At 43.1% G+C, this 60948-nt stretch overlaps 1 protein-coding gene and 1 pseudogene across 1 annotated transcript; one reads left to right on the forward strand and one right to left on the reverse strand.

Moving 5' to 3' along the window:
• Nucleotides 1-21241: 21241 nt before the first annotated feature.
• Nucleotides 21242-22892, reverse strand: LOC126087842 (eukaryotic translation initiation factor 3 subunit C-like; annotated as a pseudogene).
• Nucleotides 22893-26843: 3951 nt separating this feature from the next.
• On the forward strand, nucleotides 26844-42663 carry CFAP161 (cilia and flagella associated protein 161). Its single transcript, XM_049905275.1, has 7 exons — nucleotides 26844-26968; nucleotides 28229-28318; nucleotides 29262-29494; nucleotides 31028-31112; nucleotides 37130-37288; nucleotides 41457-41530; nucleotides 42121-42663. Exons 1-7 carry the CDS (start codon nucleotides 26900-26902, stop codon nucleotides 42314-42316), a joined length of 906 nt encoding a protein of 301 aa, XP_049761232.1. The 5' UTR covers nucleotides 26844-26899; the 3' UTR covers nucleotides 42317-42663.
• The last annotated feature ends 18285 nt before the right edge of the window (nucleotides 42664-60948 follow it).

Below are 60948 nucleotides of genomic sequence, written 5' to 3' on the forward strand. Positions count from 1 at the left end.
ATGAGGAGACTGAGGGCCAGAGATGCCAAATATATATGAAATCAAGCTTATTCATGTATTATTTTAAATTTCTAAGTCCTTATTTTTAAAAATCTATTTGATTTGACATAAAGGAATGCAATTCTCCCTCACCTACTCTCTTCCTCTTCATGTATGCCATATTGCTAACAGTTGTGCGGTATTAAATCTAAAGGAAGTGTTTTATTACATCAAGCTTATTAATATATCTTGTTAATCGGTCAGTTTGTCGTACTGTGTTGGCTTGAGTGTTGCTATGATGCTCTAGAAGCTATGTCACTGGCATTGCAGCAATCAGCAGGGTCACCCATAGTGGACAGGTTTCAATGGTGCTTCCAGACTAAGACAAAGAAGAAAGGCCTGGAAATCTACTTCTGAAAATTAGTCAATGAAAACTCTGTGGGTCACAATAGAATAGTGTCTGATATAGCACTGGAAGATGAGCCCCCTAAGTTGGAAGGTACTCAAAATACACAGTGTCTGCAACAGTGGACTCAAATCATGAAGATGGCGTAGGACCAGGCACCGTTTTGTTGTTGTTCCTGGTATCGCCATGATCCAGAGCTGGCTTGACAGCCACGAACAACAACCAGGAAGTGTATTAATATGTTAAACACTGGAAGAGCCATGCCAGTGCATTTTAGCTGTGTGTGGGCTGGGGGTCTAGCCTCTAGTGCCAGGGACGATCCCCTTGGGGGCTGTTTCCATAGGCTCTGTGTTAGTGTGCCTCTACTTGCTCTTGGTCTTTCTGGCAGGGATACTTTGCAAGGCTGCCTACTTAGCAATGGCATCGTCCTAAACTCAGATGAAGGACAGATTATGACTGTCTATTCGTGTGCTGACTTCACCCTATTGCAGACCGTACCAGTGCTCTCCTCCATGGCAAAAGGTGTAGCACTGAGGGTACATTAAGAGATGGTAAATACCAGCTGGGATATTGAACTGAGGCTGGCGTTCAGTTGTTCCCGAATCTCATTATACCCTAGAACCTCGCCAAAGAATGGTTCTGTCACATGGCAACCAAACTGTTAGGAGAAGAGTGCCAAGAAGCACGATCTATTTGGCACAAAAAGGAATGGTGCTCAGAATATTCTCACACAAGGAGAGGATCCAGGAAAGGGTGGCTGTGATCTTGGCACATGAGCTGCTGGGTGAGTGCTATGTCTGGGAGGGTGCTGGGACTAGGTCACGTTCAAGTTTCTTTAGGCCAGTTCCTGTGCAAGACCTCTGACAGGAAATGAGAGCGGTGGGGGTCCATGCAGCATGTTGTGCAGAGCACTTCAGAATTTTCGCAGAAATTTGGATTGCTTCTGGAGAGGGCAGGCTGTGTCTTTGGCAAGCAAACCAAGTGGGCACTGGATTAGTTTGTAGATACCCCAAGACCCAGGGCTGATAGGCTAAGACAGGTGATGGGGCAAGAGACACAGTTGGTGTTGGATTCTTAAGCCAAAAAACCAAACCCATTGCCATCAAGTCAATTCTGACTCACAGCAACTCTGTCGGACAGGGTGGAACTGCCCCACGGGGTTTCTAAGGAGCAGCTGATGGGTTTGAACTGCCAGCCTCTTGGTTAGCAGCCAAGCTCTTAACCACTGAGCCACCAGGGCTCCTGGGTTCTTAAACTGGATTTTAATTTGGAATGGAAGAATTGGATCTATGGGGTTGAATACAATGAGGAAATACTATCAGCATATAACATCTTCTTGTTGTTAGGTGCAGTGGAGTCGATTTTCAACTCATAGTGACCCCATACAACAGAGTAGAACTGCCCCATAGGGTTACGGGGAGCCCTGGTGGCACAGCGGTTAAAAGCTCGGCTGCTGACGAAAAGGTTGGCAGTTCAAATTCACCAGCGGCTCCTTGGAAACCCTAAGGGGCAGTTTTACTCTGTCCTATAGGGTCGCTATGAGTCAGAATCCAGTCCACAGCAATAGGTTTTTTGTTTTTTTGGCTTAGTGTCTTCTCAAATTTTCTCATCCTTCCAGGAGACAGACACAGTAACAAATAACTATGCTTGCTTCATAGTTTCCTAAATATATTAGTTGATGTTAGGGGCTATTGAGTTGATTCTGACTCTAGTGACCCCATGTGACAGAGTAGAACTGTTTCATAGGGTTTCCTAGGGTGTAATCTTTATGGGAGCAGATTGCCAGGTCTTTTCTCCCCTGGAGCTGCTGGGCGGGAGGGAGGGTGAAGGAAGCATGTCATCATGATGGCGGTGATGATGGTGGTGATAACAGGTAACATTTCGGGAGCATTTAATTTGAGCCTGGCATTGTTTAAACCCATTTGTATGTGTTAACTCATTTACTTGCTGCAGTGACTGAATGAAGTAGGTAGTATGACTATCCCCATTTTACAAACGAGAAAATCGAGGATAGAGAGGAGAAATAACCTGCTTAAGCTCACACAGCTAATAAATGGTGAAGCCTGGTTGTCAAGTTCCTTTCCACTGGTAAAGAATGGGCAAACAGATTCCTAGTCAAGCCATCAAAATCAGGGACATTTTTTCTGCAAGGCAGAGAAGGTAGCAGCAGAATACAGCGTGAAAAATTGGGATTGGCTCAGTCGGATGTGGCCAGGAGGCATCCACAGACAGAGCCATTAACTAGTTTTCTCTCCTCATTCGTCATCCTTTCTGCTAAGGGTCTGAAACTGGGCGGAAGCCAGAAGACCGTGGCAGGGGGTGGTGGGGCAGTGGAGACGGCTTCATAGGTCTTCCCCAGGCTTGGTGGCTGCTGCAGAGACAGCTGAACAGAGACAGGTTAAGTCCTGGCAAATGCTTTCAAGACAGTAGGGATTCAGAACCTCTCCGTGGAGGAGGTAGGATTGGGATGATGTTTATGAGATCCTCCTGGTAAGTTAGTCCCACTTTTTTTCTTTCTTTCTTTTTTTTTTTTTTTACCATTATGAGATTGCATGATAACATGCTAGACAAGACAGCACACTCTGCAAGATATGCTGAATGGATTTATCATACCCAAAACAGAAGGCTGGGGTAAACCAGATGACCCTTTGAGGTTCCACTAAATTCTCAGCCATAGGACTGCATAAGGGGACAAGGGGGTTTGTGGAGGTGGTTGCTGGGCTTACGTGGACTGCTGAGAATTAGGAGTCCCTGGGTGGTAAAAAAAAACGGTTAATGTGCTTGGCTGCTAACTGAAAGGTCGGGGATTCAAGTCCACCCAGAAATACCTTGAAGGAAAGGCCTGACAATTTACTTCTGAAAAAATCAGCCACTGAAAACCCTTGGGGCACAGTTCTACTTTGGCAAGCGTGGGCTGCCATGAGTCAGAACCAAGTCAACAGCAACTGGTGGTGGGAGGGATGGACGTGTGACTGCAAATCGAAACCTCAGAGAACCGTTCTTCAGTGTGGAGGAGCTGTGTCTTTCAGAAGAGTGTTTCAATCATAGACTCTGGCTGGGCAGGGTCACACCCCATTAGGCCCAGCCTCAACCAGCTGCTCCAGATTCCTCCCCACACATCAGCTGCCCAGAAAAATCTAAGCTCTTCTGTCATGGATTGAATTGTGTCTCCCCAAAATATGTGTCAACTTGGCTGTGCCATATTCTCGGTGGTTTGGAAGTTATGTAATGATGTAATCATCCCCCATGGTGTGATTTGATGTGATCAGCCAAACAGTTGTAAGGGGATTAGGGTGGGATGCAGCACCCATACTCAGGACACGGCCCAGATCTGACGTAAGAGGAATTTCCCTGGAGTGTTGCCTGCATCACCTTTTATTTTATAAAAGATAAAATGAGAGAGAAGTGAGCAGAGAGAGAAGGGCTTCCTACCACCAAGAAAGAAGAACCTGGAGTGGAGCACATCCTTTGGACCTGGGGTCCCTGCACTGAGAATCTCCTAGACCCAGGCGAAGATTGATGACAAAGATCTTCCCCTAGAGCCGACAAAGAGAGAAAGCGTTCCTTTGGAGCTGGCACCCTGAGTTTGGACTTCTAGCCTCCTAGACTGTGAGAAAATAATTTTTTTTTTTTGTTAAAGCCATTCAGTTGTGGTATTTCTGTTACAGCAGCACTAGATAACTAAGACACATTCCCAGCAGGATTGGCAAGACCCTGGACAAAGACCTCAGGACAGAAGAGACTGAGATATTTGGCAGGCAGAATTGAACTGTGGGTCATTTCCACCTCATTCAGTGAGAAGTAATTGCTCCATCTTCCCTGATAAGAACTTACGTGGAAGGAACATGTTGGTGAACCTGGAATTTCTGGACAAGTTGTGGGACTGAGAGAAATAGTGGGCACAGTTGTGTCATGGGTCTGGTAGGAGTAGCTGAGTTTAGTCTTTTCTGAACATTACCCTGTTGTGGTTGCCAACGGCCTGGGGAATGACATTCAACCATGTTCCAAACTCATGCTGCAAGTGCCAACTAGTGTGTAAGGACAAGCATGAGCAAGGAACAATGGGAATTGGTTTCCTCTCTCCCCATGGGAGTGGAGTGAGGAGATGAGGTTAGGTGGCTTTAACTTGAAGCTCCGAAGATGTGGAAGGAGACATACGAGAGAAAATTAGGGGCTATAAGGAAGGTGTTCTCCATGAGTGGGATTTAGGCTGTGCCAAAGGGGTACAATACTCAAGGGAGTTACAAGGCACCCTCCTGACCTTATACGGAAGGTTCTAGAATGATAACCTTTGGAGATCATGCACTGAGGAATCATGTAAAAGGACTCCTAACAAATGCCTTATATCTAAGTCTTTGAATCTGGAAGTTTGGAAAAATTAAAACATACAAAGAGGAATCAATTCATTATGCCCCAAGATCATGAGTTAGTAAGGAGCTGATAGTTTTTAGAGTTAGGTTTAAGGCCTGGGTGTTATTAGCTGTTGAATTCCACGAGGGTGAAGAATGCAGACTGGTCTGGAGAGGCTACTCACTGTGAATGAAGCAGTGGGAGCAGGCCTTTCACCACCAGCCTTTGTGGGGGTGGGGAAAGGTTGCCTGTTAGGAATGTAGACTTGGAAGATGGAAACCTGTTAAGGTGGGTGAGCAATATGGCAGCAGGCTATGTGGGGCATAAGGTGCTTCTTCCCCGTGACACCCAAACATCATCAGCTAAGTCACTAAATTTACAAGGTAGTTAGATTTAGTGGATTTTTTTTTTTTTTTTTTAAATGCAGGGCAGAACTGAGAAGGCAGGCCCAGGGGACCCACAAATGTTGTTTAAATGCTGAATTTTTGCTTATGATCCAATCCTGGTAATAATTATAAATCAATGGTATATCTTTTTTAATAGTTTATTTTTTGTTGTTGTTGAGATTATACACAGCAGAACATACGCCAATTCAGCAATTTATACGTGTACAATTCATTGACGTTGATTGCATTCTTCTAGTTGTGCAACCATTCTCACCCTCCTTTTCTGAATTGTTCCTCCTCCATTAACATAAACTCACTGCCCTCTAAGTTTCCTATTTAATCTTTTGAGTCGCTGTTGTCAATTTGAACTCTTATTGAGAAATCTTAAAAGAGCTCAATGCTCAAGGCAGACATTCTTTACTAGTTAAGCTGAACTATTATTTGGCTTTGAGAAGATTTCATGGGATATATATATATATATAGGCTTCACTTCATGGGATATTTTTGGTTTAAGGTTTAGAGATTATCTCAGGGCAGTAGTTTTGGGGTTTCATCCAGCCTCCAGGGCTCCAGAAAGTCTGGAGTCCATACTTTTTTTTTTGTGGCACAAATATAGGTAACAAAACATTTGGTATTTAAACATTTTTTTTACATGTACAATTAAGAGTCATTACAATTTTTAAGGTGTAATATTTCATTGGAGATATGGATCATAATTTACTTAAGCCATTCTCCTATGAATTGACATCTAGGTTATTTTATTTTTCTTTTGACTATTTCAAGCATCAGCTTGGTATACGGCCTTGTGCACGGACTTCATACTTGTGTAGCTATTCTTAGAGACAAATACTGTAAATAGGGTTGGTGATCCAAAGAGTATGCATGTTTATATTTTGATGTATCTTCTTTTTGAAAAAAAGATATAAATTTATAAAAACATTGATGATATTTAACAACTCATTGAAGTCAGAAACAGACAAATTCTTAGCACGTTTACTCTAGAAACCCAGAAGTCCCAGGAATTAAATAAAGGAATTTAAAAATATTAAAACTTTAATAGAGGTTTTAATATAGCAATAAAAAAATAACTGTGCTTTAGGTGAAAGTTTACAGTGCAAATTAGTTTCTCATTCAAAAATTTATACACAAATTGTTTTGCAACATTGGCTGCAATCCTGGAAATGTGTCAGCACTGTTTCCCTTTTCCGTTCCACCCCAGGTTCCCTGTGTCCATTCGTCCAGTTTACCTGCCTGTCCCTTCTTGCCTTGTCTTCTTTGCTTTGGGGCAGGTGTTGTCCACGGGGTCTCACATACTTGACTGAACTAAGAAGCACTTTCCTCATGTGTGTTACTGTTTGTATTATAGGTCTGTCTCATCTTTGGCTGAAAGGTGGACTTCGCCAGTGGCTTCAGTTCTGAGTTAGCAAACTGGCACTTGGACTGCTCTCGGTATCGTTTTGCCCTTTAACCACTGCGACAATAAATTAGCCAGCAATCAGCACATGAAATGGTAGCTAGACGAAAGGCTCGTATTCACTCTTTTCCAAAGGTAGCAAATAGCACCACATTTCTCATTTAGTGGAGCACCGTTTCTTCTGCAGTCCTTTGGAGCAATGATTGTTTAGACTCTCCACTTTCCCCCACTCAAAGGAGGGTGCTGAGGAGGATGGCAATATGCAGATGGCCTTGTGCTTTTGTTCTAACACCTCCAGTACTTCTCTGGCATTAAAACATCCTTTAGGAGGATGGTCCCAGCAATGGATGAGGGGACGGCAGGTTGAGGAGCTCTTCTCTTTCACCCTGAATGTTTTAATACCTAGAAGACTTTCTTAGGCTCACCAGCAGCTCATTTCAAGGCCCAAGAGGCTTCTGTGCCTAACACGTTGTTGTTGAGTGCCACCCAGTCGATTCCCACTTATAGTGACCCTGTGTGATAGAGTAGGAACTGCTCCATAGGGTTTTCTAGGCTAGAATCTTTGTGGGGAGCCCTGGTAGTGCGGTGGTTAAGAGTTACAGCTGCTAACCAAAAGGTCAACAGTTTGAATCGCTCCTTGGAAACCCTATGGGGCAGTTCTATTCTGTCCTATAGGGTCTCTATGAGTTGGAATTGACTCAATGGCAGTGGGTTTTTTGGTTTAGTCTTTATGGAAGCAGATCACCAGGTCTTCCTCCCCTGGAGCTGCTGGTTGGGTTCGAACTGCCAACTTGTAAATTAGCAGCCAAGCACTTAACCATTGCACCACCAAAGCATTTAATAAATGTCTTTCAAATGAATGTGGGCATTTATGCAAAAAATTAAAGTATTCCAGAGAAAAACAAGTACGCTTTTCTTGAGTGATTCATTGGTTAGAGAATGGAAATTTCTGCACGTTCCGCAGTGATTTTTGTCTGCTTGGGAACCAAATGCAGGGAGCCCATGGGAGTGCAGACGATGTGAGGCCTGTTCTGGCACCACATCACAGTGGGGCCTGTAATCGCCATCTGCGGGAAGCTTGCGGATGGGAACAGCTCCTCCAACGCCATGCGTTCCCACCACAGTGCACAAGGCTGCACTCTGAGCACGGCTGCAGGCAAGAGCCCCTCAAGTGCTCGGTATGGTTCTCAGACTAGAATAAGAACCCAGTGCTGTTGAGTTGCTTTTGACTCATGGAGACCCCATGTGTTACAAAGCAGAACTGCTCCGTAGGGTGTTCCTAATTGTAATCTTTACGGAAGCTGATGCCCAGGCTTTTTTCTGCAGCGTCACTGGGTGGGTTCGAACATTCAATCGTTAGGTTAGTAGCAGAGCACAAACCATCTATGCCACTCAAGGCCTCCAACCCCTCCATCTTGTTCAACCTGTCTCAGGGCACCCAGGCTGGATGAGCAGAGGACTTCATTTATCATACTGAGCCTGATCACCTTCTGCTCCCAGAGCTGGGCAGAAGGAGTGTGCCTTGGGGTGGGATCGTGAGTTAAGAGCCTACTCTGCAGCCTGGGAAAATGTCATGGCTATTTAGAGAGCAAGCAGGTACTAAGCATAGCACAGTCACTCCAGAAGCTGGTTGGCGGAAGCAGAGGGATAGCGATTCTCCTGGGATGCATAGAAAAGGGCTTCCTGCCTGCCCACAAGATTCAGGCTGTGCTCTGAGAGAGAGAGGAAGGGGGAATCATAGCAATTAGGGTCTGATGGTGGGGAAACTGAGACCTGCCTAATGAAGCACCTCATGACTACAGCATCCTCAGTTCAAGGTTCACATAAGACCCAGGTGAGCAGGTGTTCAAAGCCTGGAGAAGGCAGGAGGTCACCAAGCCCATGCGTAACATACAGTTTCTGTGTTTGGTAGGTGCATAGTAGTGTATTTTCAGTGCATAACATTTATGACGGCAACTGTGGGGTAAGAGTACTTGCCTGTGCACAGATGATCCCAAGAGAGCTGGAAAAGGGGGCTACATAACTGAATAATTTGTTCATGCCACATGTACTTTTGAGCACCCTTTATGTATCATGCGAGGTCCCTAAGTGGTGCAAACGGTTTATGCTTGACTGCTAACCTAAAGGTTGGACCTTCAAACCCACACAGCAGTGCCATGGAAGAAAGGTCTGGCAATCTGCTTCTGTAAAGATTGTTGTTGTTGGGGACTTTTGAATCGATTTCGACTCATGTGACAGAGTAGAATTGCTCCATAAGGTTTTCTAGGCTGTAATCTATATGAGGGGAGCCCTGGTAGCAAAGCAGTTAAATGTTTGGCTGCTAACCAAAAGGTTGGCAGTTCAAATTCACCAGCATCTCCTTGAAAACCCTATGGGGCAGTTCTACTCTGTCCTATAGGGTTGCTATGAGTCAGAATTGACTCAGTGGCAATGGGTTTGGTTTTTGGTTTTAATCTCTGTGGGAACAGATCTCCAGGTCGTTTGTCTGCATTGCCATCCGGTAGGTTTGAACTGCCAACCTTTTGGCTAGAGGCTGAATGCATTTACAGCTAAAGAAACTCTATGGAACAATTCTACTCTGCAACACATGGGGCTGCCATGAGTCAGGATTGACTCGATGGCAACGAGTTGGGTGTTCTGGTTATGTATCAGGCACTGTTCTAGAAAAATACTCCTCCCTTTCACGCAGCTTATGCGCCAGACCAAATTGCTCGTTGTTGAGAAAATTGCTCGTGACGGGGCTTTGCAGAGGAAACACAAAGCGCTGCAGGAGTTGGGGGAGGGGCAGCCAGCTCCGTCCAGTCTGGGGAGGTTAGTGAAGGAGGTGACCTTCGGGATGGTCTTGATGAATTAGTAGGAATTAGATGGAGATGAGTCTTAGGTAAGGAAATTCAAGGAGAGGAAACAGGAAGGGCAAACAAGGCATCGTGTATGGAAACCTCACATATTGCGACACTCTCAGAACATGGTGCGAAACTGTTATTTACAGGAGAGAAAGCTTTATGAGAAGTAGACAGTGGCTTTTAACATCTGGCTAGAGCTTAACCTCAGTGTTTATAATGGTGAGGGAAGTTGCACCATGAGTTCTAGAAACCCACCTTTACAACTCCCTTTGGAAACAGGGACTCACAAACTGTGGTCTCCTGCACTGAGCCCATAGACCATGCTGCTGTCTCGGCATCCTTTTCCTTGTTATAGATAAAAAGATGTACTCAGGGCTTGCCACACGAGGGCGCCATTGCCCAATTATGTAATCAAACTCGCTCTTTCAAAAAAAGGTCAGAAAAGATTTTGTCCATCCAGGGTCTTCTGGATATAAAATTACTTACCAACTTGAGAAATGATCCAATGCGATTATATAAAAGCTGAGTAGCGTGAGTTGTCTGGATGAATTTGAGCAGAAAACTAGTTTCTCTAACCACTGAGAGATTTTGTCTACTGTTCCTCTCGTTGTGACACAAATCAGAACTCTAGTTCGGGTGTGGAATGCCACTGGGCCAGAAGGTTTCAAGAATATGGTCTTTTTTATGATCTCAAAAATACTGCATGCTCATTATAGAAAATTTAGGATAAACAGAAAAGCCCTATGTATGTATGTAACATATGTATGGGTTATACACATATGCAGATTGTACTTGGTAAGGTCCAGGGTCAGGCAGAAAGAGGAAGACCCTCGATGAGATGGATGGACACAGTGGCAGCAACAACGGGCTCAAACTTAGAACGGCTGTGAGGATGGCGCAGGACTGGGCCGTGTTTCATTCTATTGTACCTGTGGTTGCTGTGAGTCAGAACCTACTCAACGGCACCAAACAACAATAAACAACAACATATTATGCAGATTATCCATGTATACAATTATATATGATATATATTGTATTAGATATAACATACATGAATTTATACCTATAGAATATACACATGTTATGTACATATTTTATAAACTATATTATTTTCTCTATGAATATATATTTCTACAAAATGGGATCTTATATTAAAAACTCTTCTGTAACTTCATTTTAATTTAATATATTGTGAGCATTTTCTAAGTCATTAAATGCTCTTCTTATGTCATGATTTTTAAAAACTGTCTATTTTTCCAAAATATAGATGCACTGTAATTTACTGAAATAATTCATTATTATTGGATATTTGGGTTGTGGGTTGTTAGCCATTTTTCCCTATTAAAAATAAATGTCTCCTTGGTATACTATCTTGGAAGTAGAAATTCAGGGGGATATACACTTATTTTTAAGGCTTTGGATACGTAATGCAAAATTGCCTTCCAGAATCATTGCTCCCATTTTCTGTTCCACCAGCAGCATTCGAGAGGGCATCCCAGTATCCTCTGGGTATTTATCGGATTTTGGTAAACAAAATATTCCTTCCCTGATTGAAGCCACAGTTTAGTGGTGATCACAGAAGTCCCTAGGAGGATATTTGGAGGAGAAATTGAGTAATTACTACGCCCTAGGCATTGTGTCAAGGGTGCTAGAAAGCATCATCTTTCTTATGCATGATGGTAGCTATACGAGGAGGGCATTATTATTTCTTCATTTAACAGATGGAGAAACTGAGGCTGGGGGGGGGGTTGTGACTTTCCCAGAGGGTCATACAGCCAGTAAGTGGTTAGTTCTGGAATTTCAACCAAAATTATCTGTCTCCAGAGTCTGTCTTTGAAATCACAGAGCTAGCCATATAACACAGAATGATTTTCCAGCCCCTTGTAATGGCCATACACAAATACCCACGTGTCTGTCAGTTGGTCGTACTGTGGGGGCTTGCGTGTTGCTGCGATGCTGGAAGCTACGCCACCGGTATTCAGATACCAGCAGGGTCACCCATGGAGGACAGGTTTCAGCTGAGCTTCCAGACTAAGACAGACTAGAAAGAAGGACCCAGCAGTCTACATCTGAAAAACATTAGCCAGTGAAAACCTTATGAATAGCAGCGGAACATTGTCTGATATAGTGCTGGAAGATGAGCCCCCCAGGCTGGAAGGGACTCAAAAGATGACTGGGGAAGAGCTGCCTGCTCAAAGTAGAGTCAACCTTAACGATGTGGATGGAGTAAAGCTTTCGGGACCGTCATTTGCTGATGTAGCCCGGCTCAAAATGAGAATAAACAGCTGCAAACATCCATTAATAATTGGAACCTGGAATGTACGAAGTATGAGTCTAGGAAAATTGGAAATCATCAAAAATGAAATGGAATGCATAAACATTGATATCCTAGGCATTAGTGAGCTGAAATGGACTGGTATTGGCCATTTCGAATCAGACAATGATATAGTCTACTATGCTGGGAATGACAACGCGAAGAGCAATCGTGTTGCATTCATCATCAAAAAGAACATTTCAAGATCTATCCTGTACAATGCTGTCAGTGATAGGATACTATCCATACGCCTACAAGGAAGACCAGTTAATACGACTATTATTCAAATTTACGCACAACCACTAGGGCCAAAGATGAAGAAATAGAAGATTTTTATCAGCTGCTGCAGTCTGAAAATTGGTCGAACATGCAATCAAGATGCATTGATAATTACTGGTGATTGGAATGTGAAAGTTGGAAACAAAGAAGAAGGATCTGTAGTTGGAACATATGGCCTTGGTGATGGAAACAATGCCAGAGATCGAATGATCGAATTTTGCGAGACCAACAACTTCTTCATTGCAAATACCTTCTTTCACCAACATAAACAGCGACTATACACATGGACCTCGCCAGATGGAACACACAGAAAACAAATTGACTACATCTGTGGAAAGAGACAATGGGAAAGTTCAATATCATCAGTCAGAACAAGGCCAGGGGCCGACTATGGAACAGACCATCAATTGCTCATATGCAAGTTCAAGCTGAAACTGAAGAAAATCAGAGCAAGTCCACGAGAGCCAAAATATGACCTTGAGTATATCCCACCTGAATTTAGAGACCATCTGAAGAATAGATTTGACCCATTGAACACTAGTGACCGAAGACCAGGCGAGTTGTGGAATGACATCAAGGACATCATCCATGAGGAAAGCAAGAGGTTATTGAAAAGACAGGAAAGAAAGAAAAGACCAAGATGGATGTCAGAGGAGACTCTGAAACTTGCTCTTGAACATTGAGCAGCTAAAGCAAAAGGAAGAATTGATGAAGTAAAAGAACTGAACAGATGGTTTCATAGGGTGGGTTGAGAAGACAAAGTAAAGTATTTACAATGACGTGCAAAGAGCTGGAGATGTAAAACGAAAACGGAAGAACATGCTTGGCGTTTCTCAAGCTGATAGAACTGAAGAAAAAAATTCAAGCCTCGAGTTGCAATAGTGAAGGATTCTATGGAGAAAATATTAAACGACACAGGAAGCATCAAAAGAAGATGGAAGGAATACACAGAGTCATTATACCAAAAAGAATTAGTCCATGTTCAACAATTTCAAGAGGTGGCATATGATCAGGAACCGAAGGCACTGAAGGAAGAAGTCCAAGCTGCTCTGAGGGCATTGGCAAAAAATAAGGCTCCAGGAATTGATGGAATATCAATTGAGATGTTTCAACAAACAGATGCAGTGCTGGAGGTGCTCACTCATCTCTGCCAAGAAATATGGAAGACAGTTTCCTGGCCAACTGGCTGGAAGAGATCCATATTTATGCCTATTCCCAAGAAAGGTGATCCAACCAAATGTGGAAATTATAGAACAATATCATTAATATCACACACAAGCAAAGTTTTGCTGAAGATCATTCAAAAACGGCTGCAGCAGTGTATCGACAGAGAACTGCCAGAAATTCAGACCAGTTTCAGAAAAGGACGTGGAACCAGGGATATCATTGCTGATGTAAGATGGATCCTGGCTGAAAGACGCATTGCATTGGGTAAATCTGCTGGAAAGGACCTGTGTAAAGTGTTGAAGAGCAAAGATGTCACCTTGAAGACTAAGGTGCGCCTGACCCAAGTCATGGTATTTTCAATTGCATCATATGCATGTGAAAGCTGGACAATGAATAAGGAAGACCGAAGAAGAATTGACCCCTTTGAATTGTGATGTTGGCAAACAATATTGAATATACCACAGACTGCCAAAAGAACAAACAAATCTGTCTTAGAAGAAGTACAACCAGAATGCTCCTTAGAAGCAAGGATGGTGAGACTGCATCTTATATACTTTGGACATGTTGTCAGGAGGGATCAGTCCCTGGAGAAGGACATCATGTTTGGCTGAGTACAGGGTCAGCAGAAAAGAGGAAAACCCTCATCGAGGTGGATTGACACAGTGGCTGCCACAATGAGCTCAAGCATGACAACAATTGTAAAGATGGCTCAGGACTGGGCAGTGTTTTGTTCTGTTGTGCAAGGGGTTGCTATGAGTCAGAACTGACTCAACGGCACCTAACAACAACAATAACAAATGAACTGATGTGGTATAATACACTATAAAAACATAAGGTCATTTCTTTCTATTTTTTCTTTCTCCCTTCCTCTTCTTTTGCTGCAGTCTTGTCGTGGATTTTATTTCTGGCTCTGATGCTAACTGGGTATTTCCCATAGCCTCTCTGTGCTTCCATTTCCTCATTTGTGACGTGAAGGTACACCCTTTCTTTTCCCATCAGATTAAGGGAACTGGAAAAGCTGTTTGGGGAAACGTGTCTTTGCCTTGATACTCATTGTACCCATTCATCCAGTATCATCGAGAACGTTCCAGGGACCGTTCTATTTCTTAACTTTGCCCAATTGGACTGTAAAAGTTTTTTTTTTTTTTTTTTAATTAACTTTTATTGAGCTTCAAGTGAACGTTTACAAATCAAGTCAGTCTGTCACGTATAAGTTTACATACATCTTACTCCAGACTCCCACTTGCTCTCCCCCTAATGAGTCAGCCTTTCCAGTCTCTCCTTTCGTGACAATTTTTGCCAGCTTCCCACTCTCTCTATCCTCCCACCCCCCCTCCAGACAGGAGATGCCAACACAATCTCAAGTGTCCACCTGATATAATTAGCTCATTCTTCATCAGCATCTCTCTCCCACCCACTGTCCAGTCCCTTTCATGTCTGATGAGTTGTCTTCGGGGATGGTTCCTGTCCTGTGCCAACAGAAGGTCTGGGGACCATGACCGCCGGGATTCCTCTAGTCTCAGTCAGACCATTAAGTATGGTCTTTTTATGATAATTTGGGGTCTGCATCCCACTGATCTCCTGCTCCCTCAGGGGTTCTCTGTTGTGCTCCCTGTCAGGGCAGCCATCGATTGTGGCCGGGCACCAACCAGTTCTTCTGGTCTCAGGATGATGTAGGTCTCTGGTTCATGTGGCCCTTTCTGTCTCTTGGGCTCTTAGTTGTCGTGTGGCCTTGGTGTTCTTCATTTTCCTTTGCTCCGGGTGGGTTGAGACCAATTGATGCATCTTAGATGGCCGCTTGTTAGCATTTAAGACCCCAGACGCCACATTTCAAAGTGGGATGCAGAATGTTTTCATAATGGAATTATTTTGCCAATTGACTTAGAAGTCCCCGCAAACCATGTTCCCCAGACCCCCGCCCTTGCTCCGCTGACCTTTGAAGCATTCATTTTATCCCGGAAACTTCTTTGCTTTTGGTCCAGTCCAATTGAGCTGACCTTCCATGTATTGAGTGTTGTCCTTCCCTTCACCTAAAGTAGTTCTTATCTACTAATTAATCAGTAAAAAACCCTCTCCCTCTCTCCCTCCCTCCACCCTCGTAACCACAAAAGTATGTGTTCTCAGTTTATACTATTTCTCAAGATCTTATAATAGTGGTCTTATACAATATTTGTCCTTTTGCCTCTGACTAATTTCACTCAGCATAATGCCTTCCAGGTTCCTCCATGTTATGAAATGTTTCACAGATTCGTCACTGTTCTTTATCGACGCGTAGTATTCCATTGTGTGAATATACCACAATTTATTTACCCATTCATCCGTTGATGGACACCTTGGTTGCTTCCAACTTTTTGCTATTGTAAACAGAGCTGCAATAAACATGGGTGTGCATATATCTGTTTGTGTGAAGGCTCTTGTATCTGTAGGGTATATTCCAAGGCGTGGGATTTCTGGGTTGTATGGTAGTTCCATTTCTAACTGTTTAAGATAATGCCAGATAGATTTCCAAAGTGGTTGTACCATTTTACATTCCCACCAGCAGTGTATAAGAGTTCCAATCTCTCCGCAGCCTCTCCAACATTTATTATTTTGTGTTTTTTGGATTAATGCCAGCCTTGTTGGAGTGAGATGGAATCTCATCGTAGTTTTAATTTGCATTTCTCTAATGGCTAATGATCGAGAGCATTTTCTCATGTATCTGTTAGTGCCTGAATATCTTCTTTAGTGAAGTGTGTGTTCGTATCCTTTGCCCACTTCTTGATTGGGTTGTTTGTCTTTTTGTGGTTGAGTTTTAACAGAATCATATAGATTTTAGAGATCAGGCGCTGGTCGGAGATGTCATAGCTGAAAATTCTTTCCCAGTCTGTAGGTGGTCTTTTTACTCTTTTGGTGAAGTCTTTAGATGAGCATAGGTGTTTGATTTTTAGGAGCTCCCAGTTATCGGGTTTCTCTTCGTCATTTTTGGTAATGTTTTGTATTCTGTTTATGCCTTGTATTAGGGCTCCTAGGGTTGTCCCTATTTTTTCTTCAATGACCTTTATCGTTTTAGTCTTTATGTTTAGGTCTTTGATCCACTTGGAGTTAGTTTTTGTGCATGGTGTGAGGTATGGGTCCTGTTTCATTTTTTTGCAAATGGATATCCAGTTATGCCAGCACCATTTGTTAAAAAGACTATCTTTTCCCCAATTAACTGACACTGGGCCTTTGTCAAATATCAGCTGTTCATACATGGATGGATTTCTATCTGGGTTCTCAATTCTGTTCCATTGGTCTATGTGCCTGTTGTTGTACCAGTACCAGGCTGTTTTGACTACTGTGGCTGTATAATAGGTTCTGAAATCGGGTAGAGTGAGGCCTCCCACTTTCTTCTTCTTTTTCAGTAATGCTTTGCTTATCCGAGGCTTCTTTCCATTCCATATGAAATTGGTGATTTGTTTCTCTATCACCTTAAAAAATGACATTGGAATTTGGATCGGAAGTGCATTATATGTATAGATGGCTTTTGGTAGAATAGACATTTTTACTATGTTAAGTCTTCCTATCCATGAGCAAGGTATGTTTTTCCACTTAAGTATGTCCTTTTGAATTTCTTGTAGTAGAGCTTTGTAGTTTTCTTTGTATAGGTCTTTTACATCCTTGGTAAGATTTATTCCTAAGTATTTTATCTTCTTGGGGGCTACTGTGAATGGTATTGATTTGGTTATTTCCTCTTCGATGTTCTTTTTGTTGATGTAGAGGAATCCAAGTGATTTTTGTATGTTTATTTTATAACCTGAGACTCTGCCAAACTCTTCTATTAGTTTCAGTAGTTTTCTGGAGGATTTCTTAGGGTTTTCTGTGTATAAGATCATGTCATCTGCAAATAGAGATAATTTGACTTCCTCCTTGCCAATCCGGATGCCTTTTATTTCTTTGTCTAGCCTAATTGCCCTGGTTAGGACTTCTAGCACTATGTTGAATAAGAGCGGTGATAAAGGGCATTCTTGTCTGGTTCCCGTTCTCAAGGGAAATGCTTTCAGGTTCTCTCCATTTAGAGTGATATTGGCTGTTGGCATTGCATAAAAAAAAAAAAAAAGCATAGATGCCCTTTATTATGTTGAGGAATTTTCCTTCAATTCCTATTTTGGTGAGAGTTTTTTTCATAAAAGGGTGTTGGACATTGTCAAATGCCTTTTCTGCATCAATTGATAAGATCATGTGGTTTTTGTCTTTTGTTTTATTTATGTGATGATTTACATTAATGGTTTTTCTGATATTAAACCAGCCTTGCATACTTGGTATAAATCCCACTTGATCGTGGTGAATTATTTTTTTGATATGTTGTTGAATTCTGTTGGCCAGAATTTTGTTGAGGATTTTTGCATCTATGTTCATGAGGGATATAGGTCTGTAATTTTCTTTTTTTGTAATGTCTTTACCTGGTTTTGGTATCAGGGAGATGGTGGCTTCATAGAATGAGTTGGGTAGTATTCCGTCATTTTCTATGCTTTGAAATACCTTCAGTAGTAGTGGTGTTAACTCTTCTCTGAAAGTTTGGTAGAACTCTGCAGTGAAGCCGTCTAGGCCAGGGCTTTTCATTGTTGGGAGTTTTTTGATTACCGTTTCAATCTCTTTTTTTGTTATGCGTCTATTTAGTTGTTCTACTTCTGAATGTGTTAGTTTAGGTAGGTAGTGTTTTTCCAAGAATTCATCCATTTCTTCTAGGTTTTCAAATTTGTTAGAGTACAATTTTTCGTAATAATCTGATATGATTCTTTTAATTTCAGTTGGTTCTGTTGTGATGTGGTCCTTCTCGTTTCTTATTCGGGTTATTTGTTTCCTTTCCTGTATTTCTTTAGTCAGTCTAGCCAATGGTTTATCAATTTTGTTAATTTTTTCAAAGAACCAGCTTTTGGCTTTGCTAATTCTTTCAATTGTTTTTCTGTTCTCTAATTCATTTAGTTCAGCTCTAATTTTTATTATTTGTTTTCTTCTGGCGCCTGATGGATTCTTTTGTTGCTCACTTTCTATTTGTTCAAGTTGTCGGGACAGTTGTCTGATTTTGGCTCTTTCTTCTTTTTGTATGTGTGCATTTATCGATATAAATTGGCCTCTGAGCACTGCTTTTGCTGTGTCCCAGATGTTTTGATAGGAAGTATTTTCATTCTCGTTGCATTCTCCGAATTTCCTTATTCTCTCCTTGATGTCTTCTACAACCCAGTCTTTTTTCAGGAGGGTATTGTTCAGTTTCCAAGTATTTGATTTCTTTTCCCTAGTTTTTCTGTTATTGATCTCTAGTTTTATTGCCTTGTGGTCTGAGAAGATGCTTGGTAATATTTCGATGTTTTGGACTCTGCAAAGGTTTGTTTTATGACCTAATATGTGGTCTATTCTAGAGAATGTTCCATGTGCGCTAGAAAAAAAAGTATATTTTGCAGCAGTTGGGTGGAGAGTTCTGTATAAGTCAATGAGGTCAAGTTGGTTGATTGTCGTAAGTAGGTCTTCCGTGTCTCTATTGAGCTTCTTACTGGATGTCCTGTCCTTCTCCGAAAGTGGTGTGTTGAAGTCTCCTACTATAATTGTGGAGGTGTCTATCTCACTTTTCAATTCTGTTAAAATTTGATTTATGTATCTAGCAGCCCTGTCATTGGGTGCATAAATATTTAATATGGTTATGTCTTCCTGATCAATTGTCTGTTTTATCATTATGTAGTGTCCTTCTTTATCCTTTGTGGTGGATTTAAGTCTAAAGTCTATTTTGTCAGAAATTAATATTGCTACTCCTCTTCTTTTTTGCTTATTGTTTGCTTGATATATTTTTTTCCATCCTTTGAGTTTTAGTTTGTTTGTGTCTCTAAGTCTAAGGTGTGTCTCTTGTAGGCAGCATATAGACGGATCGTGTTTCTTTATCCAGTCCAAGACTCTCTGTCTCTTTATTGGTGCATTTAGTCCATTTACATTCAGCGTAATTATAGATAAATAAGTGTTCAGTGTTGTCATTTTGATGCCTTTTTATGTGTGTTGTTGACAATTTCATTTTTCCACATACTTTTTTGTGCTGAGACGTTTTTCTTAGTAAATTGTGAGATCCTCATTTTCGTAGTGTTTGACTTTATGTTTGTTGAGTCGTTACGTTTTTCTTGGCTTTTATCTTGAGTTATGGATTTGTTATACCTCTTTGTGATTACCTTATTATTTACCCCTATTTTTCCAAGTGAAAACCTAACTTGTATTGTTCTATATCGCCTTGTATCACTCTGCATATGGCAGTTCTATGCCTCCCGTATTTAGTCCCTCTTTTTTATTATTGTGATCTTTTACATATTGACTTCCGTGATTCCCTGTTATGAGTATTTTTTTTTTAATTAATCTTAATTTGTTTTTGTGATTTCCCTATTTGAGTTGATATCAGGATGTTCTGTTTTGTGACCTTGTGTTGTGCTGGTATCTGATATTATTGGTTTTCTGACCAAACAATATCCTTTAGTATTTCTTGTAGCTTTGGTTTGGTTTTTGCAAATTCTCTAAACTTGTGTTTATCTGTAAATATCTTAATTTCGCCTTCATATTTCAGAGAGAGTTTTGCTGGATATATGATCCTTGGCTGGCAGTTTTTCTCCTTCAGTGCTCTGTATATGTCGTCCCATTCCCTTCTTGCCCGCGTGGTTTCTGCTGAGTAGTCTGAACTTATTCTTATTGATTCTCCCTTGAAGGAAACCTTTCTTTTCTCCCTGGCTGCTTTTAAAATTTTCTGTTTATCTTTGGTTTTGGCGAGTTTGATGATAATATGTCTTGGTGTTTTTCTTTTTGGATCAATCTTAAATGGGGTTCGATGAGCATCTTGGATAGATATCCTTTCGTCTTTCATGATGTCAGGGAAGTTTTCTGTCAGGAGTTCTTCAAGTATTTTCTCTGTGTTTTCTGTCCTCCCTCCCTGTTCTGGGACTCCAATCACGTGTAAGTTATCCTTCTTGATAGAGTCCCACATGATTCTTAGGGTTTCTTCATTTTTTTAAATTCTTTTATCTGATTTTTTTTCAGCTATGTTGGTCTTAATTCCCTGGACCTCCAGATGTCCCACTCTGCATTCTAATTGCTCGAGTCTGCTCCTCTGACTTCCTACTGCATTGTCTAATTCTGTAATTTTATTGTTAATCTTTTGGATTTCTACATGCTGTCTCTCTATGGATTCCTGCAACTTATTAATTTTTCCACTATGTTCTTGAATAATCTTTTTGAGTTCTTCAACAGTTTTATCAGTGTGTTCCTTGGCTTTTTCTGCAGTTTGCCTTATTTCATTTCTGATGTCTTGAAGCATTCTGTAAATTAGTTTTTTTATATTCTGTATCTGATAATTCCAGGATTGTATCTTCATTTGGGAAAGATTTTGATTCTTTTGTTTGGGGGGTTGGAGAAGCTGTCATGGTCTGCTTCTTTATGTGGTTTGATATGGACTGCTGTCTCGGAGCCATCACTGGGAAACTAGTTTTTCCAGAAAATCCGCTGACTGGGACGCTGGCTCCAGGCTCCGAAAACAATCGCTGCTTCCCTGTATTTGTTCGTTTTCCGTCTCTAAATCTGTGTTTGTTGTTCAGGGTTCGTAGATTGTTATGTACGTGATTGATTCACTTGTTTTTCCGAGTCTTTGTTGCAAGAGGGATCAGAGGTAGCGTCTACCTAGTCCGCCATCTTGGCCCTGCCTCCTCTGGACTGTAAAAGTTTTAGTGGTTGCCTTTCTTTCAGAACACTTTTATAATTACTGGGCTTTTAAACCACAGCAGAATAGGAGAAATGCATCCACACCAGTTCATCCTTGCTACATTCTAAACCGTGCCCTCAATGTGCGAAATGCTTCTATTGATATTATGAAGCCACAAAGGCCAGCATTTTCTTTTAACCAGGAGGTTTTAAATGTGGCAAATCGAAAAACCATACAGGCAGAAATAGGTTTAATCTATTCATCCAATAGTTTTTATTCAGGTTTCTCTTTATCTTCTGAGCTCTGCAGTTTTCTTTATTTACAATTTTTTTTTTTTTTGCAACTCTGAATAGACCTTTCATGACTGCGGTGTGGCTTAGGACTGAAAGGTTGAGTGGTCTAGCCGTGGGGACAGAGTAGAGAGATCAGTAATCTGTTTGAGCCTGTTGCTGGCGCTAGCCACCGTGGCCCTCGTTTTTGTGGTAGCCATCTTTCTGACCTTGCTTGTGGTCAAATACCCACTTAGTGCTCCCCATCAGGCTGCCCAGCTTCTCAACCAGCTATAGAGCCAGGCTTTGCTCGATAATGGGCTCTGTTCAGTGTATCACCACTGTCTGTGTCTTCTGGTCCAGGGAGACCATCAGCTCCTCATGAATGATCATCTTGCTGATGATGGATGGCATGCACAGTGGGCAAGTCCAGCTCAAGCATGTCAGTCAGCGTCTCCATGCTGATGGAGTCATAGACTGTGCTGTAGGTGAACAGGTAGGTTCACAGTGACTCTCCCTGGATCATCTTAACCAGCAAAGTGCAGACTTTGTCAGCCTTGGGGAGAAGTTCCACATTTTGCCATTTACCATCTCACTGATGATAAAACTGTGTCAGATCTTCCAGTTTCCCCTCCTCATGAACTTGAGGTTGGCCACCATGTGTTCCCTCATTGACTCAGGGGGACCCAGCAAGGGCTGTGGCTTACCCACCTGCAGCTAGTGACGGAACTGCTTGCTGATCATGCATTGGCAGGCATCACTCTCATGGGTGGCTATGCAAGGAATCTCCAAGAACATGGCAGACACCAGACAGACACACTCCAATAGCTCCAGGCTGGTGTGCAGGTGGAAGGGTACATGCTGTCACTGCTCCACCTTTTCCTGCTCCTGGTTGTGCTCCTGCAGGCTGGGTAGCAGCAGCCCCTGGCTCAGAAGCTCCTTGACCTGGCCACTTGAGTAAATGTCCAGCAGGGCCCATCCTTGGTCAGGCCTTGGTGGAAGGTACAGCTCCCCAGTTGCACCATGACGTGACTGTACGGGATCTTTACTGGTGGGTCTGTGTGCTGGATCTTGTCTTGAAGGTGTTTCTTGAGTGTGAAGTCATGGGCCTCATACCAGCAGGAATGCAGAGCATGATGGTAGATGTGGCAGAAGGTGGCACACACGTGGATCTGGTCTCTGTGGCCCTTGGCATAGATGTATTTGCTCACTCTTCCATTTGCACAGCTGAGTCCTTGCCTTCACTTTCTACCTGGTCTTAATCAGATTTTGAGGAGCCCTCAGTGGTGCAGGGTAGGGGGGCCTGAGCTGCTGCTGCTGGGCATTGTAATCAAACTTATAACAGGTGCGGAGGATGCGCCTCAGGTAGGAGAGGCAGATCTCCTCTGTTGTGCCCTTCACCTCCAGGTAGTGCTGCATGTGCTTGGTGATGGCACCACCTGTGCCTTACCCTTCAGGTGCTCTGCATGTCTTCGGGAGTGAGAATCAGCGTTTTGCATTATTTTGGTAAATTCTTCACCCATTCGTTTCACCAGAGTTAGGCTATAGCTAAGGACTTGCAGTGGTTGTTCAACATTGTGCAGGTTCTCACTTTCTGCCAGATGTTTTCCCCACCAAAGATGTTGGGGCTTGCAAACAAGATATTCATCAGCTCATTGATGCAGTCCAGGTACTTCTGCCCATTTTTGGCTACATGTATGCCACCAGGTCTGGGCTGAGGTCATAGAGAGACCATGATGTTGAATTTGATCTTGATGATGACATCCTTCCCCAGGTTGTGCCTAGTTTGGCTAAGCTCCAGAGTCATACTGCAAACCCTGAACAGTCAAAAATCTATTTACATCTTTGGTTAAGTTACTTGACATGTATTATTATTATTATTTTAATGCCTATCTGCCACTCTCTAATTCATAATTAGCAGTGTATCTTTCGGAGTTCTTTAAAGGAACAAAAAACAGTTGTGAGGAAATGGCTCACGCAATTGTGGGGGCTGGTGACATCAGGCTGGCGACCCCAATTTGAGGGTGACAGGCTGAAGACCTCAGCTGGCTCACATAGCTGTAGGGACTGAAAAACCCAAAATCTGCAGGTTAGACAGCAGGCCAGAGACTTCTGCAGGCTTATGTCCCGAGAACCAGAGATGAGGGAACGAGAGGCGTATAGGGTCAAGAGAGAGAGCGAGCTTTGCCAGAACATCCACTTCCATGCTGGAGGCAGGCCACACCCCCAGGAAACTTCCCTTCAACTGATTGGCTGCTCACATCAGATCACGAAATGGGGGATGATACATAGTGTCTGCTAAACCACTGACAGTCACAGCCTAGCCTAGTGGACAAACAACATTAACCATCACACAGGATAAATAACAAAAACAGCAACAACAACAAAAACCCCCGAAACCAAACCCATTGCCATGGAGTTGATTCCCACTCACAGCGACCCTATAGGTCTGAGTAGACCTGCCCCAAAGGGTTTCCAAGGAGCAGCTGGTGGATTTGAACTGTCCACTTTTTGATTAGCAGCCAAGCTCTTAGCCACTAGGCAGCTAGGGCTCCAAAATTAACCATCACATAGTATAAGTAGGTACAATTAATTTAAATTTTTTTCACTTATATCTGACCATTTAACTAAGCTATTTTATTAAATGGTCAGATATAAGTGAAAAAAATTTAGGGAGTGGATTGAATTTTCTAAGAATGTAGTAATATCTTCTGCTGTTAAGAAAACTTTCTCATCCTTCAGAATTTTTGCTCATGTTTTTTCATGATTTTTATTACTTAAATATTCGCAACGTTTATTCCTCTGTTTTCAGGATTGGATTAGGTTTCCTAAAAGTGCAGCGCTATCTTCCGTTAAGAAAGTGTTCCCATCCTTTTCCAATTTTTATTCACGACACTTCTTTTTCTGGACTTACAAATGTCTGAATCATTAGAACCTTGTTAAACAATAACAGAGACCAAAGTTGCTTTCTTTGATTCCTGATTTTTACCGGAATATGAAAGCACTTAAAAAGAAAAAAAAAAACGTGGACGCTGGAATCAGAAAATCTGGGTCGAGCCTTCCTTTGCCTTGTGCAACTTTTAGCAGTTTGAACTTAGCCAAGCCACTGGCTTCTTTGAGCCTTAGTTGCTTAATTTATAGGATATGGTTAGTGGTGTAATATGTGACCTACCTTCTTTGTACCATTTGCCCTTTCGAAGTATCCTAAAATCTGGTGTCGCACTGACAGAGCCAGTGGATCCCCAAATATGTGGGAATGTTACTATTTTTAGCTCATGCTGCAGCCAGTAGGCTCTCCCCAGCATAGTTTTGGGCTCAGACCCTTCCAAGTCCAGCTACAAAGCTGCCTTCAGGAACACGTCCCGATTCTCACTCAGACAACCCCCCAAGGCAGAAATGAACCGTTCCTCAAACTCCCATGGCCCCTCGTCAACACATCTTTTATTGCTCTGACTACATTCTTCATTGAAGTAATTTGTTTTCAGGAATTATCATCTCTTTTAGACTGAGTGTACTGAAGGGAAGGAAGGTTCCAGTGTCTTCAGTTTGTCTTGCCTTAAAAAAAACCAAACCTGTTGCCGTCGAGTCGATTCCGACTCACAGCGACCCTACAGGACAGAGTAGAACTACCCCATAGAGTTTCCAAGGAGTGCCTCGTGGATTTGAACTGTTGACCTTTTGGTTAGCAGCCATAGCACTTAACCACTACACCACCAGGGTTTCCTGTCTTGCCTTAGTAGACACTAAATACAGGTGAATTATGGAATGATTTCAATCAGCACCAAGACTCTGGTAATCCACTGTTTATCCCTCCTACCCACAAAATAATATTTTATTTAAAAATATGTTGGCTACAGTATATTCTGCCTTTATCAAGAGTTCTTGCAAATCACAGGCTTGTCCTTTGAGTTGAAGGGAGGAGGGATGCTATAAAGTTCATAAAAACATGGACTATCTATCTGTAGGCCTATGTATATAATGTTTGAATGTGCTGCGTATGTATTCACATATACAATAAAGCACATTGGGGCACAGTTATGACGAATTCCTAGACATATCCAAATACCTCGTGGGATTGGTTTACTGGGTTAAAAGGCTTAGGACCATAGTCTCATGGGACAACTCAGTGAATTGGCATAACATAGTTCATAAAGATAACGTTCTACATCCTAGTTTGGTGAGCAGCGCCTGAGGCCTTAAAAGTTTACAAATGGCCATCTAAGATACAACTACTGGCCCCTGCTCACCTGGAGCAAAAGAGAATGAAGGACACCAAAGACTCGAAGAAGAAACTAGTCCACAGGACTAATAGCCTACACGAACCATGGCCTTTACTAGTCTGAGACCAGAAGAACTAGATGGTGCCCAGTTACCACTGTTGACCACTCTGACCAGGGACACAATAGAAGGTTGCAGATAGAACAGGAGAAAAGCATAGAACAAAATTCAAATTCTAAAAAAGACCAGACTTACTGGACTGATAGAGACTAGCGGAACCCCCGAGACTACTACCCTAAGACACCCTTTGAACTTGGAACTAAAGCTACACCTGGAGGCCACCTTTCAGCCAAATAATAGATTGGCTTATAAAATAAACATTATCACTCATGAATAATATGGTCCCTTAAACCATCAACAATATGAGACCAAACGGTCAACATCTACCCAGAAGCAAAGATGAGAAGGCAAGAAGGGGCATGGAAGCTAGATTAATGGAAACAGAGCAAACAGAATGGAAATAATGAGAATGTTGACACATTGTGAAAACCATAACCAATGTCATGGAACAATTAGTATAAAAATTATTAAATGGGAACCTAATTTGCTTACTGTCTCCTGAAGAACAATAAAATGTCAAAAAAACAATAAAATATCAAAAAACAAACAAAAACACCAAAAAAACAAAAAAACGAACTACCTCAGAAATGTTTAAACAGAAATATACTAATATGGTGTATTTCTTACTTTTGAGGGTGAGAAATTTTGAGCGATTTTCCCCTTCCTTCTGTGTTATCTTGGCTTCCACATTTCCGCATTGAGCATGTATGGGTTTACAATTAGGGCAAAATTTCTTGGCTGCCAACTGAAAGGTTGGTGGGTTGAGTCCACAGGGAGGTGCCTTAGAAATCAGCCTTTGAAAACCGTATGGAGCCCAGTTCTACTCCGACACACATGGGGTCACCGTGAGTCGGCATGGACCCCAGGTTTGGCTGCGGCTGCCTCTGCCGCTGCTGATTATAAAATGAGGCTGCAAGCACAAGCTGTGTTTCCAATTAAAAACTCCTCTTGGCTGCCTTGAGAAGTAAAGGTACGGTGTATTTTTATAGCAGCTTTTTGTTTAGAGTCTAGTAAAAAAAAATTTTTTTTTTCTTTCTTGAGGAAGCACTTAGTATAATGAGGCCTTTCGCGTGCTTTGCAATCATACCTGTTTTAAAAAAAACCAAACCAGTTATGGTCGAGGGGATTCTGAGTCCCAGTGACCCGGTAGGAGAGAGCAGAACTGCCACACACAGGGGTCCCAAGGAGCGCCTGGTGGATTCAAACTGCTGACTTTTGGGTTAGCAGCTGTAGCTCTTAAGCACTAGGCCACCACGGTCTGCTTTGAGGTTATACTCAACGAAATATAAGCTTTGGAGACGGGGTGGCGCGGACTCCCCTGAGGTCCGCGAGGACCTAGAACGCTCTTTGTGTTGTCACTCATTGGCCAGCAGTCCCCGACTTTGACCAATCGCGCGGGGTCGCGTCGTCATGGCGACGGGAACGCTAACGCAAAGGGTGTCGCAGGCAGGCCTGCTTACCGGACAGCAGGGGACTATGGCGCAGAACTTGTACGGTCCACGAGTCAGGATGGGCAACTGGAACGAGGACGTCTACCTGGAGGAGGTACAGAGGGCCGTGGCCGGGCGCGGACCCCCGACTCCAGCGAGCGCTCCCAGGCCCCCAGTCCTCGGGAGCTCAGGGACTCCAAACCTTGCCTTGAGTTCAGCTTCCTACTTTGAGCACCCAAATCCCCTCTCCCATCAGGAATACACGGAAGACCCCTAAATTCCCATCCTTCCCTGAACTCCCAAGGAATCCCTTCCGCTGGCCTGCAAACCCAGTTCTCAGGGCCCTTGTAGTCTGAGCGCTGTAACACTCTGTCCCGTTGGTTTCCCTGGCCTCCAAATTCCGTGCCTTGACTCCCAGGCTTCAGCTCATGCCTCCTCCTTAGTCTGTTGTTGTTCCCTCTGGTCGGTTTTGACTCATGGCGACCCACGTGTTACAGAATTAAAGCGCTCCATAGGATTTTCTTGGCTGTAATCCTAACAGATTGGGACCCTGACTGTGCAGTGCGTGAGATCTCGGCTGCTAACCAAAAGGTCGCCAGTTCGAACCCATCAACCGCTCTTTGGTAACCCTATGGGGCAGTTCTACTCTTCCTATAGGTCGCTATGAGTCGGAATCGACTCCATCGCAACGGGTTTGGTTTGGTTATTAATCATAATGGAAGCAGATCGCCAGGCCTCTCTTGCAGGTACCGCTGAGTGGGTTCCCTTTAGGTTAACAGTCAAGCACAAAGCATTTGCACTGCCCAGGGACCTCCCCTTAGGCCAGAGCCCCACTAAATTCTTCCTGTTCCTTGGAGTCTTATAGTCTCAGAGACTGCAGTCAGTTGAAAAGACTCTAAACATCCCTCCCCGCAACTCCCTCCTTAGCGTCCCTTTTCCTGACTTTGTACTCCATCGCCTTGTCTTGACAAGGCCCTGGGCCAAGCCACACCCATGCTTCGTTCTGGTTGAGTGGGTAGACTTTCCAATGTCAATCATCACACAACCTGGGGAGACCTCAGCCGGGGCCGATGCTCTCCAGATCTCACTCATGATTGCCACTGGCTGGAGTGGTCACAGGTGCTTTGCTTTCCTTCTTTCTCTCTTCCTTCCTTGCCTTTTTCATTTCTCCAAGCATTCTACAACGAAATGAAAATATTCAAATTATGGTTTGTTTTTCCTTTTTTTACCATTCCTATTATGTTCACATTTCTTTTTCTGTTCTCAAATTTTGCTTTTTGAACTTGAGGTGCTTCTGACCTAAAGCCTACCAACCAGCATCTGGATTACTCAGGACTATTACTGACCCTTTGGACTTCACTCATTTTCTCTTCAGGAGCTCATGAAAGACTTCTTAGAGAAAAGAGACAAGGGGGAACTTCTCATACAGAGAAGCAGGAGACTGAAAGGGCATCTTTTGAGACAGGTAATTTTAAATCCAAATAATGGTTTCAAAATTCTGTAGAATGAAGTGTAAATCTATGTTAGCAAGCAGAAATTCCATAGATGGGTGGTCATTTGGAAAATAACAGTTTAAAAAAAATCTGAAAGCCACAAACATTTAGAATTCCTCAAGATTTTAGAAACATGAGAGGAGTTGGCTATTAATTATGTTTACCTATATTTTTTAAATGAAGAAATGAATGAATTAGTATGTAAATAAGTAAAATGCCACTTAATTGATACACAAAAATAGTCAACGAATACTGAATAAATTCGTAATGAGTAAATTTATGATTTATGAAAGTGTCAGTTGACTTCATTTGAGATCATTGGGGGCTTTGCTTTGCCTGGAAACTCTGGTGGCATAGTGGTTAAGTGCTACAGCTGCTAACCAAAGGGTCAGCAGTTTGAATCTGCCATACGCTCCTTGGAAACTCTATGGGGCAGTTCTACTTGGTCATATAGGATCGCTACGGGTTGAAATCGACTCGACGGCACTGGGTTCTGGATTGCTTTGCCTTGGCAAGGAGTCCCTGGGTGATGCTAACGGTTAACATGCTTGGCTGCTGACTGAAAGGTTGGCCGTTCGAGTCCACCTTAGAGGTCCCTTGGAAGAAAAGGCCTGTTGATCTACTCCTGAAAAACCAGCCATCGAAAACCCTATGGAGCACCGTTTTGCTCTGATGCACATGGGATTGTCATGAGTTGGAATCGACTTGACAGCATCTGATTTACTGATTGCCTTGGCAAAGTGGGAGGGGGCAGTGGCAGGGAAAAAAAAAAAGGAAAACAAGGATTTGAGGGAATCCAAGTAAATCCCTTATAGAAATGGATCCTAGTCTGAGAAGGAAAAGATACACCTGGGAGAGGCCTGGTCACTCAGGAATTGCATGGTTTATTTGAAAAAATTCCTATTAAAATTGCAGATGCAGCTTTCCGTATCTGAAGATGGGTATATTCACTACGGTGACAAAGTGATGCTTGTGAACCCTGACCATGCCGAGACAGACGCCGATGTGTTTCTGACTGGGGATCTGAGCCTGTGTATGACTCCAGATGAAATTAAAGCCCACCTGAGGGATGAGTTGGAATTGCCCTGTGGCCTGAGTGCAGCTCAAACCAAGAACCCGGTTGGCAGAAACACTTTTGTGATTTTGAGGTAGGACACTTTAATTTTCAACTTATTTTCATCATTAATGTAAGTTTCTGTTTGTAGCTTGCGGATGCCCTGGGATTAGAGCGGTGCTCATTGAAGGTTGTATGAACATTCTCTGGGATTCTCATCTCGTTATCTTACCTTAAAGATTATTAATCAAGGGGTCTTTATAAACCCTTTTCTTAGACTTCATGATAATTGGCAATTTGTGTTTAATTCAAAATGCTTAATTCATAAGTATTGGACCCAGGGAATTAAATTCATATTCTGCCTGGAAGTAATGTGGGTTGTCTTGGTAACATCTCAGGATGCTTTGAGCTCCTTTGAGTACTTTCACTGCTTTTAATGTTGCTATGTTATTTTTGGAGCCCTGGTGGTGCAGCGGTTAAGAGCTTGGCTGCTAGCCAGAAGGTTGGCAGTTCAAATCCACCAGCCACTCCTAGGAAACCCTATGGAGCAGCTCTACTCTGTCTTATAGGGTCTCTAAAAAATATCTATATTAATGCAAGAAATTTACTCTTTTAAAATTAATTGCCCATTTAAAAAAAAAGACTCAAGGTGATTTTGAAAATAAGCAATTAAGCCCTTAGAGAACAAAGAGATATATAACTACAAAGGAAAACTACTGCTTTCACTTTGTTAACTAGTTTATAAGTCTATAATAACAGTGTTTACATAGCCAGTCCTTTAAGCCTTAAAGGGAGCCCTGGTGGTTAGGAGCTTGGCTGCTAACCAAAAGGTCGGCAGTTCGAATCCACCCATCACTCCTTGGAAACCCTTTGTGGCAGCTCTACTCTGTTCTATAGGGTTGCTGTGATGAGTTGGAATTGGCTCAATGGCAACAGGTTTTAAGTCTTAAAGAAGCTTCTCAATTTAAATTTCTTTTGAATACGGACAATTCATTATAAAACAAAAATTGATCACAACTTCTGTTTCCTGGATAATTAGGAGATTTTAGTGTCTACAAATGTATTACTTTAGTTTTCTTTGTTGTTGGGTGCCGTTGAGTTGATTCCAAATCACGGCGACCCAATATGGCAGAATAGAACTGCCCCATAGGGTTCCCTAGGCTGTAATCTTTACAGGAGCAGATCTCCAGGTCTTTTCTTTTGCAAAGCGATTGGTGGGCTTGAACCACCAATCTTTTGGGTAGCAGCTGAGTACTTAAATGTTGTGCCACCAGGACTCCTTTTGGTTTTTCTCTAAAAATGTCAAATGCACTCGAGCAGAATTTCTTCGTGTTGGGTAGTGCTCAGTCCACTCTGGCCAAAGGCTTACAGAGTGGGGATATTCTGTGCTCTGGCTAGGGTTGGGGGCAAGGAATAAGATGGTGGGTGGATTTTAAGGCTGAAACAGAAAACCTTTTATTTAGATATTTAGTTCTATTATGGTACGTGAATATACATAAGCAGTAAAACTGGTTATAAACAAAATTGCAAACACAAAAAGTAGAGGTGTAGAGTGATTTAATAGTGAGTTTACAGTATATCATATTTATTCCCCACTGAAAAAAAATTTTTTTTTTTTTTCTGACAGCGTAGACAGAGATGCCATCGGTCAAGTCCTTAGATACGGGCAGAACTTTTGTCTTGGCATAACAGGAGGATCTGAAGACAAAATGGTGAGTCATGATTTTGAATGCCTACCTTGGATCAGTCAGCTTTGTTTCCATGAGGGGTCATTAGCAGCCAACTGAAGTGGACCAGGCGCTCTGCAGACATGGGCCCCATCTGGCTTCATATGGCTTCAGCCTGTCACTTTCCATGGGCAGCTTCGGGCCAATTCTTTCCTTCTAACTTTGCAGCACCCTTAAAAGTGAAAGAGCAAGGGAGGGAAACCTTTTTGCATTGCAGGTGGCAAAAAGTAAAAATTTATCCTACCTCCACCTGTAAATTAAATGATTGGATTAATTAATAAAAAATGATTGGATTAATTAATAGTCATCTATTAATTACAAACGAAAAAATAACCAAACCCATTGCTATTGAATCAATTCCGACTCACAGCAACCCTATTTAGGACAGAGTAGAACTGCCCCATAGGATTTCCAAGGGGCAGCCGGTGGATTCAAACTGCTGACCTTTTGGTTAGCAGCCAAGCTCTTAACCAGAATGCCACCAGGGCTCCAACAATCATCTAATGGTTGTTGAATGTTACCAGTACCAGGAGGTATATGGTCTGTTTTTTTTTCTTTTTTAAACTTCTGGTTTTCAAACTTTTGTCAAATATGGGAGGACAACATGAGATGCTTAAGTCTGCCTGAGTCAGGGAGCTTACGTCTATGCACTTCACCTCTTCCTTGAAGGTTAGGAGGTGTAATAGAATAGATACATTGGGGTTTGAATTTTAGCTGGAATGCATGCTACCTCTGGGATGGGGCTTTGCTTAACCTTTTTGAGTCTATTTCTCATCTATAAAATGGGATTATTATACCTACCTTACTACATGCCAAGAGGTGTTCTAAGTGCTTGGCATGTATTAACTCATTAATCCCTCAAATGAGTCAATGGGGGAAGGGACTATCTTACTCCTCTTTTACCAATGGGGAAACTGGGGCACAAAGAGGATCAGCGATTTGCCCTAAGTCACACAGCTTGTAAGTAACAGAGCCGGTGCTATATAAAGTTTTTCATTGAAAGTTGAAGATTTCGTCGTTGTACGATATAGCATGATATTTTGTACCACGAAGAAAAAGTAATGCTGCCAATTAAACTGTAACACACCATTGATGGTAAGCTGAAGCCTGATTTTAATTGTAGAAATTAGGGAAAATACCCATTGTCTTACCTAGATATTAGCACTACTGACATTTTGGCCCATTTTCTGTTTGTTTTCCTATGTATTCCCTTTTAAAACTGAGATATAAGCATGATGAATACACTATTTTGAGCTATTACTTTTTTCTTTGAACTTTTTGAATATGTACATTGTAAAAATTTCAAAAACTTCTATGTGACCTTGATAAATATAGAAATAAATGGATACTTTTACACATTTCTGAAAGCTCTTTGTGATAACATTTAATGGCTGCATACTCTATGATTGTATGGATGTATCATGATTTACCTAACCTTTAGTCTACCATTTGGTAGTTGGATTTGGTCCAGTGTTTCTCTATTATACGTGAAACTCCAGTGCACAATCTGTGTTTAAGTGCTTAAAACTTCCGCTACTCCACCACGAATTAAGGGTTATGTCTTTAGCATAGATTTTTTTTATAGTTTTATTTTATTTTTTGTTGTGGAGAATATGCACAGCAAAACATACACCAATTCAACAATTTCCAGATGTAAAGTTCAGTGACATGGATTACATTCTTTGAGTTGTGCAAACATTCTCACCCTCCTTTCCCAATTTGTTCCTCCTCCATTAAGATAAAGGCACTGCCTCCTAAGTTTCCTATCTAATTTTTTGATTTGCTGTTGTCAGTCTGATCCGTCTAGCTAGATCTTAAAAGAGAGCAATGCTCAAGGCAGGCATTCTTTGCTACTTAAGCTAAACTACCATTTAGTTAAACGGAGAAAGTATCGAAGTTGTCAAGGATTTCATTTTACTTGGATCCACAATCAATGCTCAGGAAAGCAACAATCAAGAAATCAAACAATGTATTGCATTGGGCAAATCTGCTGCAAAAGACCTCTTTCAAGTGTTAAAAAGTAAAGATGTCACTAAGGATGTCACTTTGAGGACTAAGGTGTGCCTGGCGGAAGCCATGGTATTTTCAGTTGCCTCATATGCATGTGAAAGCTGGACAATGAATAAGGAAGACCAAAGAAGAATTGATGCCTTTGAATTATGATGTTGGGGAAGAATATTGAATATACCATGGACTGCCAGAAGAATGAACAAATCTGTCTTGGTAAAAGTACAGTCAGAATGCTTCTTAGAAGCGAGGATGGTGAGACTTCGTCTCAATTACTTTGGACCTATTATCAGGAGGTACCAGTCCCTGGAGAAGGACATCATGGTTGGTAAAGAAGAGGGCTAGTGAAAACGAGGAAGACCCTTAAGAAGATGGATTGACACAATGGCTGCAGCAATGGGCTCTAACATAGTAAAGATTATGAGGATGGCACAGGTCCAGGCAGTGTTTTGTCCTGTTGTACATAGGGTCACTGTGAGTCAGAGCTGACTCAGTGTCATCTAACAACAACAACAACTATTTGGTTTAAAGAAGAGTTCAGGGGATATTTTTGGTTTAAGGTTTAAAGATTATGTCAGCGCAATAGTTTCAGGGATTCATCTAGCCTCCATGGCTCCGGAAAGTCTGGAGTCCATGTGAATTTTAAATTCTGTTTTGCAATTTTACCCCTTCTGGCCAGGATTCATTTATAGAATCTTTGATCAAAATGCTCAGTAATGGTAGCCGGGCATCTTCCAGTTCTTTTGGTCTCATGGCAAAGGAGGTAATTGTTCATGGAGGCAATTAGCCACACATCCATTTCCTCTTCCAATTCCTGACTCTCCTTCTTCCTCTGTTGCTCCAGGCAAATAGAGCCTATTTGTTGTGCCTTGGACAGCTGCTCGCAAGCTTTTAATATCCCAACCTCTATGCAACAAGCTGGGAGGTAGAACAGAAACACTAAACATGTTATTAGGTAAAGTAGCTGGGATGTTCCGTGTCCCCAAACCATGTCCCTGAACCTCCAAACCAAAGAACCAAATTCCGTGAAGTGTTTGGTTATACACAGGATAGATTTTTTGATATAGAATTCTTAGTAAAAGGCTATGAGCACATTTAAAAGCATTGATACATATAACAAGTTCTTTTGGTAAAGGGTTGTACCAATTTGTACTCTCAACTACAGTAAATAAGAAGGCTTATCAACTGACTTATTAACAGTAATAAACGTTATAGTAAAAATTTTTGCTAATTTGAGAAACAAGCAAAAAGAGAAGAAAGGTATTTATATTTTATAGTGCTGTAATTTTTTCCCCGTATTTTTGATCTGTCCCTTTCCCCTTCTCCCTTCCTTCATTTTCTCCCTCTCTCCTTTCTTCCCCTCTGTCCTGTGAATCAGGTTTTCTTTACCTTTTTATTGAGTTGGGTCTATATTTCTGCTCTTTCATAGATTATAACATTTTGCCTTATTTGTCGATAATATTTTCTCCCATTTGCTGCTTGACTTTTAAATCAGGTTGTTTTAATATTTTACATCTTTTAGTAAAATGGACCCATGTTTTTCTTTGTAATTTCTTCCATTGCTTTAAAGCTTCAAAGTCGACCCCAGAGATCTGACGAAAAGAAAAACTTATATTAACTTGTAGATGTTTTCAGGTTGACTTTTAACTTTAGTCCACTTGGGATTTATTTTCATAAATGCTTTGATGTGAACATTTAAATTTCCCCCAAAGGACTAGTCAGCTGTAACTGTTCTATTTTTTTTATTATTATTATTCTTTTCTCCACTGACACAGGATGCTTCCCTTCGCGTGTATAAAGTCATTATATATACTCTAAGCTGTTTCTGGGCTTTTCTATTTTGATCCATTGAACTTGGGTTATCTATTTTTATGCCAGGACTGTAGCATCTTATTTATTATACCTTTGTATTTTATTTTGAAAGCTGCTAGGCCTAGTTCCTTCTCATTACTCTTGTTTTTCTAAATTATGTTAAAAATTTAATCTTTAAGATAAATATAATATCATTTTTTTTCAAGTCCCTCTGCTCTTGTCCAAAAAAAAAAAAGCCTTGGAATTTTGACTGGCATTGTAAAATTAAGTAGATTCAGGTTCTTAGTAGCTTTACAGTATTTCTTCTTTTGAGATGTCTCTGCATTTATTCAAATATCCTTTTATATTGCTCAGTAAAATTTTTTTTCACTGGATTGGCTGCCAGTTTTTTTTAAGGTTACTCCTTGGTAGCTTATATTTTGGATGCTATTGTAGCGAGGCTCTTTTGATAGACATAACAAATATATAAGAAAGCTATTGATTTTTATATCTACTTTTGATGAAACCGCTTACTTCTATTAATTTTAATAGCTCTCAGTTGATTCTCTTGGGTTTTTTAGGTAGATGGTAATTTCATCTTCAAATGATGACTTTTTTATCTTCCCAAAATCTCATAGCTGTGATTTCTGTTTTTTTTTTTTTTTTGGATTAGTAAGCACTTCCAGGGCATTCATAAAAATTCTGGTGATAGTGGTCTTCTGGGCCTGTACCTGACCTTATTATTATTTTATATCAACAGGCAAGTTTTGTGGTTTGAGGTTGATATTCTTTGCCATTTTAAGTCCTCGTTTTCTTATTGCTCTGAATGGCATGCTCATTCTTCCCATCACCTAAGGCCAAAGCCATACTATAACCCTGGATCTGCTTCCTTTACCTGCTTATAAAACCCGTTGCCTTTGGGTCGATTCTGACTCATAGTGACCCTATTACCCGCCTATATCATAAATTACCAATCCCATCGCTCCTTCACAATGCATTCTGGCCTGTCTGATTCATTCCCTATGGCACTATCTTGCTTAAGGCCCAGTTTCTTGGCCTCTCTAGTCTACCTAGACTTGAAACTATACCAGATGGTCCTGCCAGGTTGACCTTTAAATGCTCAGGTCTGGTTATATCCCACCTCCATTGGAAAGTCATCGGTGGCTCCCCATTGCTCTCCGGACTAAGTCCCAGTTCTTTATCTTGGCACTTAAGGCCATAGCAGATAGGCCTAGTGACCTGTTTTTGAAAGGTCACAGGCTTGAAAACCCTATGGAGCAGTTCTACTCTGCACATGTGAGGTTGCTATGAATCAGAATCAACTCCATGGCAATCAACAACAACATCATAACACATCTTGGTCTTCCCTGCCCATCCCCTGTGGCTCCCTGGCACACCTCCTGGGAGCCTTTCCTGAGCCCAGGAAGAGCACTGTGTTCCCATCTCTTCACTCCCACAGCTCACTGCAACTCTGCTGGTCGGCCCGTACCTTACAGGTGCTTCTGTTTCCATACTGTACTTGATCGTCCCTGCCGCTGGCTGGAAAGCTTCCTGGAGATGGTAACTCATTTCTGCCGGCCCCTTAGTGCCCCACAGCCCAGCCTTGCCTATGACAGGTGCTTACTGAAATCCCGGGCAAAATACGCAGAAACTACCTCCAAGGCCAGGGTGAAGGTGAGTCAGCAAAAAGCTAATAGGAAACTGATATTTCTAACTTTCCAGCAGGATGGGGTGCATTCTGGTAAGGGGACAGGCAGCCAGAAACCTGACACAAACTCCAAGTGTGGATGTTCATTCCAGAAGGCCGTGGGATGAGTTTTATGCAACATTTTTAAAATAATGGAATGAGTTTTATGCAACATTTTTTTTATAATAAATAAAATATTGATCTAGGTTCTATGCTCTGAATAAGAGGAGGAGGGGGCTGGAATGGGAAGAAGAAGACTGAATTTGGTATTTGAAGGAAGGAGAGAACTGGCAGAAAAGGAGTTCAAGGCGAAGGTGGAAGAGGCAGTGTCAGCATTCCAAGATGACATTTCTAAGATACAGGAAAATTGAGCGTTCTCATGCAATCAGTGAGAGCAGGGATTTTTTTCTGAAAACTGCTTTTGAACACATTTGATATCCAGCCAGTTGATCACTTTTTATTTTCAGGTAGGTTTTCAAATCACTGTAACTTGGCATCTGTCTGCTATCGTTTTCAGTTATATTTAGCAAGTGATCACCGGACCCTACTGAAATCATCCAAGAAGTCTTGGCTCCAGGAAGTGTACCTGACGGATGAAGTCTCCTACCGGAACTGCTGGCAGGCTGCCTATATTGACCCCCAACTGCGCCTGGAATATGAAGGCTTACCTACCCCGGTGAGCATGGCCCCAGGGAAGGCATGGGAACTAGTGCCATGAAGTGGATGGAATTTATTCCTGTCCTTAAAGAGAAGACTTATCACAGGTCTCTCTCTCACTCTCTCATCTATAACTCAAGTTTGGAGGGTACCATTTTGCCCTGTAGCAGCATCCTGCGTTGGTATTTCTCAGTTCCAATTGCACATTATAATCACCTAGGGAGTTTTTTGGAGTCCCTTCTTGGAGCAAACAGTTAATGTGCTTGGCTACTAACCAAAAGGTTGGAGGTTTGAGTCTACCCAGAGGTGCCTTGAAAGAAAGGCCTGGTGACCCACTTAAAAAAAAATCAGCCATTGAAAACCCTATGGAGCACAGCTCTACTCTGACACACGTGGGGTCGCCATGTGGGGTCATCAGGAGTAGGAGTCAACTCCATGGCAACTGGGTTAAGGAGTTTTTTTTAAAAAAATACTGATGCCCAGGCCCTGCCCCTGACTTAATTGTCACGTTGAGAACCACTGACCTTAGATTGTGTCTTGGTTTTCTAATGCTGCTGTAAGAAAACACCACAGAGCAGGTGGCTTTAAAGAACAGAAATTTACCGTCTCATAGTTCTGGAGGCCGGGGGTCTAAATGAGGGCATCGGCTGTGTTGATGCCTTCTGAGGGCTCTGAGAGAGAAACAGTTCCAAGCTTCTCTCTTGCTCCTGGTGGCTCCTGGACCATCCCTGGTGCTCCTTGGCTTGTACATGGGTCTTCACATAGCATCTTCCCCTGTGTCTCTGTGTCTGTTCTCTTTTGTAATCCACCACTCAGGTGGGATTAGGATCCAACCTATGCTGGTATGACCTCAGGTTAACCTTCAAAAACCCTTGTTCCAAACAAGGTCACATCCACAGGTACAGGAGTTAGGACTTTAACCTGTAATATTCAACATTTCGGGGACAGAATTCAGTTCATAACAGATCGTGAGGATTATGGCGCTGTTTTCTTTCAGGTCTCCGTTAAGTACTAATTTCTAAAACCAAACCAGCTGCTCTTGAGCTGACCCGGACTCATGGCGACCCCACGTGTGTCAGAGTAGAACTGTGCCCCACAGGGTTTTCAATGACTCATTTTTCTGAAGTAGGTGGCCAGGCCTTTCCTCCAAGGCACACTTGGTAGACTTGAACCTCCAGCCGTTCAGGTAGCAGTTGAGTGCATTGACTGTTTGCATCACCCAGGGACTTCACTAATTTCTGAAGAGACTGGGAAGCCTTAGGGCAGCAGAAGAGACAGCAGGGCAGCCATATAGGTGCACACAGTGGTCCTGCGGCACAGCACCTTTCTGCTTCTTGTTTCTGGTCATTTTCTCAGGACCCTGGGCCTTTGAGACTGGGTCCTGAGGCCCTGCCGGACAGGAAGGGAAGGTCTGGCGGGCAAGAGCAGGCATCATTGTTTCGGGGGTCCAGAGGTTTTCTTACTCACTCATGACCCATCCAGCAGATGGTGAATGAAAGGTTGTTAGAAGTCGCTGGGAAAGTGTGGGATTACAGCAGGGAAGGATCTGAAGAGCTGGTTTGTTGAGATGGCCAACCATGGCCACTGCCCACTCTCCAGGAAGTGATGCCCAAATACAGGCCCCTCTGAATCTGCCAGACAAGGTCTGCTTCCCTCCAAGCTCTGCCAGGTGGACACTAGTACGCGAGGTTGTCTCCCACAGTCTGGAGGATACCTTGTCTGTAACAAAACACTCCACAACTTTCTTCTCTTCAGTTGGCCTTTGCCAAGCTTTGTTCTTCTTGGAATTACCTTTCATTTCCATGGCTTATACTGTCAGTGTCTCTGTTTCCTTAACTGTAAAATGGGGGTAAAAACACTACCTACCTTATGTGGTTTTGAAATTCCTACGTGATACACATAGTTAACACACTTGGCTACTAACCAAAAGGGTGAAGATTTGAGTCCACCCAGAGGCACCTTGGAAGAAAGTCCTGGAGATCTGCTTCAAAAATCAGTCACTAAAAACCCTACGGAGCACAATTCTACTCTGAAACTTACGGGGTTGCCGTGAGTCAAAGTTGACTTGATGGCAACCAGTAACTGGCAGTATGCAGCTTTGTGAGGATCAAATGGTTAGCATGTTTATAGTGCTTATTAGAAAAGAGCTTGGCTTACAGGAAGCACTCAGAAGCGTTAACTATTATTGTGGTTTATTATTGTTATTATTCTTGGAGCAGTGGCCTAGGTACCAGGAGCTCTTTCCTGCATTGCTAGCTCACCCCGTGGTCTGGAACGGGTCTCCGAACCTCATTCTGACATGGTTACACGTCTGCAAAATGGGAACCTTAAGAAGGAGGCTTGGTGGTACAGTGGTTCAGTGCTGGGCTGCTAACGGGTCGAACTCACCAGTGGCTCCACAGAAGAGCCTGGTGACCTGCTCTGTAAAGATTCCAAAACCAAACCAACCCCATTGCTGTCGAGTTGACTCATAGTGACCCTATAGGACAGAGCAGAACTGCCCCATAATTTCTAAGGAGCTCCTGCTGGATTCAAACTGCTGACTTTTTGGTTAGCAGCCATAGCTCTTAACTACTACGCCACCAGGGTTTCCCCTGTAAAGATTACAGCCTAGGAAACCCTATGGGGCAGTTTTACTCCAACATATAGGGTTGCTGTAAGTTGGAACTGACTCAGTGGCACTCAACAATAACAACAACAAGGACCTGTTTGAGCTAACCTGCACATATCAATCTCCTGCAGCCAAGAACACGCCTGTACTGAACAAGTTGGGTCTATTACTTGTTGCACTGAGGGGAACGCACGCCACATGGAACCTTGGCACCTCTCAGTACGAGGGTGTTAGAAAGGACTTAGAGGATTTGGCTTTGGTTGGTTGATTTTGTGGAGGATTCTAGGAAATGGAGGTTTCCTTGAGACTGGATGCTTTCAGGAAGCAGGGGGGTAATTCTATGATTGTTGTTGTTAGTTGCCATCAAGTCAATTCTGACTCCTGGCGACTCTCTTTGTGCAGAGCCGAACTGCCCCCTAGGATTTTCAAGGCTGTGGCCTTTCAGAAGCAGATCACCAAGTCTGTCTCCTGAGGCGCCTCTGGGTAGATTCGAACTGCCAACCTTTTGGCTAGTAGTTGATTGCTTAGCTGTTTGTGCCACCCTGGGACTCCTAATTCTATGATTACGCATCTCATTAAATTGAGGGACGGCAGACTAGAGGGGCTGAGGTTGTAGTTTGTAAAGCAGCAGCAGTCATTCATATTAGCCAGGAGTGTATGATGTCGGGGTGTTTTGTGTCTTAGACAACGTTCGTGTTTTGTCTGTGTTCACACATGATCACAGAGCAGCCTGTTTTTGTCTTGACCCATCATGGTCATGGAGTGGCCTTGTCTGATGCCGACCTTCTGTGAAATTGACAGTGTTTAACAGGAGAATGTCCAGGCCTGGGCCAGGCCAGCTTCTGGGTGTTGGGGTTGCTTTTCTCTTTCTCACACAGCTTGTAGCTTACATGAGCCAGGATTTTGAAACAATATTTATTATTTTTTTCTGCTTGTAAACATAATGGATGTTTATTTGTGCAAACTTTGAAAAGTATAATAAATAATTTGCAAGTTGCCAGCAGTTAGTTAGTTCTACCTTCCGAAGGTAACCGCTGTGGCTTATCATTTCTATCTTTTCTTGTGCATATACTTTTTTTTTTTTTTAAACAAAATAGGGACACCGTGAATATACTTTTTTTCTCACTTAACACACCACTGGCCAAAACGAGATTAAAAGGGTACACCAGCCCTGGGGCAAGGACTAGAAGTCAGGAGGGGACAGGAAAGCTGGTAACAGGGAACCCAAGGCCAAGAACGGAGAGTGTTGACATGTCGTGGGGTTGTTAACCAATGTCATAAACGAATATGTGTAGTAACTGTTTAACGAGAAACTTGTTTGGTAAACCTTCATCTGAAATACAATTAAAACAAACAAACAAACCGCTGACCATATTGCATCTTCTCCAGTTTGACTTTGGACGTGGATATCTGCAATAATGTATGTAATCAGTCCATGATGTATGGCTTCCAGGTTATTCCCATTTTTAAAAAAACTACATTTACATGAATATACCGTATAGTGCTTTCCCCAATTTTTTACTTTTAGGAGGCCTTAATTCAGAATGCAAATAACATGTTTTCCTTATCTGTCAAGGCAAATGCAAAAGTCCTCATCAATCACTGCCACACGAATCGGGGACTGGTGGCCCATCGGCATCTGTTCATAAGGTATTGTGTTGTCAGGTGCAGTAAGCATCCTGAGTGGGGCTGGGGTAAATATAAGCAGAGAAGTTCAATTTCAAGAGTGCGCCATGAAAAAACTTTAGTTAAGGAAATACTGTCAGATAGAACTTTTTTTTTTTTGTCACATAGAATTTTGATGGTATGAAAAATCATATTAAAGCCCCTCTTCTATTTGCAAGTCCTTCCCCCACAAGAGAATTTTAGCTATAGTAGGATACTACCCTGGATAGTACAATGTGTTTGGCTGCTAACTAAAAGGTTGGAGGTTCCAGTCCACCCAGAGGTACCTCAGAAGGAAGCCCAGGCAATCTACTTCTGAAAAAATCAGCCATTGAAAACCCAATGGGGCCCAGTTCTACTCTGGCCCGTAGGGGGTTGCCATGAGTAAGAATCAGCTCAAGAGCAACTTGGTTTTTTGTTTTTTTTTTTGGCTTATCCACTTAATCCTTGCCCAAACAGGGTGAAACATACCTGCCAACATGTAATATTTTATAGAGCCTCCAGGACTTTGTATAGCAGTCTGCTTATTGAGAGTTGTTATTGAAATTCCAACCAGTGTTCTTTCTCCGCCCCAGGACCTATTTTGGAAAGGAAGCTGAGGTTGCTGCTCACACACATCTGGATTCGCACAGAGTTGAAAAACCAAAGAATCATTGGATGCTGGTCACGGGGAATCCCAGGAAGGACTCGTCCACCATTTTGGACCTGCCCAAAGCCGGGGCGGAGGACACCCACGCCATGGAGCAAGCCACGAGCCTTAATGCGCAGTAACACTTGCTCTTGGGTCTTGCCCTCATCAAATGTACAGTTAAAAGAAATGGACAATTTTGGTCATGCCTCAGGTTATTTTTAAGTCAAGTATAGAAGTCTCTGAATACTATATTAAAACAAGGCTGTACTAAAATTATTGAATTGGTATAGGGCATCTAGGCTACAAAAAAATACCAGCCCTGAGGAATACTCAGAAAGAGTGTCTGAAGGTGACAGATGAGGTGTTGTCAACAACCAAATTCTGAAAAACAGCTTCCTCTGCTTTGATCCTACACAGAGGCAGCTTGTACAAGGATCATTTGTTCATTTTTAAAGCTATGCCTACATAATAAAGCTATCGGAACAGTACTGAAGTTTTGGCCTCACTTTTCACGCTTGGACTCTGTACAATGTATTAAAAAACAATCAACCATGTGTAGCTTTGAGCTTTGGCCTTGTCTCTGGAGTTAAATATTTTCCTCTTTCTCTTGTAATTATCCTATTTTTGTTTCATCCTTGTCTGAGGGGGTCAGAACTTCTGTGACCAGTAACTCCTTCTTCTTCTTTTTTTTTTAAGTAATTAATTTTATTTTTGTTGTTGTTGAGAATACACACAGGAGGACATACACCAACTCAGCAGTTTCTACAACTCAGTGACGCTGATTACATTCATCGAGTTGTGCAACCATTCTCACCCTCCTTTCCTGAGTTGTTCCTCCTCTGTTAACAGTAACTCACTGCTCCCTAAATTTCCTTTCTAATCTTTCCAGTTACTGTTGTCAATTTGACCCATATAGGTAGATCTCAAAAGAGCACAATGCTCAAGACAGACATTTCTTTACTGGTTGAGCTAGACTACTGCTTGGTGCCCAGGAACTTCTTATTTTGTAACAATTTTTAAACCACAAATGCCTTTATCTCCACTTTGTCTTTGAAACTGGCACATAAGTTGTGGCACACTTGTGATTAGAAAATTCTGGATTAAAAAAAAATTCACTCCACATTTCCTGATGGGGTATGGAGCTTTTAAGAAGGAAAATAACTGCCTTACTTTTAAGAATAATGATTTAGAAGCATTTATTATTTGATAATAATTTGATATAAATTCAGTTATCATAGAAGCTTGCTATAAGGACAGCCTGCAAAAATACCTGGATCCAATTTCTAAGGAGGGACTGACCGTGCTGTAAGGAAGACAATCGGTTAACATGTAAAGAACTGTTGCAAGTGAAAGAGAACACTACAAACATCACTGGTTTTTTGTAGGTCATTTTGCAGGGAAGAAATGGCCCAGATGTTCTCCAAGGGGCATATTAAGACCACAGGGAAGACAGGCAGGGTGGACTGAAAACCCCACCTCTGGATGACAGTGGCTGCTGGGACATCAGGACTGGTTGAGCTTCCAACCAGCTAAGCTCCTTGCAGAGTGGACCAGATTCGGATTCACACGTGTTTTGAAGTCTCCTGGAAAGAGGCCCCGTTTGTCAATTTGATCTTGCAGTTTTCTAATGTGGCCACAAGGTGTCAGTATTAATAATGCTAACAAGTCAATGCTTGACACTGCGTTGAACTTCATTTCAAAATGCGAGGGAGTTCCCAGTTTTCAAAATGTACATTTTAAGAGAGGAAAAACCATAAAAGCACCTTGGTCAGGGTATCAATTCAACTATTTTTTTTTCTTTATAAAAGAAACGGAGCATTAGGCATATGTAAAAGCTGCTTTCAACAGCATTCCAAGGGTTTGTGCCAAGGGGAGTTCAAGTTAGAATACAGCCCCTCTGGGACTTTTTATAGACATTCCGTCTGAAGTCTGGAGTTCTCCCCAGGATGTTGTATTCTGAACCCCGTGTCCAGGGCTCCAAAGCTGCAATCGGAGAAGGCAGGGTGATGTATAGCGTGGCCATTCTAAAACTCTCTGCTATTGACCAGCCTGGCTAAGTCATCATAGCTAACATTTATTGAGCACCTACTGTGCGCCACGCCCCATTCTAAGCCCTTCGGCATTCATTCACCTGTTTCATCCTCACATATAACCTATGAGATTGGTACCATCATTATCTGGGTCTTGCAGGACGGGGAACTGAGACGGAGAGGTTAAGCTACCCAGTGTTGTAAAATTAGGAAGCAGGGTGAATCAAGGTAATCTGGATCCAGGATCAGAGTGCTTAACCATTAAGCTGTCCTGCCTCTCAGGCAGAAATCCCTGGATGCATTTTTGATGAATTGAATTGAATCAGCAAGATTGGCAATCGATCAATACTATAGTGCATAATGGAGAATGACCATAGGTGTGCATTCAAGATGTACATTCGGGCCTGCTTTAAAACATGCCCTCCAAGGGAACAGGGAGAACCAGGTCCACAGAGGGTAACTGAATGAGTGGACAGGAAGGGGTCAGTGAAAGGTAGGATGTAAAGGGAAGCCTCTCAGCTCAGTTACACCCAGTCCAGGGCAGCCAACAGGCATGGAGGGAAGAGGGCAGCAGGGAGCAGTGGTGGGGACTGTGGGGAAGGACTGGGCACTCCCCCACCTCTGCCATGAACTCATGGCCATAGGCAGCTCTCAGCCGAAGGCAATGCTGGGTTCCCTAAGCCACCCACAATCTGCCTTAGTGCACCCAGAAACTCAGTCACCCACTTGTACCCTTTAAGCTTGGATGGAGTGCACATGATGTTAATCTCCTGTACCAGCTCTGACGGTGAGTAGAGGCTGTCTGGAGCCCTGTGTTGGCCGAGATTGGGAAGCCACGTCAGTCTCATTGGGAAAGAGCATTAAAGATGACCCTAAGCGTCCAAGAGGGGGCTGTGGGTCACATTTTGGCCAACCTGGTCCCAACCCTTTCCTTCTGATAGATCCAAAGTCCTTCAGGTCCTCCAGCCCTCCCAGGCTGGTTGGGCTGGCTGGCATATTGGGTTGTCTGGGGAACTGAGCAAAACAGCCGGACCCACCCCAGTCTCCACCCAGAATCCTGGCACTTGTGCACCATGTTCTAACTCTCTGATGAGAGTCACACATGGACATGCACCCTCCTCCCCATCCCGGAGGGAGCCGGAGATGGTGTCTCCCATGGCAGCCCCTAGCTGCTGACCAGGAGTCTCCACCCTTCCTCTCTCCCTGCACGGTCTCTGCTCTGTGTTATTGTTGGCCAATGTGGAAAAGGTTGAACATCTGCCAAACATCTGCTCATGTCTCCTGAATGTGCTCCCAAACAGACGGGCAGGAAACAGCCCCGCCCTTGAGGCTTAGCCTCCAGGGCCTGCACTCTGCCACACCAGGACAAGGCCTGGCTGGCTCGGGGCCGAGGGTCCCCTGAGCTGAGATCTGGTCTCTTCCCTTGGGGAAGTCTGGGAGGATGGTGGGAGAAGCTTGTTGGTTCTATATCCCCCTACCCTCACCCCAGGGAGGGGGACACTGCTGTGGGACAGAGACGTTCAGCTGAAGAGAGAGGCCTCCGAAATGGCTGAAGAGGGGAAGAGGGGGAGGTCAGAGACCCACCCTGGAAAGCAAAGAGGGGAGGAAGCGCCCTCTGCTCCTGGGATGGACATGGGAAGGGGAGTGTCTTAGCCTGGGATCCTTTAGAACTAGACCCTGAGACAAGGACGTGGGTGTAAGGAGTTTATTTTGGGGGGGCGATGGGAGACAGGGAAGAGAGGAAAGTCAACACAAGTTGCTTTATCAGGCAGGTTACCTTGGGGAAATGATCCCACTGAGGAGCCCCCAGAGACAGAAAGTGCCTCAGAGTTACCCCCTGAGGGGTGAGCAGCTGGGAGAGTTGTCCTTCACTTCAGTCTGTCATGGACAAAGGGCATCCACTTCCTGGCTTTTCTGGCCTGCCCTGGGGAGGGGGTGGAAAGAAGGCCCTCAGGTGGAGGGTTCTGGAGGCTGGAAGTAGGAGGCCACAGAGTATAACGGGCAGGGCACAGATAGTCCCTGTTTAAGAGGCAAATGAAGGTCAAAGATAGAGGAAGTGATTGTTTTCCAGGATAGCTGGGGTGGGGGCATAGACCTAAAAGTCAGTTTCTCTTCCCTTCTCCCTCTCCCTTCTGTTTCTCTCTCTGTACCTCTCTGTACTCTTACCTGCTCCTCTCCCCTCTCACTGTTTCTTTCCTGTCACCACCTCCCTCCCCCCGGCTCCTTCTCCTCTCTGCCTCTCTCCTGTTCCCTTTCCATCTGCCTCTCCTCTCTGTTCTTCTTCTGTAGCCCAAACACTGAACAAGCAAGGGATGAATTCATAAAGCAACCTAATTCCTGTCTCCCAAAAAAAGCCAAACCAGTTGCCATCCAGTCTACTCCAACTTGTGGGAACACAGGTATGTCAGAGTAGAACTGTGCTCCATAGGGTTTTCAATGATTGATTTTGGGAAAGAAGATCGCCAGGCCTTTCTTCAGAAAAGTCTCTGGGAGGACTTGAACTGCCAAGTTTTCAGTTCACAGCCAACTGTTTGCAACACCTAGGGTGTCTCCCAAGAAAGAGCCCTTTAATTCTGTTCTATGGGGCTAGTTCCTCCCTTTCCCCTGAATGAACACTCCGCCAGTACCTTAGCTGGTCAAGTGTTCTTTGATGACTTTATGTTGCTAAACACTTAAGCACTCTCTGTTTAGCAATTAAAATGTCATTTTTCCATATAATAATAATAATAAAAATTCTGAACTTGATATAAAATTGAGCCTTCTCTCCTTTAGCTTGGGTCAATGATAGCAGGAGGCCTCTGGTTGGCCTCCTCCCTCCTCTAACTAACTTCGGTTTCTGGAGCTTGGGGAAGGAAAAGAAATTAGAACACCAGGAATGTTCTTACTTGACAGGCAATGGTAAGTGGGTGATCCAGCTTCTGTGTTCTCCGGTCTTGGCAGATGGGCTAATGTGAAGGTCTATCTTGAGCATTTTGGTGAACGCTCTAGGGATATTTCCCACTACTGGGGAATCTTAGCTAAAGATCCCTGAGTGGCACAAACAGTTTGCTCTTGGCAGCTAACCGGAAGGTTGGTGGTTCAAATCCACCCAGTGGTGCCAGGAAAGAAAGGCCTGCTGATCTCCTTTCATGTAGGTCACAACAAAGAAAATCCTGTGGAGTAGTTCTACTCTGTAACATACAAGGTCACCATGAGTTGGGATTGACTTGATGGCAACGGGTTTGGATTTTTGGTTTGGGAATCTTAGCTGGAGTTTCCTGTTGAAGGCAAATGTACCTCTATCCCATCTTGTTGCTTATGCTCAGCCCCTAGGCACCAAGCCATACCGCTGGGTTCTTTCTGCTGAGGTCTCTTTGCTCTTCTAGGAGACCTCATGGTTGGGAATGAAGATGACCCCACATTCTCTCTCTCTCATGTGACCCACATCTGGTCCACAGGAAACAGTCATGGCTTCCTCGAGGCCCAACAGATTCTGGGAGTGCAGAGTCCGAACGCAGCCACCTCTGTTTTTTTTTTTTTTTTTTTTTAAACTGGCAAAGCAGCAACCCAATATTTCTTCCTTTATCTCTTTAGACTTTCCAGGTGGGAGTCAGCACAGGATTTGGTTTTTCCCTCAACTGGAGAAGAGCCTGGTCAAGCTTGCTGAGTGATCTCCTTAAAGCTCCTTTCTCTTAACTTGAGGTGGAGGGGAAAACATTCCCATTCTTCTCTCTGGGAGGTGGAGTGGGACTCAACACACCAGCAATTCTGTTCCCAAAACCTCTTCTCATCTCTCACTGCCTACTCTTGTACACCTTTTTAATAGTAACATGGTGGTGTTTGGTCTCTTCCTCTGTAAACTCTATTTACTAGCCTCTCTTTAGGAATGCGACACCTATGGTGTCTTGGGGCTTTGACTTGAATGCCTAACGTCATAGACTGATTCTTAAATTTTGTCTTGTTATCCTGGTTTTGAAGGAGCCCTGGTGGCACAAATGTTAAATGCTTTGCTGTTAAATGCAAGGTTGGCTGTTTGAACCCACGCAGGCAGGGTTCCATGGGAGAAAAATCTGGCAATCTGCTCCTGTAAAGATTAAAGCCAGGAAAATCCTCTGGGGTGGTTCTATTCTGTCACATGGGGTCACTGTGAGTCAGAATTGACTTGACATCACCCAACAACAACAACAACATACTGGTTTTAGGCTGGGGGTGCTTTGGAGACATTCTCTGCAGTACGGACTTTGCAGAGCTCAGTTGCTTCCAGACGTTAAAAGGTTTGGGAAGTAGAGGTTAGTTAACCCTGGGCTCCAGGCCCAAGGGAGGGTAGTAAAGAAGGCTCAGAGTTCTGGGTTGTCTAGCTCAGCTCCCCAGGGTAAGAAAGGAGGCAAAACGCTGCACAGTGGGCCTGCCCAGTAACGTTTGTAGGTGTGATGAACTAGTTGCAGGACGTGGAGGAGCCCTACAAGGCTGAGAGCCCCAAAGTGATGTGGAAAGAAAGATTGAGAGGAGAAGCAAGGCAAGAAAACAAAGAAGATGGGTTGAGCTGCGGTTCCCCCTTCCAGCGTGAAACCCCACCCTTAAGCTTTCTGACCACATTGACGAGTCACCTCCAGCCACATCTTCTTTTTTTGAGGGGTGTGTCTGAAAAAATCTCATTGCTGTCGAGTTGATTCCGACTCACAGCGACCTTATAGGACAGAGTAGAACTGTCCCATAGGGTTTCCAAGGAGCAGCTGGTGGATTTGATCTGCAGACCTTTTGATTAGCAGCGAAGCTTTTAGCTACGGCGAGCTACAGCGCTAGCCAAAAGGTCGGCAGTTTGAATCCACCAGCTGCTCCTTAGAAAGCCTATGGGACTGTTCTGCCCTGTCCTATAGGGTTGCTGTGAGTTGAAATCGACTGGACGGCAATGGGTTGGTTTGTTTGTTTTTGAATTTGGTGTCTGTGATTGTGCCTGGTGCTGAAGGCAGGAGCCTGGAGGAAAGGGTATTATCTATGTCTTATGCCCTCTTTCCATTCCTGGAGGTTCCTGCTCCTCTACCATGGATTCGATGAGGTGATAAGTCAAGCTACTTAATAAATGTGGGTTCACCAATGGAGACAATGTGAGTTAGTCCGAGACATTCCTGTTGCATCTTTTCTGCTGTACATGTTTGGGGCTCTCTTTTCTCAGGGTCCAATAATCCATTCTAGAAGGTGTCTTTGGGTAGACGTCAAAATTATGCATATAGCTACCTTGTCTTCCCCTTCTTGAAAATCAGATGTCTCCTCCCTGGTTCTTTGATTTCCTCTGAGTGACTGACTGATTCTGCATTTGACAGGAGCTGCCTCCAGCTTCTGGAGATTAAAAGACTTCATTTCAGCCTAGAAACCAGCACCCTCTGCCACCCCACCTATCTGAGACTGTAACTCTTCTTGATATGGCTTGATCTTCCCTGTCAATCTGGAGAGTATTTAACTCATTCATTCAATAAGTTGCTATTAAGAGCTTACTATATGCCAAAGGGGCCCTGGTGAGGCAATGGTTAAGTACTCAGCTACTACCTGAAGGGTTGGCGGTTTGAAACCACCTCCTGTGAAGGTTACAAGCAATAAAACGCTATGGGGCAGTTCTCCTCTGTCACATGGGGCTGCTATGAGCCAGAATGGACTCAAAGGCACCCAACAGCAACAACAATGTGCCAGACAGCATTTTAGGTATTGGAGAGGTAGCAATGAGCAAAGCAGACAAAAACCTCTGGCCTGATGGAGCTTACATTCTAGTAAGATCTAATTATTGGAACTAATTAAACATAGATTTCTATCCTTCATATATGTAAATAAACAAGAGTTCATGTTTCATGCCAGTGTTTCCCAAAGTATTTGTCATAAAATACATGCTACTAGTATTTACGTGGAACACACGTGCTTCTGTGGTTGGATACGTTTAGGAAATATTCAGTTCCATATAGTGAAAAAGGTTTCTTCACTGGGGGAAGACATCTTGAGTCTTCATAAGCTGTTTGCAAGAGAAATTTATTTTCTCACAGTGCTGGAGGCCAGAAGTTGGAAATCACGAGACTGATAAAAAGGTGTGGGCAGGACCATGCTCCCCCTGGAGGCTGTAGGGGAGCATTCGTTCCTTGCCTTTTCCAGCTTCAGGTGGCTGCTGACCTTCTTTGACTGTGGCCACATCACTCTAATGTTCACGGTCAGCATTTTCTTCTTTCTTTTTTTTTTTTTTATGGTAGCTGGACACCATCTAGTTCTTTTGGTCTCATGGCAAAGGAGGCGGTTGTTCATGGAGACAATTAGCCACACATTCCATACCCTCCTCCTATTCCTGACTCTTCTTCTTCCTTAGTTGAATAGAGACCAGTTGTGCCTTTGATGTCCACTTGCAAGCTTTTAAGACCCCAGGCACTATGCAACAAACTAGGAGACAGAACTGAAACACTAAACAGATTATTAGGCCAATTAACTGAGATGTCCCATGAAACCATGACCCTAAACCTCCAAACCGAGGAACCAAATCCCATGAGGTATTTGGTTGTACGTAAGCGGCCTCAGCAGCTACTCTTTTTCTTTTTATTTTTGTCGTTGTTGTAAATATATCTATCAAACAACTTTTGCCAGTTCAACTTTTTACAGGTGTACAGCTTATTGACAGCAATTACAATAATCGGCTGTGCAACCCTACCCTTAATCAATGCGATCTTCCCATCACTGTTCATTCCCTTTTTCCCCCTCCTTCTCACTCCTGGTAACCATTAAAAAAAGTTTAGTCCCTGTACGTTTGCCTTTTCTTGTCTTTTTATACAAGCGAGGTCGTACATATGCTACAGAAATGCTGTAGAAAGTGATCTTTATACATAGTCTGTGGCTGGTTTTGTGCTCCAACGGCAGAGTTCAGTAGTCACGACAGGTTTCTTCAAGGCCGTTATTGTTGTGGTACCGTGGTGGCTTGCGTGTTGCTGTGATGCTAGAAGCTATGCCACTAGTATTTCAAATATCAGCAGGGTCACCCATGGTAGACAGGTTTCAGCAGAGCTTCCAGACTAAGACGGACTAGAAAAAAGGACCCGGTGATCTACTTCTGAAAAAACTGGCCAGTGAAAACCTCATTGATTCCAGCAGAACATTGTGTTGTTAGGTGCCGTTGAGTTGATTTTGACTCATAGTGACTGCATGTCACAGAGTAGAACTGCCACATAGGGTTTTCTAGGCTGTAATCTTTATGGGAGCAGGTTACCTGATTCTTTCACGAGCAGAGCTGCTGCATGCGTTTGAACCTCCAACGTTTTAGTTAGCAGCCAGACTCTTAAACGTTGAGCCACTAGAGTTCCTTGTATTGAGTGAAAGAGGCTTGGGGACATGGAGTAAAGAAATAAAGCAGATCTGAGAATCAGGTTGAAAGAAGTATGGGCGTGGTTCCTGGAAAATGGAACAGACTGGAAATAAACAGATGGGAAGCCTACTGAGTTTTGAGAGTAATACTGCCAAAAGGGGGGGAAATGCTGGCCTAAAAAACAGCTTGTGGTTATTTGAGACCCTTGAAACTCCAACCATTTAAAGACAGCAAGCAAGCTGAAAAAGCTATGTAGTCCCCAAGGAGAGCAAATTTCCAAAGCCTACTTCTGATATGGCCAAAGGAGTAATGGAAAAGGAAGGACCTTCCAAAACGTATCCTTAAAAAACCCAGTGCTGTTGAATCGATTCCGATTCATAGCGACTCTAAAGGACAGAGTAGAACTGCCCCATAGAGTTTCCAAGGAGCGCCTGGCGGGCTCAAACTGCCAACCCTTTGGTTAGCAGCCGTAACACTTAACCACTACCGCACCAGGGTTTACAAAATGTATCCTTAAAAAAAAAAATGTATCCTTAGAAAGTGATAAAAAATGGAATGTCCTCTAGAGGGCAGAATAAAGGGCTAATCAGGGGACATTCCCCACCCCAGGCTGGAGGCCTTCCAAGAGGATTTCCAGAATTTCTATGGACCAAGGACTCCTGGGTGTCTCCATTTTTCTCCTTGTTGAATGGGAATGTTCATGGCTGTTGTACTATCCCTGATCCACCACTGAGTACTAGGTGTGTAGAGGGTTGGTAGCTTGACCTTTTAGATCAATGGTTGGCAAACTAATACCGAATGGCCAAATTCAGTCTGCAACTGTTTTTATAAATAAAATTTTATTGGAACAGAGCCATGCGCATGGATTTATGTATAGTTCGTGGCTGCTTTTGCGCTACAATGGCAGAGTTGAGTACTTGTAACAGAGACCTTATGGTCCCCAAACTTAGAATATCTACTTTCTGGTCCTTTAAGAAAAAGCTTGCAGACACCTGCTTCAGGCGATAGTTCTTTGCACCAAGAGGAGCCACACTTGACCTGACGTAGAGACCACCGTGCATCTGCTGGAGAAGCTCAGCTTCTGTGCTGGATTGCGCTGAGTGGATGGGCCTTTGGGTTGTCTCCCATGGGGTAGAAGTGAGCATTTGTGCAGAAAGAAGGGAGGAAAGGTATATTTGGTGATCAGACGGTGGCTGAGACATTGAAGGCTCACTGGAGATATCCATATGGTCTTCCTAGCTGTCTTGCAGTTGGGTATGGCCAGGTCATGAGTGGAAGTGACATGTGTCCCTTGTGGGCTGAGGCATTAAAAAGCACCTGTACAATTCTCCATGCTCTCTCATGTCCTGTTGTGGAACTCTGAAGGCACCATGTTCAGGTGGTGGAGACACAAGTTGGGAGCAGCCTCCATCCCTGAGTCACCTCTTAGAAGATGCTGCCTTGAAGAGTGGGCTGGTTTGCAGCATTTCTGTGAATGAGAAATAAACTTCTATTGGATTAAAATACTGAGATTTGGGAATTGATTTTTGTTATTGCAGCTGAAACTGATATTCTGAGTGATACAATGTATGTCACACATATGTGATAATTTAATGAAAATTGAGTTATAATTGTATACAATTTATATTCAGTTATACGGTTTTACATTCATGTGTTTATAGTTTCTCATACAATGTGTAGCAGCCTTTGAAGACAAGAGCTTTAAAAACTTCATAATATTCCATTGGATTATTTCATTGATAATGCTCAATGCTTGGCAAGGTGTGGCGATAAAGGCAAGTTCATTCGCCACTTGTAGGAGGATAAATTAGTGAATTCTTTCCTTTCCTTTTGAAAATAATTCATTTTTGTTGTTAAGAATATACACAGCAAAAGCATACAATGATTCAAGTTTCTACATGTACAATTCAGTGACATTGATTACAGTCTTTGAGTTGTACAACCCTTCTGACCCTCCTTTTCTGAGCTGTACCTTTCTCATTAACATAAACTCATTGGCTCCTAAGGTTCCCATCTAGCTTCAGGGGTTCATTCAGCCTCCATGGCTCTTGAAAATCTGGACTCCATGTGATTGCAAATTCTGTTCTCCATTTCCCCCCTTTTGATCAGGACTCTGCTATAGAATCTTTGCTCAAAATATTCAGCAATGGTAACCAGGCACCGTCCAGTTCTTCTTGCTATCATGGCAAAGGAAGCAGTTGTTCATGGAGGCAATTAGCCACACATTCCATTTCTTCCTCCTATTCTTGACTCTCTTTCTTCCTCTGCTGTTCCAGGCAAAGAGAGGCTTTTTTTTTTTCTTCCTTTAAATGCAACTTAACAACATGTGTATCCTCTTAGATCTAGAAATTCTATTTCTGGAAACTTAACCTCAGGAAACAATAAGAGAGGTGAGCAAAAATTTATGACAAAGATGTTCATTTTAGTTTTATTTATAATATCAAAACTGGAAATAATCTAAATGTCCTACAGTAACCGAAGAGTTACATAAATGATAGTTCTTCTCCAGGAATTGCCTGTTTGTTGATGTGGCTTGTTTAGCATCAAATGCCTGTGGCTTGAGACACAGAATATGGCTCTGATCTAATAATTGGCAGATTGGATGCCTCTGTCTTTCACCCTGTACCTATTCATTCCCTGCTGACGGCCTCTGATTATGGATAGGGCTGGCTAAGGTTTGTCCCCTCTTTATTTTCTTGGCAACTCATGACTTCTGGCTGCAAAGGCTCTTCAGATGGTCTCTTGGACATCAAACAGCAACAGCCCAATATTTGGTTACATAAAGTGCAAATGGATCACGAACACGTGGATTATATTTCCGTTCAAATATGAAGGGATTTCAATTTATGGGAAATGAGCTGTGGGCTGTACAAATTAGCACAGGGCTTGGGAAATTGGTGGAATCACTGAACAGATTCTCAGTTTAGTTAGGTCCATCTGCTGTTCCCTAAAAAATTCCTCCTTAGCACCCTAGAAATGACAGCTGTTTAACTCAGGGGGATGCTAAAAACAACTCTTTCATCCAAGAAAAATAGGAGGCCAGATGAATTTGCCAAAGGTTCCTGGGGTTTATTTGTTTTGTGCCAGAGCCAGCGAAGAGAAAACAAAATGCAAAACGGACCCTCCCTCTTCCTTGACTTCTGTGTTGGAACTTCTTAATTTTTTTCCTCTTTCTTTAGTCTCTTCTCTGTCTTGATGTCCATTCCAGTGCTTGCCTTTTCAATGATGGGGTTTTTTAAGGCTTCGTCCATGGTTCATCCAATAGTTCTTACTGTACTTTCTAGGTTATTTTAACTCTGAATCCTTGGCTTCAGCTACTTTCCATATATTGATGATGCTCAGATTTCTATCGCCAGCCCAGATCTCTTTCCTGACCCCTGGTTCCTGCATCTGTATCCACTGTGCCTTTCTGCCTGCTGTAGCCCACCCAAAAAGCCCCTTGTCATTGAGTTGATTTGGACTCATGGTGGCCGCATGTGTTTCAGAATAGAACTGCACACCATAGGGGTTTCAATAGCTGTACTCTTTTTCGAAATAGATCACCAGGTCTTTCTTTCACTCTGTAGCCCACAGATGCTCCAAATTCCACATGTCCAAACTGCTCTCTTATCTTCCTTCTCATTCCAGCTGCTCTCTTTGTGCTCACTTTTTCAGTTACTGGCACTACTGATCACGCAACCACTAGGCCTTTGTATTAATTAAGTTTCATAAGAGGAGACATACAAGTGAGTAAGACTTAGTTCTCGCCTTTAATGTGCTCACAACCTATTGGGGAAGAGAGACATATAAACTGATTTTTATTGGTCACCAGGATGCACAGCATTTGAGATTTGCAGAGGATCTTGTGCAGCATGGGAAAGGGGCATACATCACGTTGGCAGTGGGGGCATTCAAAGGAGGGTTTTAGAAGGGTGATGCCTGAGCTGAGACTCAAAGGGAGAGTAAGGTAAAGAAGGGGGGGTGCAGCATGTGCAAAAGCAAGGAGGTGAGAAACAGCAGGGTGGGAGCAGGTAATTAGCACAACTTCTGTGTTGTTGGAGCATGAAGTTTGACACAGACCATGGCTTAGATGAGGCTGTAGGGTGGGCAGGAGCCAGATAATGAAGGTCTTACATGCCTTGTTCATCAGGTTTGGGTTTTATCTGGTAGTTTATGTGGAATCTTAGGGCAGTGTTAGGTAGGAAATTACAAAGGTCAGATTGCTGTGGCTATGGGGGAACATGAATTTGAGGGCGCAAGACTGAAGGAAGATAGAGAAGCTAGGAGATTCTAGGGTTTTCTAGGCTAGGTAGCCTGAGACTCTAAATCAGGGAGTAGCAGGGAAAAGAGAAAAGTCAAGGGGTTTGAGACGTATTTAGAATATGTTACTAGCAGGACTTGAAAGTGGAGTTAGGGATAAGAAGGAGTCAGAGATAGCTTGTAGACACCTGGCTTGGATGATGAGGAATCTAGTAATGGTGCTGGGAGAGAAAGCACAGGAGGTGTCAGCAACCTTCCCCATATGTTGGATTGTGGTTCCTTGAACACATCCTCCTGTTTCATGTCTCCGTATCCTGGTGTATACTGGCTCCTCTGGCTTGAACATGCTTACCACCATTCACATCTGGCTAACTTACTTGGTGGTCGAGAGTCAACTCTTCAGTCCAAGGCTTCTGTGACTGACTGTTCAGGTTCTGTGCACTTGTCTGTGCTTCCACATTCCCTGGGGCTAAGTTTTATGCCCAAAACAGTCCCATTGCAATGTAACTGCATCAGTCCCTGCATCCTTCTCCATAGGAGAGCTCCTAAGGATGGCAGCCCAGTGGCCATTCAGTGGCAGTTTGCTGATTGCTGAGTGCCTCTTGGGAAGAAATGAAAGTTATTCTTTCTAGTTACAGAATTAAAATTAAATTCATCAGAGAAATGAGAGCAGTGTGGAGGGAATCCAAGCTTTGATTTTATGACAATTGTTACCAGTGTGGTTTTAGGGGAAGAGGAAGGATCAGGGAGATTTGTGGCATTGTCTAAGCATCTAATGGTGTGACTTTAGGACTACGGCAACTTTTCAGGGCCCTAACTGGCTGGAAAGATTCAACTGTGTGAGTGAATGGAGCAGAGGACAGTGACCATAGGTTGTGGGCCCAGGTCTTTCACAGATCGAGGTGGGAGAGGAAAGGCTGGTGGAAAAGCAGCAGCAGCAGTAGGAACAGCAAGATGACAACATGAGGCCACAATAAAAGGAGCTCAGATATGGGCTTTTATTCGACTTTCCCTTGGTTCTGCAGCACGGCACAATGAGTGTCAGCTGCAAATGGGTAACCTTGCAGATGAGGACAGGAATAGATTGAGGTGTCAGGGATAGAGGGTGGGGGGTAGAGGCTGGAGCAGTCGGAAAAAGAGGAAAGGTGAAAAATGCCTCGTGGGGAACAGCTGGGGTGTCCACTGCAGACAGTGTAAGGAACCCAAGTGAGCACCAAGCCTACAGGAATGCTGATGTTGGGAAGGCTCCAGGCCCTGACAACCTCACTGATGGTTTCTGCTGGCTTTGAGGCCACTATAAAGAAAGGGAGAAATGTGAAATTGTCTGGGCGAGAGGGGAGTAGAGAAGGCATCCTGGAGAGAGTGGAAATGCCTTTGAGGCTAATCTAAAATGCCATCTCCTCCATGGAGCCTAGTGTGTGTTCTCATTACTGGAGTGCTTTCCCTCCTTGAGCTTACTCTGGACCACACCACCACACTGTGTTCTTAGCTCCTACTCTGTCCTTTGGACTGAGGGTTGGGGTTTGGTCTTCACTACTTGACTCTTGGGCCTCCCTTGAGAAATGAGTTCCGACCTTTTGTGCTAACTCTTTGTATTTTAAACTGCTTCAGAGAGAAGACCTGGCCGTGGGTGGACATTGGCTTCCTTCGAGTTGGAGCCCACCCAAGCACATCTAATCTCCCCTGGAGAGGTGGGATTTAGACAATAGTCCTTTGTCCTCCTGCCTTAGCATTCTTTGCCAGCCTCCATCTCAGCATCCTAGCCAAGCCTCTGCCTCTGCCAGTTCTCTCTAGCTGGATCCTCTTAGTAATATCTCCACCAGAAGACCAAAATGAACTAAGGTAGGAAGAGCACAGCTTGCTTGACCCTCTAAATGGTAGGTTTATTACCTATATGACCCCTTTGAGAGACCAAAAACATGACACGGCAGGGCTTACCCTGGGAATTTTATGTTGGTTCTTGTTCCGAAGCCATCTGTGTGCCCCATCTGCCACTCTCTGGGTTCTCTATTGCTTCCTGGGTCCCTGCCTGGACTGCTACTGGAGTCACTGTATATCTTCTTCCCTGTGCTACAACAGATGGCCTAGCTAAATCTCCATGGTCAGTCAGCCAGCCAAAGATCGGCCACCAATATCTGTCAACAGCCTGTGCAATTTCTTCCCTGATTTCTCATCTAGTTTGGAGGAGATAACCAGCCTTTTAAAATATTTTTTTCCTTTTTTTTTTTGGTGACCATATACACGGCAGAAGGTACACATTCCAACAATTTCTACATGTGCAATTCAGTGACATTAATTACATTCTTCAAGTTGTACAACCATCCTTGCTACACTTTTCCAAATTATTCTACCACCATTAACATAAACTCACTGCCCCGTAAGTTTCTCATCTAGCCTTTCAAGTTGCTATCGTCAATTTGATCCCATATAATTTTTTTTTTTAAAAGCACGATATTCAAAGCAGATATACTTTACTAATTAAGTTAAACTATTATTTGGTGCCCACTGTTCATCTGTCAGTTTGTCGTACTATGGTGGCTTGCATGTTACTGTGAAGCTAGGCCACTGCTGTTTCAAATACCAGCAGGGCCACCATGGAGGACAGATTTCAGTGGAACTTCCAGACTAAGACAGACTAGGAAGAAGGACCTGGATCTATTTCTTAAAAAAATTGGCCAGTGAAAACCTTGTGAACAGCAGCAGAGCATTGTCTGATAAAATGCTGGAAGATGAGCTCCTCAAGTTGGGAGGCACTCAGAACACCACTGGGGAAGATTTGTCAACCTTAATGATGTGGATGGAGTAAAGCTTTCAGGATCTTCATTTGTTGATGTGGCACGAGTCAAAATGAGAAGAAACAGCTGCAAACCTCCATTGATAATCAGTATGTGGAATGTATAAAGTATGAATCTAGGAACATTGGAGGTTGTCAAAAATGAAATGGAATGCTTGAAGATAGATATCCTAAGCATTATTATTGCTGTCATTAGGTGCCATTCAGTCGGTTCCGGCCCATAGTGACCCTATGTACAGTAGAACAAAACACTGCTGGGTCCTGTGCTATTACCTCAAAATTGTTGCTATGTTTCAGCCCATTGCTACAGCCACTGTTTCAGTCTATCTCATTGTGGGTCTTCCTCTTTTTCACTGACTCTCTACCAAGCCTGATGTCCTTTTCCAGGGACCAGTCTCTCCTGATAACACGTCCCAAATATGTGAGATGAAGTCTCATCAACCTCACTTCTTTTTTTTTTTTTTTAATTTAGTGTGCTTTAGGTGAAAGTTTACAGAGCAAATTAGTTTCTCATTAAACTATTAACACACATATTGTTTTGTGACATTGGTTGCCAGTTCTCCTCTTCTCGACCTTTGGCTCCCCATTTCCATTTGTTGAGTTTCCCTCTTCCTTCCTGCCTTCTTGTCCTTGCCCCTGAGCCAGTGTGGCCATTTAGTCTCATATACATGGTTGAGCTATGTGTATTACTGTTTATTCTATAGGCCTGCCTAATCTTTGGCTGAAGGGTGAACCTCAGGAGTGACTTTCGTACTGAGTTAAAAGGGTGTCTGGGGGCCATACTCTCGGGGTTTTTCCAGTCTCTGTCAGACCAGTAAGTCTGGTCTTTTTCTCCAGTATTCCATTAAGAATTTTGTATTCTGTGCCTCATTTATCTTCCTTTTGATCAGGATTCTTCTACAGAATCTTTGATCAAAACAAGATCACCAAGCTTTGATGGCATCCTACGCATCCTACAGACTGCCTTAATTAAGAGATGTAGCAAGTGTGAAGTAATAAGCGTGGTGGCTAGCACAGAGTATACACTCAGGAAATGGTAGCTGTAGTCATCACCACCACCATCATCATCATCATTATCACCATCACCATAATCACTGTCATCATCACCGTGATCTCTCTCATCATCATCAGTGTCATCATCACAACCACCATCATCATCATCCATTACAGTTACAGTATCTGTATATGATCTCTCTTCATCCTACTATCCAATCCACGCCTAGAATATCATGCCATCATATAAAACTCAATCAGGGCAGATGGCACCTGGTATCTTGAATTGATTGGGTCTGCTCCCAGAGCAGAGTAAGCACACTTCGTATCCATGGAGAGAAGCCAGAGGCCCCAGAGTCTGAGGGTCATGGGGTTCAATTCATCAATGTTAGTCTTGACTTGGTGAGAAGTTGATAAGGGGGCTAGAAGCAGGAGCAGGTGGAGGGCTGCCTCTGAAGCAGCCTCATGAATGCTGGCACCCACTGTGATGGTGTTGTTCTACCAAGAGTTGGCTTGCATCTGACCTATGAGGACAGAAAAGGGTGTTGCTGGAGGGCAGGCACAGGAATTACTCATGCTGGGTCCCCCACACCATGGTGCCTGGTGCAGTGCATGTGCCCAGTGAATCCTTGTTGATTGACTTCTGGATGCCATATACCACTGTCGAGCTTTTTCCTTGTGGCCTATGCTTGCTTTTTGAGGTTGCTTTTGGGGCTTATATGTAGTCAAATTAGTATTTGTGAAATTTTGTGTACTTTGGACATGTTCTCAGGAGGGAGCTATCCCTGCAGAAAGACATCATGCTTGGTAAAGTTGAGGGTCAGTGAAAAAGAGGAAAACTCTGAATGAGAAGGATTGACACAGTGGCTGCAACGATGGGCTCAAGCATAACAATTGTGAGGATGGTGCAGGACTGGGCAGTGTTTCGTTCTGTTGTATATAGGGTTGCTATCAGCCAGAATCGACTCAACGGCACCTGAGAACAACATACCTATATATTTATCTATCTATTTTTTTTTATATCTATCTGCACACACAATATGTAAAACTTCTGCATTAAAATAGTAAAAGACTTCCAGAATAAAACAAAACTTTATATATTTGGGTCTGCAGGAAATATTTTATAATAAATTAAAAATATAGGATGAAATAAAGCATTTGTGAAAGGTGCTTTCAAAAGTACAAAGTGTTTGAAAGATTGATAAAGCAAAGTCTATCCACCTTTGCGATTTACTGGGATGTCGCCCCGCCTGGGGAGCCCATGTGGAAAAAGGAAGCTCTGAGGGTGGATCTTTCTAGTTCTTCTTTTTCCAGTTTTAGGTTTGCAGTGGGTTGATTACAATAGAACAATGTGGTGAGTTCCCCACTCATCAGCCATCTGGCGGTGGTGGTTGGAAGAGATTCTGGTGG

Source organism: Elephas maximus, chromosome 13 (assembly GCF_024166365.1).
Source record: "Elephas maximus indicus isolate mEleMax1 chromosome 13, mEleMax1 primary haplotype, whole genome shotgun sequence".
Lineage (NCBI taxonomy): Eukaryota > Metazoa > Chordata > Mammalia > Proboscidea > Elephantidae > Elephas > Elephas maximus.

What these genes read in the sequence shown, in the direction of transcription:
- CFAP161 (XM_049905275.1), top strand. Translation starts at nt 26,900, where the DNA reads ATGGCGCAGAACTTGTACGGTCCACGAGTCAGGATGGGCAACTGGAAC. An exon ending in ATGAAGGCTTACCTACCCCG is followed by an intron (nt 37,289 to 41,456) that starts GTGAGCATGGCC and finishes TTATCTGTCAAG; the next exon opens with GCAAATGCAAAAGTCCTCAT. An exon ending in CATCGGCATCTGTTCATAAG is followed by an intron (nt 41,531 to 42,120) that starts GTATTGTGTTGT and finishes TCTCCGCCCCAG; the next exon opens with GACCTATTTTGGAAAGGAAG.